The sequence below is a fragment of the Palaemon carinicauda genome, unplaced genomic scaffold, assembly GCF_036898095.1.
Source record: "Palaemon carinicauda isolate YSFRI2023 unplaced genomic scaffold, ASM3689809v2 scaffold582, whole genome shotgun sequence".
NCBI classification, from domain to species: Eukaryota; Metazoa; Arthropoda; class Malacostraca; order Decapoda; family Palaemonidae; genus Palaemon; species Palaemon carinicauda.
Window position 1 is genome coordinate 29,665 of NW_027171852.1, and position 67,500 is coordinate 97,164.

Sequence of the window (67,500 nt, forward strand, 5' to 3'; positions counted from 1 at the left end):
AGCAAGCTTGAGGCTAATACTCCATGTCCTCGAGAGTATGTCAGCTATAGGAGACCATACGATCAATAAACAGGGAGCCATGGCGGAAGTCTTACATATGTTCACCCGGATATTACCCAAATATCTTTACCCATTTATACCCCACTGCAGGCAGTGGTTGTACAAATTGATGTATGGGGAATATACACAATTTTCTCTCTTTATTTGCCTCCTAATGACAACTTCGCGTATAATGATTTAGTAGATGTGATTCAACACACCCATCAACCTATTTTCTTGTTGGGGGATTTTGATAGTACACATCCATTATGGGGCGATGTTTTAGCAAACACTTGAGGCAACATTTTATCATCAATTGTGGAAAATGAAGATGTAGGACTACTTAATACAGGAGAGCCCACACACTTTCATGTTCAGACAGGTACCTTGTCATGCAATCCCAAGTTCTAATTGCCTTCTTGATTTTGATTGGAGGACATTAGACGATGCCAGTGATCATGCACCAATCATTATAAACAACAACAATGGTTCACCTTTACAGATATCACCACGATGGAATCATGACAAGGAGTACAGGAATAGATTCCAAAAGCTAGGAAAAAATTGAAGGGAATGCAGAACACTTTGAGAATATTGATGATGGCATAGACTTGCTGAATGGTACCCTTCAAATACCAAGAGTCAACTCAATTCCCCCAAAAACAGGGTTATTCAAATGACGACCAATCCCCTAGTGGTCTGCAGAACTAGCTCCCCTTCACAGAGCAGCAAGAAGGTCTTTAACCCGATTGCGCAGACGCCGTACTGAGGAGAGTTTAATTGTATAAAAGAAATGTAGAGCATAGTTTCATCGTGCCATGAAAGAAGCTAGGCGCCAGTCTTGGGTGTGTTTTGTTTCCTCCATTAACAGTAGAACACCACCATCTTCTGTGAGGAGGAAAGTAAAACGATTACTGGACAATTTACCCCCAACCCACCATAAGTGTTAGGTGTGAATGGTCAGTTTGTGACTGCAGCAACTGAGATTGGCATTGCACTGCCTGGTCATTTCTCCAAAGTATCAAGCAAGTGTAAAGTAGCTTCTGGTTACCAGCACAGAAGTAGTGAAGAACGTAAACTGCTAGATTTTGCAACAGAAAAGAAGGAATCCTACATTTTATCAAAAGGGTATTTGATTCCACACTTGCTAATTGAAACAATACAGCCCCTGGTCCTGATGGAATTCCATATGCAATATGTAAACTTGTACCGGTTCATACCAAGTTATTTAAGTTAAGCATTTTTAACAGAATAGTGTATGATCATAGTTATCCATTATTTTAGCCTTTTTAAACCCGGCAAGGATAAGTTTTTAGCAGCAAACTACAACCCAAATGCATTGACATGTTCTTTATGGAAGATCATGGAGAAGATGGTCAATGCACGACTGGTGTGGTACCTGGAGAAGAAGTGTATTTTATCACCTATCCAGTGTGGATTTAGAAAAAAATATATTCAACGAGAGATGTATTAAAAAGACTTGAATCCTCTATTTGTGAAGCCCTTGCTTCCAAACAGCATCATATAGTTATTTTTTTGTTTTTTTTTACCTTGAAAAGGCATAAGGTACTGCATGGATATATACCATACTTAAAACCATTCATGAATAAGGTTTAAGAGGTGAGCTACCGCTGTCTATTCAATAAATTCTTTCACATAGAGATTTTCAATTGAGAGTTGGTAAATTTTTTCTGAGATGAAATTTCAGGAAAAAGGAGTTCCCCAGGGTATTGTGTTGAGTGTAGCCCAATTTACACTAGCAATTAATGGGATATCCTCAGTCATTACCCAAGATATTCTCTCAACACTATTTGTGGATGATCTCTCCATATCATTTGTTGGAGCTAGAATGTGAATGATATAGAAAAAAATACAACTCCCAATTGATAAAATTATTCAGTGGGCTGATATGAATGTGTTTAAGTTTCCGACCAGAAGACTACTGTTGTCCATTTGTGTTCTATTCGGGAAGTACATCCAGACCCTGATATATACATCAAAGGTCTACAGATTCCCTGTGCAAATGAAGCAAGGTCTTTGGGCTTGATATTTGATTTTAGGTTGAAATGGGTTCCACACTTAAAATCATTATAAGCAAAATGTCTTGATTCCTTAATGCTTTTAAAAGTTTTCCCATACAAAATGGGGAGCAGAACACAAAAGTATTTTAAAGTTAAAAGGGGCATCAATTTTTACAAAAAATAGCCATGGGTGTGAGATATACTCCTCAGCCACCCCAAGTCGACTAAAGATTGTAGATTCTATACACTATAATGGTATCAGATTGGCAACATGGGCATTTAGAACTTTGCATAATCGTAGCCTCCTTGTTGACGCTGGAGAATTACTGTTACACCTGTACCGAAAGTCTTCTATAACTCGGTATGGGTTAGCTTAGCATCCTAATTCTTTAGCCTGTCAGACTGCAAGTTTTTTAAAACACTCAACTTACTTCAAAATGCACCCAAAAGCCCCTTAACCTTATAATTTCCTGATAAAACAACTGATAGACAGTCTTGATACAATTAGAACTTAAGGTGCTTCCATTTAAGGTATCATTAACGTCTCTATGGAAATTACCAGAGGTATATTTTTGTAAATATCTTAGTGGAGCTAAAAAAGATTATGACTGACATAGAATTCTCTTTTTATGGAACATGTTGCAGAACATTAGGAATAGACTTTTATAGATACTGAGGGCTCCAAATTCGATGCTGCCGTTGGATTTTGAGTAAATAGTTATACTTTTAACTATAGAGGTGCAGGTGCTATTATAGTATGCTATCTACCGCCTATTTTGCTATCTACCACCCCTCTCTGACTATAATATGATACCTATCATCAGTCCCTAAGAATACGGTCTACTTGCTAATCCTCCTCTAATAAGGAGGATCACTACCGACTTGATAACCTAACCTAACTCAACCCAACCTAACCTAACCTAACCTAACCCAACCAAACCTAACCTACAAACTGCTTATAATTATGCATCCATGTTGTCCTTCCAATAACTATTATTAAACTATCATTAAAGTCCAATGAGGATAATATACTTGTGGTACGTAATTTGTTTGATAATCCTCATCAAACAGGAGGATTAACATTGACGGTAGATAACATACTTTGTGGTAGATACCATACTACAGTAGAAATTCGACGGTAGATAGCATACTATAATAGCACCGAGGTGCACTACTCAAACAGCTTCCTTATTTATGGCTGAACTAACTGCTATCGAGAAAATAGTGTTATAAAACGAGGACAATCTTACCACTTTTAGTGATGTCCTACAAGCTTTAGAAGTTTATAATTCCAATAAACATTTAGTTTTGAAGTTTTAGAGTGGCTTTTAAATTTTGATATGAAAGGCATAACTGTTCGATTTTGCTGGGTTCTGGCACACGTATGTATGTCTGGATATGAGAAGGAAGGTTCACTGGCTGAGAATGCTTCAGTAATGATTTTTTACCTAGAATTAAGAATTTCATCATTAATAATTTAACATAGCGAAGTGTTTAGTTTACTTGAAAATGAAAAGAGAGAAATAAGTTATGTTATATCCCCTTGTAGCTATAACGGGATGGCCTGAAAGTAGGACACTACTGTTTGTCATCTCCGCATTGGTCACACTTGGCTGACACAGGTGTTTTTGCTGGCTGGCCCACGTTAACCATATTGCTATGACTGTTTAGTACTATTGACAGTGAGGCACTTGTTGACTGAATGCACCACATATAGTAATGAACGAAATGGATATCTGTTTAAGGCTCAAGGTAAGGATGGCAAGTTCATTCTTGCCAATATGTGTGTGTATATATATATATATATATATATATATATATATATATATATATATATATATATATATATATATATATATATATATATATATATGATAAATTTTGCACATTTTTACGTGTTTTTCATATTCAAATAAGCCATATATATTTTTGATACATTAATGTCTGGATTCTCTTAACGACCTCGGGATCAGAGCCCCAAGCGAAATCACACAAAGACAAGAGCTTGGCTCCGGCCGGGAATCGAACCCTGGTCGGCAAGCTTGTACAGACAGTGACTAACCCACTTGGCCACGAAGAAAGATAAAAGTCAATGACAATTCTTCTGTAGTTATACCTGTCGAATTCAGGTATTTTGTACTTAGAATTGAAATCAACCCATCTTCACCATCGTAGCTAATTGGTAGTTTGTTACTTAGCATTCAATTAATGATAAATTTTGCACATTTTTACGTGTTTTTCATATTCAAATAAGCCATATATATTTTTGATACATTAATGTCTGGATTCTCTTAACGACCTCGGGATCAGAGCCCCAGGCGAAATCACACAAAGACAAGAGCTTGGCTCCGGCCGGGAATCGAACCCTGGTCGGCCAGCTTGTACAGACAGTGACTAACCCACTTGGCCACGAAGAAAGATAAAAGTCAATGACAATTCTTCTGTACTTATACCTGTCGAATTCAGGTATTTTGTACTTAGAATTGAAATCAACCCATCTTCACCATCGTAGCTAATTGGTAGTTTGTTACTTGGCATTCAATTAATGATAAATTTTGCACATTTTTACGTGTTTTTCATATTCAAATAAGCCATATATATTTTTGATACATTAATGTCTGGATTCTCTTAACGACCTCGGGATCAGAGCCCCAAGCGAAATCACACAAAGACAAGAGCTTGGCTCCGGCCGGGAATCGAACCCTGGTCGGCCAGCTTGTACAGACAGTGACTAACCCACTTGGCCACGAAGAAAGATAAAAGTCAATGACAATTCTTCTGTACTTATACCTGTCGAATTCAGGTATTTTGTACTTAGAATTGAAATCAACCCATCTTCACCATCGTAGCTAATTGGTAGTTTGTTACTTGGCATTCAATTAATGATAAATTTTGCACATTTTTACGTGTTTTTCATATTCAAATAAGCTATATATATTTTTGATACATTAATGTCTGGATTCTCTTAACGACCTCGGGATCAGAGCCCCAGGCGAAATCACACAAAGTCAAGAGCTTGGCTCCGGCCGGGAATCGAACCCTGGCCGGCAAGCTTGTACAGACAGTGACTAACCCACTTGGCCACGAAGAAAGATAAAAGTCAATGACAATTCTTCTGTACTTATACCTGTCGAATTCAGGTATTTTGTACTTAGAATTGAAATCAACCCATCTTCACCATCGTAGCTAATTGGTAGTTTGTTACTTGGCATTCAATTAATGATAAATTTTGCACATTTTTACGTGTTTTTCATATTCAAATAAGCTATATATATTTTTGATACATTAATGTCTGGATTCTCTTAACGACCTCGGGATCAGACCCCCAGGCGAAATCACACAAAGACAAGAGCTTGGCTCCGGCCGGGAATCGAACCCTGGTCGGCCAGCTTGTACAGACAGTGACTAACCCACTTGGCCACGAAGAAAGATAAAAGTCAATGACAATTCTTCTGTACTTATACCTGTCGAATTCAGGTATTTTGTACTTAGAATTGAAATCAACCCATCTTCACCATCGTAGCTAATTGGTAGTTTGTTACTTGGCATTCAATTAATGATAAATTTTGCACATTTTTACGTGTTTTTCATATTCAAATAAGCTATATATATTTTTGATACATTAATGTCTGGATTCTCTTAACGACCTCGTGATCAGAGCCCCAGGCGAAATCACACAAAGACAAGAGCTTGGCTCCGGCCGGGAATCGAACCCTGGTCGGCCAGCTTGTACAGACAGTGACTAACCCACTTGGCCACGAAGAAAGATAAAAGTCAATGACAATTCTTCTGTACTTATACCTGTCGAATTCAGGTATTTTGTACTTAGAATTGAAATCAACCCATCTTCACCATCGTAGCTAATTGGTAGTTTGTTACTTGGCATTCAATTAATGATAAATTTTGCACATTTTTACGTGTTTTTCATATTCAAATAAGCCATATATATTTTTGATACATTAATGTCTGGATTCTCTTAACGACCTCGGGGTCAGAGCCCCAGGCGAAATCACACAAAGACAAGAGCTTGGCTCCGGCCGGGAATCAAACCCTGGTCGGCAAGCTTGTACAGACAGTGACTAACCCACTTGGCCACGAAGAAAGATAAAAGCCTTCTATCATCTTCTTGTATCTTAGCCATAATGGTAAGAAGACAATCGAAGATAGAATCATCTATGTCTGGATTCCGGTAGATCGAACACAAATAAAAGTTGTTATGCCTGCCACAAACTTTTATTACCTGAATCTCATGACATCCACATTGATAGCAGGACTTATGAGAAGCAGGGTACTCGGTCCTAATATACACCGCCATTCCCCTGGCCCTAGGGATGGCATCACGTTTCAACATTATTGGCTTCTTAAAACCAGTTATAAGGAGCTCAGATGAGTGCCTCATATTAGAAACCAAAGTTTCTGAGCACAAAAGAATATCATACTGTCTGGACGCAACTGTAAGGTCTTGGATATTTGCATGAAGACCACGAATATTGCAATACAGAAGACGATATTGACGAAATCTAGGACGTACTGGTCCCGGATTTCGCTCAATGTCTCCAGACAGCATAAGAATTAAAAGAAATAAAAAAGAGACAGCATACTTAAAAACTAGATTAACAAGGATTATAACAAAAACAATACGTACAGAATTATAAACAAAGTGATTGATGATACCCATAGACTATAGTAAAAAGTCGGAAAAACTGGTCAACATGGAGGAGCCGATACACCATGCAAGGCTAAATACCCTCCAGGATAGCCAATTCAACTGAAGGGAGGACAGTAAGGATGGTTTTGAGAAAAAAAATAATCAGAAAAAGGAAAAGACAACCTCTTGATAAACCACCAGGCATCCATGGCCCTTCTATTAAGCCTGCCCAACACACCATTTCCAAAAAATAAGAGGAAGAAAAAAAAATAAGATAGAATAGTGTGCCTGAGTGTACCCTCAAGCAAGAGAACTCCAACCCAAGACAGTGGAAGACCATGGTACAGAGGCTATGGCACTACCAAAGACAAGAGAACAGTGGTTTAATTTTGGAGTGTCCTTCTCCTAGAAGAGCTGCTTATCACAACTAAAGAGTCTCTTCTACCCTTACCAAGAGGAAAATACACTAGAACTTTGCATTTGATCAGCACACAAGTGAAACGACCTTACTTATGGATTAAGGGTAAATGTAATAGATTTAAGGGATTACCCAGCAAGCACAATGATAATCATATAATTACAAGGAAGTATAATGAGTACAAAATACTATTTATTTCATTAATAGCACATTCACACTCTCCATAATAAAATGAGTTAATGTGTAAATATATAAAGGCTACCTTCCTAAATGTAAATTTGCTACTGTACAGAAATGATTACTCTCAACATTAATTTATAGCAATATCTTTAGCAAGAATCTTTTTTACTATGGCTGACATGAAAATTGTGAATTAATCTTTTAGTTTCTCTTCCCAAAGTGGAAGATGAAATTAATGAAGCCCTGAAGTATATCCCTTATGATAATGGTGGCCCAACGTACAAGGTGAGCAGTGAACTTGAATACTTGACTTTTTTCAGAATTTGATCTCTTATTTCCAGGAATAAAGAACATGCATTTTGGTACAGAACCAGCACATCAGTGTACATTTCACCCACTTCTCCACTGTGCTTTTCTGTCCACCTGTACGTGCACAATCTCAACAACAGGTCTTCAGGTCTTCTCCTATCATGTATCATTCCACGTACTCTTCTCAGGAATTTCACTTCCACTATTCATATTATTTCCTGTTCGCCTACATCCAGTCCATTCTGTAGAGCTGGGCACTCCTGTTGTCATAGTCAACTTATTTACTGAACAATTTTTAGAACCCCTATAAATACTTTCCTAAATTCCATGTGCTTTGTAATAACTTTTTATTCCTTCTCAAAGAAAAAATCCACCTTCTCAACCTAAAATCCTATGTTTTTTTTTTTTTCATAGGAACCTGATCCTAAGTGAGACAAGTCCACAATAGTCCAATGCCAGATTCTGATAACAAGCGGCAGCTGAGAAAAGGTTTACAGTGCCCCAGGAAGGTCCTGTAGTATGAGGCTCTCCACCTGCTGACTCCTGTCCTCAGACTTCCAACTCTGTCTATGCCCCATGACCCGTATTTCCCACCTGCACAATGGGGTATTTGGATGAGCAAGGAAGCTAGTGCCAATTGTTACCAGAAGACAAGAAATTTTTAATTCGTAATTTATCTTTTTTTTTTTCAGAATATCTTAGTGCTGTATAATCTTTTTGTTATAATATTCTATCAATGGCTTACCAAGAATGATTTTTGTTGTTGATACATACAGTATTCATAGTCCTTATAAAATGTATATTTTCCTCACATACTACAGTTATTCCCTTCCACAAAATCGCACTTTTTCTAAATATATATCAGTTCCCATATACTGTATGCTCATTTACAACACAATTTGAATATTCTATTTATTACACCGTATACCCATACACAACATGATTTGAATGTACTATATTTATACTCTATACCAATTTACGACATAATTGGAATATACTACTTTCATACTGTATACTCATTTACGACAAAATTTGATTTTACTATTTTTATACTGAACATCCTTTAAGAAAATAAGTTTTATATACTATTTTTATACTGTATACCCATTATGACATAATTTAATTGTACTAATTTTATACTGTATATCCATTTGCAACATAATATGAAAATACTATTTTTATACTCGACACCTATTCACGACATAATTTGAACGTACTGTTTTTGTTATTAAACTATATATTTTGTAGCCTTCTGGAATATTTTTTATTAACATATAATCTAATGTACTATATATACCATTCCTTGAATTTTGATTTTCACTTAATGCTTTCTCATGGAATGTAAATAGATTTAATATATATTTTGTGTTATTTGGGGAATATCATTTTGTTGATATATATTCCTATATGATATGGATAAATAACCTGGACTACAATTTTTATTTGTGTTAATATGGACAATTTATGCACTGCACCTGATTATATAATTTACTATTCATTTTTACTGATATTTAGACATTTTACTGATGATATGCTGTTGTTGATACAATAAATTTATCTATATTAATAACTGTTTTTTATATAAACCTTTTATTACCATCATAAGGACATTAGTTAAAGTGGTATGTATATATAGTAAGGAGGGGGGGGGGAGATTCTTCACGTGCAGGTGTCTTCCTTGTTTTCTTTTTGCTCCTAATCAACAGATCTGAGTTGATGTCACAGAGAAATGTGACGTTACTGCAACGGACGATGTCGCAATGTGATGGTAAAATGATGATGACCTTTTAGATGTGTTGGCTGAGAGAGGAGAAGTTCCGCTTCTTTGTTAGTCTCGGTGGGGGATGGTACTCTCTCTCTCTCTCTCTCTCTCTCTCTCTCTCTCTCTCTCTCTCTCTCTCTCTCTCTCTCTCTCTCCCTCTCTCTGAAGCGAATTCCATTTTGATTTAAATAAATTACATTAGCAATTAGAAACAATGTAAGAAGATCAGATTTTCTTCTCTTAGAAATACATTCCTGATATAGACTAATAAATTTCCAGATTAAATCTCTAAATTTATGAGTTCGTTATTTTCTCTAATGTCTCTATACTTAGACCTTTAATCTTTGATCTTACTGTATGTGCTTCTGATCTATGTTTCTTTTTTGGTGTATATCAATACATGTAAATAACGACAACTTGTTTTGTTCCATTAAGAAGTATCTCTTCGGACAAACAATGTCCCCTCAATGCTGAGTGACTCAGTATGGATCTTTAGCTATAAATCAAAAGAATTTGTGGCTTTTGGAGAAAGGGAGTCCTTTTGTACAATAAACTACTTCACAAAGTGTCCGGTAATCTACAACAATCATCTCAAATTTCTAAGAAGCAAATCCACTTCATATTATTCTGAGCGAAAGGTGGAGCATTTTTTTTTCACGTTACTTTGAAAGATATATGAATGTTTTTGGGATTTAATCAGAATTAAGTGATGCTTACTGAAATCGGTTGGATGTGACCTCCAAATGATTTCCAGTAAACAATCAGTAAAATATTAAGAAAAACTATTGGAAGACTTTGTTTTGCGGAGGACTATATTTCCCCGACAAGTCCTGTGGCAGAGCAAGGCTCAGTGACACAAGTTTCTGTAGCAAGCATTACCAAAAGAAGAGATATTCAGTTTTTTCTCACCAATAACTGTGAATATCTGATATTTAGATTCCAATATTGTGGTAATATATTTAATAAGTATTCTCAAATGCTATACATGGTTAGTAAAAACCATTGTAAGAATAGCATAACTAGAGGCATATCATTATAGCAGTGTGTCCTACGCAAATTGAGAACACCAAATATGGACTAATGTAGTCACAGCTAAAGTGTGCTGTGTGCATTTGCCATGCATTACTTGCTTAAAAATAAATATTTACAGAAATTTGGAAAATGCCATTTTTAATAATCAGTAAATCAGTTTTGAAGAAAAGCAAAAGTTGGGTGGGTTATAAATAGTGAACAAGATATTTCATCTTAAAAGTATTAAAAAAGTCTGAGCAAATTCTAAATTTAATTGTGTTTTTTCTTTTCTTTTAATTACAGGCACACTTTATATAAATTGTTAACAGATCAACACAAACCTGCTTGATTCCCAACTGTATTTTTTACTGATGTAATATTTAGATATATATTATACAGCTGTAAAAATTAATTGTTTCCTTTAATCATTTTTTACAATTATGCAATTCTTCATATACATAATAAAATTCAACGGATTGAACAAAACCTGTGTTATGATAGTGAAATATTAAATATTTTGTGGTTTTAATTTTTTTTTATTATTTCATACCAGACTGACTGAAGAATTTCAAAGCATAATCGATGCACAATTTAATAAAAATTCTTCTAAATATTGCTTTATAAAAGCACTATGCAACAACATCAGAGCATCAGTCTGCTTCCGCTTCTGTTCATAGATCTTACTGTACAGGAAGGTGGAACCAAGATGTACTTATTGTACTGTACAACAGAGAGAGGTTTTAAAGGATCAGCTATTATTGAATTTTAAAATAGTTACCTTTAAGCACACTGGCTTTCTCTTCTACTATGTAAAGCAGTGTATCTGTGGATGCTGCACCAACACTTTCCTTCCGTAATCAGACAGTGACAATATACAGGTCTGCCACTTGAAAGACTCCTGATGTTGAATAATAGTTTCTTTAGCATAAAGGAAAAAATACAAAAAATCAAGGAATTACAAAATTTATGTTTGTTAAACAGATCTGTTTTAAACCCGTTGGTGTCCAACTCAAGACTAATCCTCGTTCACAAATAAGGGGAACTCATTTGATCTGTTTATTTTGTATCAGGCAGTACATTGAAGTAAAAACTCCTACCAATTTATGTATCAAATAAGGAAATACTATTTCAAGGTGCCGCAAATTTCTCTAATTATTACATACCTGATAACATGTTTAAAGTTACAGGGAGTAGGAAGGGAGGTAAAATGGTTCAAAGTAGAGCTACAAACCTACTTGACGGGTGATTCATTCATGATAACTCGCCCCTGCTAGCCATTCATGGACACCAGACAACCAATACATCTCGTATGCATACTGATGGCATTTGTGCAATTCCAACAGATATGAAAACACAGGTATCCTATGTAACTCATATAAAAGAATGCATAATAATAATTACATGTGTCTGTATTTATTGTTTTAACTGATTACTATGAAGGAGGTACGAATTGCCTTGAGAAACAAGGACTATATCTACTAAAATACTTACTTATTAGGGCAAGGAAGTGGAACACCAACCTATGACTAGAAATCCTCTCATAAAAATTCCATTTATAGTAGAGAGAGTGCAAAATGTGCCCACAAAAAACTACACAGCATAGCCCACATATGGTATACTCATAAATCCTCAACTCAGAAAATAAGTGGCACATTTGTCACTTGAAACATTTTGTGTTCTCTGTTATATATATTTTTGGTCCTAACAACTGTCTAACAAAATTCTTTTTTGCAGCTCGCCCTACTCCCTGTAGGGTTTGGAGAGGCAACTAGAATTGGAGTCGAGCCGAGGCACAAGTAAAATAATTGGAAGGGTGCTGCATTATCCTGCACCTGTTTATGTGGCTAATCAGCTTGATAAAAATAAAAACTGGTATTGTAAATATTTCTGCCCTGCTACATGAGTCTCCTCCCAAACTTGTAATTGACGTCAGTGTTTTCTGAAAGTGACCAGTGACATACCTGGATTTTAGAAAAACATTTTAAAGGGTGTCATAAACATTAATGGTTCGCGGGAGCTATTTCAGTGGCCTATCTAGTCGTAGGCCCAAGAAGTGAATTCAGATGTTAGGAGGAGAGTGACTGGGTTCGAGTTTGGTCTGAGCGGTTCAAGAGTTGTCAGGGCCCCTTCCGAGAATGAGAGATTTGGGCCCTTCTGTTGTTGACAGAGGGTTTTTGTCGCGGTGCAGGTTTGCAATTGGAGATTCCCTGGACATTGCTGTTGTGGGCCCACAGAGACCTGCACTGCATCGTATGCGCCATACTGTTCAGAATTTAGGAATGTTTAAATGACTTTGCAGCCTGATGGTGGATGGGAGATTGATGAGGACAGTATTGATTTAGGGAAAATTATTGTGGTACAGTAATTTTCACAGTTATATGTTCTTTATAGATGGATCATTAGATAATAAGTGTTCAAGTTTATTACTGGTCATTACAGATGTCATAAAACCATAGTGTTGCGGGGTTCTCCTTTAAGCTTAGTTCTGTAGTAATGTTTCCTTTGTTTTGAAGGCTGACTATGTTGAGAATCCTAATATTTCTAAGTCTTTCAAATCCTCAGGTTCTGCAGGCATGGTTTTGTTAGGATTTTAAAGTTCCTTTTGTAACTGTGTAGTGATATATCCTGCATGCAACTTAGTATTTTTCTCTTGCTTGTACAATATGCAGTAAGACTATTCTGAAGTGGTAATCTCTTATGTTTATGTTTTTTTTTTTTGAGGCTGGGGTATAAAGGGCTGCTAATTTTGCCTTTAATTGATTATTTTAACTGACAAAACAATTTTAATGTATTCCTAACAGCTTTGATTTTTTTTTTGTTTCATTTACAAATAGATATTTTTTTTTTTATGTAGACTGAAATTTATTCCAGTTCCTTACACCATGATGTCGCTTTCTCAGCCACTGTTTTTTAATCCTTCTAATAAGTCATTTATCATAATTTTTTCATCCGCACTGTGTCTTGTTAGTATAAGAAGATTCTTTTCCTTTCACCTAATGTTCTGAGGTTTTTTCCAAAGTTCAAAACCATCTTACCTAAAGAATATGGAGCTATATCTATTGATGCTGTTAACTTCTCAGAAATGAATCAACGATCATCTTACGCGTTTATTCAGCAAGCCCAAGGCAAAGGAAAAGAAGAAGGAAGTAAGATTCTAGCTGGGTCCCCTTACCCAGTATAAACCAAGGGGTGGGGCCCAGTGTTCCATTCTCTTGTCCTGTTACTTAGGTTTTGGGGTATTCCACCGTTGCATATTTGTTGTGTAGTGAACATTGGGTTGTGGTCGGCATTCGGACACTAGGCAGTTCGGGTGCTACCTCTGGCCACAGTCCACAAACCACTACATAATTTTTGGTGCCTAGACCCGGAAACACCAATCTTTAGTAGGTATGGCATCATCATCATCAAATAAGCACCAAAATGCTAAGAAGAGTCTGAGCTGGAATGTGGCGAGCCTGGTCTAGATTGCCAATGACCTGGCAACTCAGGTAAAGTCCCTGACACTTGAAGTGGCAGCACTGAAGACCGTTGAGCCGTCACCAACGTGCCACATTGCCATTGGGGTCACAACCACAGTGACTACCAGTGCTCCTTCTACATCCCACGCTTGGCTAAACATCAATTGTCTGGTAATTCCAGTGACTGGAGCAGAGCCAGTGATTGGAGGTCTCCAGCCCCTCCAGGGTTCGCACCGTTACTCCCCCTTGTACCAGGCTTCTGGGAGTCTTCTGCTCTAAGTAGACCGCTTGTATCCTCGCCTGTTCCGGCAACTAATCCCGTTAGTCCAAGACAGACTGCAGCCATTACACTAGGGGAGCAGTTCCTGGTCAATACGGCCAAAGCCAGTAGGCCAGAAAAGGCTCTAGCAGATACCACTGAGGCAGTTCTTGCCAAGACAGGGGCCATCCCAAAGCACAGGCGCCAGGCCAGGGACACCACCAGACCAGCCATACCCGAAATGACTATGCCCCAGGAGTCCACCAGTGAAGATTCTGATAGTGAGACTACTGGTGACTCTTCCAGCTCCTGTCTCAGTGTCAGCTCAGAAGTCACTGTCTCCACCAACCACGTCCAGTCCCTCCAGACAGAGGGTCTGTCTGATCTGCTTAAGGTCCTCTACTCCAGGAGGTACCCCAAGCCTGGAATCTTCCAGCAGGAAACTGGCCAGAGTTTTGTCCAATTCCTGACGGATTTCAAGGCCTACTGTGCGAGTAAGTTTACCACAGGAAGCTCAGGCCGGTGGACTGTTGATCTCGGGAAATTTCCAAAGGGAGAAATCGAGGAGGCGCTCTTGGCCATGGAGGGTCCGGAGATCTCATACCACGACATGAAGGAACGCCTCCTCAACTGGTGCCAAGAAGCCCGAAGGAGGCGTGATGCGGGTAAGAAGGCCCAGTTCAGCAGTGCTACCTGTGGCGAAGGCGAACTGCTGAAGATATACGCTGTCCTGTTGGCCTCCATGTACAGGTCGCTGTCCGGTTGTCCTCCATGTACAGGTCGGCCTATCCTCGCTGTAGTTTGGACCGGACGGAGCTTAGGCGGAAGCTCCTAAGAACTGTTCAAAGCAGAGCTGCGAGTTGGCTGGAACAGTCTCTGGCCACCATAAATGTCTCCGCTGGCCGTCAGGCCACTTGGCAGGATGTTTAAAACATGTTGAGTGTTCTCGACGAGGCATCCCATCAGCCAAGCTAGAAGGCAAAGAATTTGGCCATCAGTCGTGTGGGACAGTCATGGCATGGCTTGTATGCTGACAAGGGTTGCATTGGCTGCCCCGAGCCGTTCACCTGGACCAGACAGAGCGTATTTACGCAATCCTCCTCGACCTGTCCCCAAACCGGCACCTTTGGAATTGCGCTTGCCACCATCGCGCACCCTGGATAGATCTCCTCAATTCCAGAGGAGGTACTCTGCATAGTGCCGAAAATCAGGGTACCATATGGAGGAGTGTTGCAGACGCCTGAACCTGTGCTTATGTTGTGGCTCGGCAAACCATCAACCTGCTGCACACACAGACACCAATATTGCCCTGAGATTGGTAGGGGATCTCAATTTGGCTGGTGTAGCTGGCTTAGCAAGAGGCACTCAAAGAATGTAGTCTGGTATCAGTCGCTCAGCTTAAAGAGTGCAACTGCATTGATGTTAATGTTCTTTTTCTTACTATACAGGGGTTCCACGGTGGGCTTGTGGCATCCCGAAAACCAGGCTTGCTAAACACAAAATAACCCATTAACTTAACCCATAAGAGGTTTGTGGGATCTTAAAAATTATAAGAACTTCGTAGACAAGGCGGAAAACTATGGGCACAGGTTTCTAGGCCTCATGATTCTATTTGATGAGTGAGAAGAGGGATGCAGAGGAAAGAAGAAAGAATTTTGGAAGGTCTGGGTGCTGGTAGGGTAGGGGTGACTAGATCAAGACTGGTGGTAGGATGGAAGTGAGGCCTTTGACGTGTATGAATATATTTGTTCATTATCAAAATTTCAAAAAACTGTTTAATATTGTATTTGAGAAATGTGACATACATGTCGTCACATTTATAGTGTAAATTTTCTGGTCAAATACTGGAATCCACGTCTGTCAGTTAAGAAGCAATGAACCCTTTGAATGGTCAAAGCTTAGAATCAGCAGTTCCTTTTTGTGAAGGTGCTAATTAAGGAATGTATACAGAGTTTGTTCATAATTGGATTTTGCAGGAAGTAAGGGTTTTATCTCCTCCTTGGCCGATGAGCATTGGGTAATAGTTTTCTGTAATCTACAATCACGGATGCATGTCCATTAGGGGGATACACATGAATGGGAGAAAGTTCAGTTAACAAGCCAACAGAGGAATGAATACAAGTGGTGGAACATTCAGGTGGACTGTCTGCACTAAGACATACGATGCATCCATCTCCACAGTTTTGTGAGAAAGTGTATGTGAGGGTTTTTTTTTCTTTTTGTGTGTGAACACACTCCTTGGCTGACACTACCACCAAGGGGATAGCATATAAACTTCTGATATCTGATTAAATATTTTGTTAGAGGAGAGATATGCTATTTCCCTACTTTGGGAATCTGACCCATTGATACCTGGGAAGCTTACTGATTTCCTGTGCAAAGTTAATTTCTCCACATCCCTCCACAAGAAGCTTTATTTGTAGGGGCCTACCAGTATTAACATATGTATCAGAAACTAGGAGCTTTACTAAAAAGAGCTATTTACAGATACAGATACAGAAAAAGAGCAGCATGGATATGAGAGCAAACAAAAAGAAATGGAGAGGACATATAATGAAAATGACAGACAATACATGGATATTAAGAATAACAGAATAAGTCCCTAGATATTGCAAAAGAAGAAGCAGGGGAAGGAAGAGAAGACAATGGATTGACGAGCTAAGAAAATTTATGTCTGCATAAGCTAGACTAACTGCCATTTATTCCAGTTTATCATATTGTGAAAGATGATAAAATTTTAAGTGAGCAAGGAAGCATATTTGTCCTTTTTTTTTATTATCAATGAACTGTTGCTGTGCGTATCGATACTTCAAATATCACCCCAGTATCAGAAGCATTGATATAGATTTTAAAGTATATGAGAAAATTGAGAATATGTGTAAAAGTACCATAGACATTTCAATTGAGAAAATTGTTTTCAACCTTCGATGCGGGCTACAGGTCTCAGGTGTTGTTTATTGACAGTTTACCCCTTTATATTAATCCCATTCCCTATATCAGAATGTGACTTGGGAGTTCCTTTCTGGAGATTATCCCATGCTAATGGACATCCTCATTTTCAAATCATGGGTACCGGAATCTCCGGTAATTTTAGAACTCCCAGAGGCTCTACCATTTGTATATATATATATATATATATATATATATATATATATATATATATATATATATATATATATATATATATATATATATATATATATATATATACAGCCCATAAATAAATAGGATGATTAGGAGCAGAACTCAATTTGTATTCCCCAAAATTCTCATGTTTAAACATTAGTTATAAGTGTATCCATGTATCTTCTTCTAGGGGTATTAAACCAACACTTGTTGTTGGCACGGGCCTTTCCCTTGGTTGGCCCGTAGGTGATGTATCCATGTAAAAGGATAGTGAAATACAGATTGAAGTAGTATATTTAAATCTCAGAAAAGCAATTAGGAATACAATATAACATGCATTTTCACTTAAGTATGATTATGAAACCATTGAGTAGGTGATATTTTATAAATGTTTTCATTCAAAATTATGGAGAATTTATTAATATTCCAAGGTACTGGAAGCGTATGTCCAAAAAATGTAGACAATTGCTATATAGCGCGAGCCAACAAATCATGTTGACACGAGTATATTTACAGATGGTTTCAAACTATTGGAACGTAGATAAACTACATTTTTTTAAGGGAAACACAAACCAGAACGTCACCTAATCTAAGGTTACCCCACCTAACCTAACCTAAGACCTCTATCATTACCTATAGGATGATATAGGCCCCAAGGAGACTCCCCTTTAAAATACTGTATTCGTAGCTTACCCTGTCCAAACTAACTACATTCAACCCAGCTTGGCTTTTTGTCTCAAACATGAGTCAATCTCTGAATCCATAGCTTTTCTTTATTCATTAGATTCTTCATCATATGTTTGAATTTTATAACTCATATGATAACAATAATCATTATTTATATTTTCATGGTCTGACAAACAATCAACATAATCATTAAGTAAGCCTACTACGTTCTCTTCTTGGGTATCTTAGTTCATTTACTTTTCCCTATTGTTCAGAAACTTTTGATTCAATAACATCAATTTTTACATTATCTTTTCTTACCTAATAATCATCATAAACATTTTATTTGCAAAATATCCCTTAATAAATCATACAGATCAGGATCATTTAATTTTGCTTTGAGAAGGAAAATATACCAGATGAAGAGGACCTCCTTTATCATATCCAATAAATACTCCTTCCTCAGTTTCAACATCTAATTTCTTCTCATCATTCACAGGAGCAAAATATTGAGAACCAAACACATACATATTGCTTAGATTTAGCCAACTTCCCGTGAAAGCTCCAACAGGGGTCTTTCTCTGATCTAGGATTGTAACTCATATTTTTTATATACTCTGATGACATAACGACATTGGTACACAAATATTTCGGTAGACTCGAGTGTAAAGTAGACATCTAGCCATTTGAAATAATGCTCTGAGCAGCCTTTTTTTCTGATCCGTTCTGACGAGGAGACATGGGTGGAAAAGTTTCATGGTTTGTTTTGTTTTCTACCTTGAACTATTTGAACTCCCTATTCTTGAACTTGCCACCATTATTACTTCTCAACCTTTTACCACAATCATAGGGTCCTTCGTCTGCTAAAAATTTTTCTTCTGGCCTTAATAGAATCGTTTTTATTTTAAAAAAATACTCAATAACTAATCGTAAATATCTGTCATCGAAATTCAAAGCTCACCTATGACCTTCTCAAGCTTAAGGCTGCATTTACACCAAGCGAGTCGAGTCACGTCAAGTCAAGGCAAGTCATCACGCGTCATGATTCGCCACCCCAGTTTAACATTAATTTGTATGGATATTTGAAGAAACCGTTTACACCGGAAGAGTCGAGTCAAGTCAAGTCACGGCACGTTGCGTCGCGTCAAGTCGAGTCGCATATAGGGCTGGACCCAATTTCTACATCAGTCACAGCGAGTCTTCGTCGTGTGATCATCATGGAAGTGGAGTTCTTAATAAACTTGGTTCGAGAGTGCCCTCCTATATATGATCCCAGTGACCGCAGCCACCGGGATCGTGATGTCATAGCTGCCCTGTGGAAGGAGGTTGCTGCTGCACTGAAGTGTACAGGTAAGACAACAGTTTTATTCACTATGAACTATAAACTAGGCTATGAACTATATATTCGCTTTATTTACTATGAATTAAACATTAGGCATATTCACCATGAAATATACATTACTAGATCATTGGGTCTTGCCACTCAAGAACTCCAGTACTAGGCTATGAACTGTACATTCGCTATATTTACTATGAATTAAACATTAGCCTTATTCACCATGAAATATGCATTACTAGATCATTCGGTCTTGCCACTCAAGAGCTCCAGTAATAGGCTATGAACTGTACATTCGCTATATTTACTATGAATTAAACATTAGCCTTATTCACCATGAAATATGCATTACTAGATCATTCGGTCTTGCCACTCAAGAGCTCCAGTAATAGGCTATGAACTGTACATTCGCTATATTTACTATGAATTAAACATTAGCCTTATTCACCATGAAATATGCATTACTAGATCATTCGGTCTTGCCACTCAAGAGCTCCAGTAATAGGCTATGAACTGTACATTCGCTATATTTACTATGAATTAAACATTACCCTTATTCACCATGAAATATACATTACTAGATCATTCGGTCTTGCCACTCTAGAGCTCCAGTACTAGGCTATGAACTGTACATTCGCTATATTTACTATGAATTAAACATTACCCTTATTCACCATGAAATATACATTACTAGAACATTTGATCTTGCCACTCAAGAGCTCCAGCCGGGGAAACAAAATATTCTTTCAAGATATCACGAACTGCCATAGGTTCTGTTGTAGGCCTCGTGCTTCTTGTTACTCTCAGGCTTGAGTTTGCATGGTTGGATTGTGTTACATCATGAACATCATCACTTGGAGAGTAGTTATATATATATATATATATATATATATATATATATATATATATATATATATATATTTATATATATATATATATATATATAAATATATATATATATATATATATATATATATATATATATATATATATACAATGCTGATATAATACTATATGAGCCAAGCAAACACTATGAAATTAATAAGTGTAATTCACTGTGCACAGCTTTAATTTCACATCTCTCACATTTCATGACAACTACTTAATTAAGACACTAAATTCTCATTTAACTCTCTTACGGAAGGCGAATGTAAGGACAAATGGCGCCACCTAAGAAGCAACTTCATGAGGGAAAGGAGAAAGATTAGTGTCAAACCATCTGGATCAGCTAATACCGAAAAAAGGAGGTGGGTGTACTACGATGCCATGCAATTTCTGATCCCTCATATGACGCCACGACCAACATTCTCAAACGTCCCTACACCACCTGATGAAGACACCTGTCATGAAACGGATGATACACCTCAAAACTCTTCAACTTCTGTTGCCATCGAAACACAAGACAATGTATCTCCTCAGGAAGCAGCAAGTAATACCAAAACCTGTGAGGACCGCATTACTGTCAAGCCTATTCTTCCCATGTCAAAGAAGACTGTTGTCACCAAGAAACGCAACAGAGATACTGCAGATGAGATGGATATGTGTTTTCTAGAAGAATAGCGTAAGAGTTGTAGCATTCACTTACCAGCAGGAATACATGAACTATTTTCATGTTATATTTATTTATTATCACCCTACACTGAAGCCTACTTGGATGATTATTAGAATGTTCAATAAAATACTTCTCACCTTATTCATTCATTCATTCATGTAGATTGCCATTGACATGCCTATAGCATGACACTCCAGAGGAGTAAAAATTGTATTATTAAAAGGAATGTTAGGTAAGGAACAGGAAATAGGATGAAGGATGAGGGGTGAGGATGATGAATGAGGGATGGGAATGGGAATGGGAATGAATTGACAAGACATGAAAAGGGGAGAAAGTAACCCGAAAAAGGGGACTCCTTTTTAGGTCCACGAAAGAAAGTTTTTAGTCAGAGATAAAAGTATTGATAGTAGCAAGTCCCAGTAAGTAAAAGAGACTGGGAGAGGAGAGAAGGATTTTTAGTAGGAGAGAATAGGAGTAGGTTTAAGCAAAGAGGCTTATTCCTGCTCTGTGATGGGAAAAGGGAGGGGGGCCATTTCTGTACAACGCTCAGTCAGTAAGTACGAGAAAGGCCCCCCAAGGATAGGGTTGAAAGAGGAATAATGGGGAGAAAGGGATTGTAGGAGATAGGAAAAACAAGAGCTGTTTCCTTATGAGGAAGACAGCCTTGCAATAACTATTCTCCTTTTAGGAATTAGGATTGAAGGAGGAATGGATTAAGGATTAGGTGGATGTATATGAGAGGTTTAAGCTAAAAGCTTATCCCTGCTCTGGAACTGGATTGATGAATGGTTGCAGGGATTGCAGGAAATTGGGATTCGAGGTCAAGGTTAAGGACAGGACTTTGGCAAGGATTCGGATGGCAATGGGAATAAGGTCAGGTAAGGTGAGTGACTCAATTTGTTGAGCCAAGGATGTAGGTTGAGGAGGTGGGGTAGCAGGATGAGGAGTTGAAACTGCTTGCAATGGAGTTGCAGGCGGAGATACAGGGACGATGGGTGCCTGGTTTTGCTTTGTAGTTGCATGAGCAGGAACAATGGTAGGCTGTCGTTGTCTTCTTTGGCGAGGAGTTCGTTGGTTCTTAGGTTTCTGCAGTGAAGCTGGCTTGTTGTTTTTAGGAGAACTAGTGCCCTTCATTGCAGCAATTCTCCCTAGGCGTTCAGGGCAGCGCTTGTTCCAGGCATGAAGTGGTTTGGAGCAATTGCGGCACTTTGGGCGAGTTTCTTGTCCATTCTTGTGGGCCTGTATACATATTTCAGTGTTGTGGCGTTGGCTACAGACACCACAGAAAGCAGGGCCTTTGCAGTCCTCCTTGTGATGGCCATAGCGTTGGCAGTGGTAGCAGCGAAGAGGCTCTGGAGTGTAGTCTTGAATTGGAAACGTCCCCCAGACTCCAAGATCCAGTGATGAAGGCACAGGACCTATGAAGGTGGCTAAAAGCCTCCTGACAGGGACGTTATCACGGTTTGTGCAGCGGTCAGCTGTTTCTAACATGCTGCAGGAAGTAACAATGGGAATTGGCATAGTGGTAGGATATCTTGAAATGATTGCCTTTCTTCTATTTAAGGCAGGGTCTAGCAGGGTAAGGTCCGGTTCTTCTTGAAGGTGTTTGACAGTATCCAAATCCTTAGGAGTGATAATTAAATCACCCTTTCGGTTTGGTCTAGCTGAGAGTTTAATGCCAGGTTTTGCAGCCATAGCAGTAACTGCTGCATAGGATGTGGAGTTGTTGGAGAGCCTAAACTTCGGAAGAGGTCTCTTGGGTTCTTGCTGGGTAGGTGGAGAGCTGATAGCATCGACAATGGCCTTCTGTAGAAGGTCTCCAAGGCAGGTGACCCAGTTGCAGTTCAAAGGTTGTGCCCCCTGAGGCTCTTCCTCCATGGCAGTGGAGGAGGAAGGTGCTGGAGAAGGAGTGCAGGCTGCAACAGGTGCTGTCTGTGAAGGTGGTAGAGGAACAGACAAGGGTGAGACCAAGTTCTCAAACCTTGGTGTCCTAGGTGGCGATGATGAAGGTTCAATGGGAGCTGTAGAAAGTTGGTCAGGGCTCTCTTCATCCGAATCAGATTCAGAATCAGAAAAAGAATCAACTTCATTCTGTTGATAGTATGCGAGGATCATTGAGGATGTAATATTGCAAGAATTGCAGCTACATCTGATGTTGTGGCAGTGAACTGTGTGGTCGTCAATATGTCCAGTGGTGATTCCAACCATGTTGATTAATTCAATCCTGCGTTGTTTGTAGCTGGTGAATTGGGTACAGTTGCCCCATGATAAAGGAGCTTGCAATGCCGTACAAGTCCATAGAGGGACCATGCCCAATTGCCAAGAATGGTACCGGAAATGGCAAAACTCCACGGGAATTTCAGTGAAATTTTCGCCCCCCCCGGGAGGCTATCCAAGTGATGAACTTGTGCGATGTGTGATTTGGTCCAGCGAGAGTTATCGTCGGCACCGAGTCTAAAACGAAACTGACTTACCTTAAAAAATGGCCACTCTTTCTTCAGCTCCAACTGCACGCCTGTAATTAGTGTTCATTTTCTTTATGGAAAGTCAAGTCAGCTCCACCAGTTTCTTAAAATTTTCATGTGTCATCTTAAAGTAGTTGTAGAATTTTTCTGGATGGTTCACCAGGTCTGGGAATAAATGAGAGAAGCTTCCAAAATCTGGCCTCTAGGTGTTCAGTTCATGCATCCATATTCGTTTTCTCTTCTTACGTCTGGGACGACGAAGCCACAACAAAGTAGCCACTTCAACCAAGGAACTTGCATCCATTCCGTATGAAATCAGACAGGTCACTGATACTGACTTGACGCGGGCTGACGCAGTCGATGTAAACGGAGATGAGTCAAAATGAATATCATCAAATGACGTTCATGACTTGACGTGACTTGACTCGCTTGGTGTGAACGCAGCCTTAGGATCTACTGGACCTGCAAAGTCATAATTTACTAGTTCAAAAGGAGGCTTTGTCCTAGCATGAAGTATTCTTGACCTTTTTTTTTTACCATTTTCAACTTCAATACAAACTGTGCAATCTTAGACTTTTGTATTAGTGATTTCCATACCTTCTCTGTCCTTTAATCACCATTGCAACCAATAAACGGATTTTGAGCAGAGCGAAAAATCTATTTTTGGGTGAGATGGCCTTGTCGTCCTGATGGAAGTTCCTATAGGGTAGCTTCCTTGGGTATATTACAACTACGGCGATATTCCCAGAGAATTAACCTTAAGGTACCCAGAATTCTAACTCCTGGAGCGAATATCCCTAATAAAAGAACCAGGGATATCGCGAAATATCAGAGGACGTATTCTTGACACGCCACATGGCAATCTGCAACCCGAACAGAGATAACACTTCGAAGGGGTCAATTGGCAAGAAAACGAAAACGAGAAAGAAAAGGAGAGCCGCTCGCAAGGTATCTCTCCTCTCCCATTTCGTAAGCGTGCATTGCGCCGCTCACGGCGCCATCTGTATTCCTTTTTGCGTAGCTTAACAACTCGGTGTTTTTTCCCTGTGTTTCTCGCAAATTCTTGGATTTAATCGATTTATTATGCTTTCTCCAACTTCTTCTGCCTCTGATAAGATGAGTATTATTTCTTTTATGTATAAATGTAGGCTCTTGGTAATTTTTAAAGTGATTAATAGTAATATCTTTGTTACAAGAGCTGTTGCCTACCGGAGGCGTCCTGGACGCTGTCGCTCGCTAGGTATGAGTTATTTAGTTAGCCAGAGCGACATTCCCGGCTGTTTCGCTGTAATAATTTTAGCTGTTTAGCGTTACATAGGATTTCTTTATATGATGCTTTTAGTATTGAAGACGTAAGTTTTGTGCATAAACTTATAGTCCTTGGCACTTCAGATAATTAGCAGTCGTCCAAATACTGAATGATTTTTCTAAAAGTTTCAGCAATAGTTTCTTCTTCCAGGTCAGCGTCTGCTACTCCACCTCTAATGGAGTAGTGCCATGTAAATTCTGCAGCAGTTAATTAACAAAGAATTTGACATCTTACAATTCATACTTGCATTCATCATCTTCGAACATCAGTCTGCTCCCGGGCCCAAAATCTATCGAGTTCCTATCCATGACTGTTGTATATATATATATATATATATATATATATATATATATATATATATATATATATATATATATATATATATATATATATATATGATGGCAAACCAACCTCTGACTGGTACTTTGCGGGACGTGCTTTGGTACTTTTCACAAAAACAAATATTACATCACATTGAACCTTCTATAAGGAAACCCAATATAGCACTTATTTTGGAAGGTACTACAGTGCCCTCCACTTTATTTGGTTTCCAATTAGCATGTACACATACATAGGTACTATATTAATAACAATTGTAAACAAAAGATCATACTCTTATCATCTTACTTCTGGACATTGTTCATATTTATGGAGTAACAGATTTTAGAAATATGATTCCCTAGACACTGCGCAAGAGGTGACAGCAACATTTCAGAATTGCGTGATGCTTCAAGATTGTGTAGGATTCCGTATGAAAACGGTTAGTGGTCATTGTAAAATATATATACACTTAGCTAATCTTAATTTATATCCATATTATACAGTATAGTTTCAGAGTAATGTATTGTTTATGGAAATGTCGGCTACGTGTGCGGTGAGTTGTCAAATAGTCAAGTCATCCTAATAAAAACAGGAAACACTTGCTTTACTGTTAAACTTGACTCTAGTGATAGAGTCATGAGTCTAATGACAAGCTGTATATTACTGCAATATGCACTAGAGTATCAGATATCAGAGCTGTGACATTATCTGCAAATCCAAAATCTGCTATTTTATTATGCAATACAGTGAATAAAGCCAGTTAGTTCAAAGTACCTCTAGGAAATTGTGTAGCGGATGTGTGCCTCTTGAGTACTTACTTAATTTACATAATTACTTAATGCACTTAATTACTTATTTACTTTGAAAAAGGTTTCTATTTCCTTTTGAGAGCCTTGATAATGTTATCAGTTGTTTAGCTACGGGCTGCCAACGTAAGAGCCCGTGTCCAGCAAAAGGATTGTAATCTATCAAGCACCGGATGTCTAGAGGGAGCTAGTTGCCATTTCTATTATTTAAAGCACACTACATGAACTTTTACGATATGCTAATTAATTTTTAGCGATATATAACAATTATAAAGCTGAAATAGTTTCGATGAGTCATGTTGGTAAAAAAGACTCTGAAGGGCAGCCAGTTTATCAAATTATATACTTTCAGTGGGAAAATTTCTATATTTTGTAATGGCGTGAAATATAAAACAAATGTTCTAAATTCACCAGAAATGCACCAGATCTAGCCCAAGCACCCCGAAATTACAACTCTGGTGACCAGTTAGACTGAGATGATATGTTGTACTTAGGTTATATGATTCTGTTGCAAAAGAGAGAACTTGCGAGTATATAATACTTATACGTAAATAACTCTTTAATGTATAAAATTTTCAATATCCAAACAAATACTTCTTATAATCAATTTTTACTCATTTCAAAAATAAGGATTTGTCAAAATAATGCTCTTTCTTCCAGTATTCTTAACATTCAATATGTTGAATCAGTGATTAAGTCTTGAGCATTCTAAGAACCGACAATCTTTCTACAATCTGTCATCTAATATGCCATACAAGCGAACAATCTGTTACTTGATATTATTATGCGATTGTAGGAGCATTTGTATATCAGCGGCCACTTCCTCCAGCGTGGATTAAAAATGGATGTCAACTAACCTAAACATTCCCCCCTAAACTCACCTACAATCCATGTCCTTACCTACTTATCTAACAGGTGCTAACGACCCCCTTCGACCCACCTTACATGGCTGCATTCTGCGTAGGCCATAATAATACATACAGGTGGCCACTATCATACATACTCCACCAATTGTATTCAGCCGATGACTGGTGGGCTAGATTGTCAGAGTCATCTGGTAGTGATGAGCTGGACAAGAAAAGATTCACACAGCATAAAATCGAATCCTCATTTCAGTAGAGAAATAAGGGCTATTATACATACGGAACCTTTGAAGGTTGTTGGAACAGACTGGGTGTAGAATTTCTAACCTTACGACGGAAAACCCACATTTTAAAACGAAAACAAACATAAGAAAGCCAATTGACATATGGTTTTCCCCTAACCTAACCTAGGAGCCGTATCTTAACTACCAGGGCAGCAGTAATCCTAGCTATCTTACCCTAAGACTAAGCCTCAACCTAATGTTTCCTACCCAACCAGCTCCACTCTTAAAAACACACTAAATCATAATATTTAGTAAATTGTAAAACTAGCTTCCTATTTTCACATTTCAGTTCAAATGAACAAGTTCCCATAAAGACAGTGGACAATTAATAAGTAAGTTTACACCTGTCCCAATCAACTACATCCACCCCCATATATTACAAACTGGATCAAAAGTCTTAAACAACGGATTTTGAGCGAAGCGAAAAATCTATTTTTGGGTGAGATGGCCTTGTCGTCCTGATGGAAGTTCCTATAGGGTAGCTTCCTAGGTTATATTACAACTACGGCGATATTCCCAGAGAATTTACCTTAAGGTACCCAGAATTCTAACCCCTGGAGCGAATATCCCTAATGAAAGTACCAGGGATATCGCGAAATATCAGAGGACGTATTCTTGACACGCCACATGGCAATCTGCACCCCGAACAGAGATAAAACTTCGAAGGGGTCAATTGGCAAGAAAACGAAAACGAGAAAGAAAAAGGAGAGCCGTTCGCAAGGCTCTCTCTTCTCCCGTTTCGTAAGCGTGCATTGCGCCGATCCTGGCGCCATCTGTATTCCTTGTAGCGATACACGAGGTGCTACAGATAGTGTATGTAGGGAGGGGACCTACAGCCCTTTCATAGAAAGGGAAGGGCGGGTCCATCAGGACGACATGGCCATCTCACCCAAAAATAGATTTTTCGCTTCGCTCCAAATCCGTTTTTTGGGCTCAAGCCATGTCGTCCTGATGGAAGTATACCAGAGCATTACTGTATCTGTGGATTCTCAGAACATGCCGTACTCCCCGGAGGTATTTCCCCGGTCGACTAGACCTAGAGACCTAAGATGTTACCGTTATACATCTTTTCAACTAACCATAAACCATGTTAGAGCTTCCTGCCCCCTACAGGGAAGAGTCCTACTAGACTCTGGAAAAGTCTCGAAGAGTACATATACCTATGTATGAATACCAGGCAAGCCAATATAGTGGTCTCACCCTATATTAAGTAAAGCATAGTTTGTAAAGAACCACTGTGTCAATATGAAATATTGACCAGTTCTCCGCTCAATACTTGTATTGGACAAAGCTTTATATCCGCGTAGGAGGAAACTTGTAAATCCGCCACCGTCCCCTTATGGGATGGATTCCTCTCGCTAAGGGAAAGCATAAACCAATGCAACATCAGCTTGCATAAAGGAACAATCTATTAGAATTATCCTAGATAAATATACATAGAATGAATGCTCAATTATTACCAATAAATTGACACAGGTGAAGGAGACGCAAGGTTCTCAAGAACAAGTTTATTTACAGACAATAAATAGACAGGTTAACAACAATTATATATATATATATATATATATATATATATATATATATATATATATATATATATATATATATATACAGTATATATATATATATATATATATATATATATATATATATATATATATATATATATATATATATAAGGAGGAAAACCAAAAATTTAAGCATAAGTAAGATTGTAAACAAACTTGTTTATCTGAAAGAAAAAACATTAGTGCCACTTTTAACATACCGAGGTATCAAAGTCATAAAAGTCTGTATTACTAATCGGTCACATTAGCTTTAGAAACGCTCGGCACACATGTCTGCACTTATGCTAGGTTCACCTTTAGAAGTGGAACAGTCAACGTGGGCAATCGGTGCCCTCACACTTAGTTTGTAGAACAGTATGTAACTACACACTCACCCTGGAAATAATCGTCCCAATTAAAACCACTGTTCCTCGCAGAGTTAAACAGCAGGGTTAACGACGCAACCCACTGCTACCACAGATCTCTTTAGTTGCTCCACTTGCTTCGCATAGTGACGAGAGAACACTCTGGAAGACTTCCAGCCAGTGTATGAACGAAGATGTTCAAAATCCATACAATTAAAGAAATTTAAGGATGAGGCAACTTTCCTCGGATCGTGACCTGCGGGTGTACTGTCAGGATCCGCTCTGCGAATAAAATATGTGATTTTCGCCCTGAGTTGTTTCAGTGATAAATTCGAGCCTGATGTTTCTCCCCTGAATAGTTGACCACCCTTGAAGTCTGAAGTTCTACGAAGATAGACCTTTAGGCATTCTACTGGACATAGGGATGCATCTTCTTTCAGAGGGCAGATTCTACAGGGACCCCACCTGTTGGTGGGTAACTCGTTCTTGGCGAGAAACGTAGGATCCGGAAACAAGTTCAGCTCTCCCCCATCCAGGAACTGAACACGACCTTCCTCTCTCGAGAGGGCTACAATCTCACTAACCCTGGCCCCGGACGCGAGTGCAAATAGGAAAATAACTTTTTGGGTCAAATCCTTTAACGCACACTCCTCATTGTTCAACAGTGAAGCGAAATGAAGAACTTTATCTAAAGACCATGAAATGGGCTTTGGAGGTGCTGAAGGTCTGAGCCTAGCGCAGGCTTTTGGAACTTTATTAAAGATCTCGTTAGCGAGGTCGACCTGGAAGGCATATAGAATGGGTCTTGTCAAAGCAGACTTACACGTTGAAATCGTGTTAGCTGCCAACCCTTGACCATGGAGGTGGATGAAGAAAGATAAGCAGGAGTCCGTCGAGATCTCCTGCGGATTCTTCGCCTTGACAAAGGCCACCCATTTTCTCCAAGATGACTCATATTGCCTTCTAGTAGATTTGCACTTATATTCCTCTAGGAAGTCTATGCTGGCTTTCGAAATCCCGAAACGCTTTCTCACCGCTAGGGAGAGAAAATCATGAGCTGCAGGGTCCGGGTTTTCTGTAATGAAGCGCAGACAGTCGACTTCTGGACTCGCTGGGTCAGAACTGGATCTGGTAGTGGTAGAAACTTCAGCTGTAGTTCCAATACCAGGGGGAACCACACGCTGTTCGGCCACTTGTGGGCCACTATTGCCGCTACTCCCTTGAAGGATCTCAGTTTGTTGAGGACCCTCAACAGAAGGTTGTGAGGAGGGAGCAGATAAATTCTGGACCATCTGTTCCAGTCGAGGGACATCGCGTCCACTGCTTCCGCCAAGGGATCCTCGTACGGGGACACGTACAGGGGCAACTTCTTGTTGTCTTTCGTCGCAAAGAGGTCTATCTGCAGTTTTGGGACTTGACTCAAGATGAAGGAGAACGATCCTGGGTCTAGGGACCATTCCGACTCTATCGGTGTGAACCTGGATAGAGCGTCCGCTGTCACATTGCGGACTCCTTGAAGGTGAACTGCCGACAGGTACCACTTCTTCTTTTCCGCCAATCGGAAGATGGCCAACATCACCTGGTTGAGAGGTGGCGACCTTGATCCTTGTCGATTCAAGCATCTCACAACTACCTCGCTGTCCAGCACCAACCTTATGTGGATCGAGTGACGCGGGGAGACTTTCTTTAAAGTAAGGAGCACTGCCATAGCTTCTAGAAAGTTTATGTGAAAGGTCTTGAATAGATTGGACCAAGTCCCTTGGGCCTTTTTCCGATGAGAGTGACCTCCCCACCCCTCCTTCGAGGCGTCTGTGTGAATCGTCACCGACGGGGGAGGTGGCTGAAGAAGTACCGACTTCTTTAGATGTCTGGCTTGGGACCAAGGCCTGAGAAGAGTACGTAGACAAAGCGGAACTGGTCTTCTCAGATCTCTTCGCGCGTTTGATGCATAATTTCTCCAAACTCCGGTTGCATCCTTTAGCTGTGCTCTTAGCACCGGGTCTGTTACCGAAGCAAACTGGAGAGAACCCAGTACTCTCTCCTGTTCGCGTCTTGATATCCTTTCGGAATCTAGAAGTCTCTTGCCAGAACCAGCAATCTCCTTCCTTTTCTTCGCCGGGATGGAGAATTGGTGTGACATTAGGTACCAGTGGATTCTCAACCACTGGAACTTTTTAGATGGAGAAAGTCGAGACTTTTTTCTGTTGATCTTGAAGCCTAGATACTCTAGGAACTGGATCACCTGCAGGGAAACTTGCAAGCATTCTGTCTTGGATGCTGTCCACACCAGCCAGTCGTCCAGGTAGGCTACCACCTGAATTCCCTTTAGGCGTAATTGTTTGAGAGTACGCTCGCAAGCTTCGTGAAGATCCTTGGGGCTATATTTAGCCCTAATGGCATGGCTCTGAAGGCGTATAGTCTTCGTTGTAGCTTGAATCCTAGGTAGGGGAGAGTCGACGGTTGATTGGAACGTGCCAATAGGCGTCTGACAAGTCTATGGAGACGATATATGCCCTCTTGGGCAGTAAGGTCCTTATGTGTTGCAGTGTTAGCATCTTGAACTGGCAGTTCACTATGAACTTGTTGAGTGGCGACAAGTCCAGAATGACTCTGAGTTTTTCCGAGTCTTTCTTGGGAACACAAAACAGCCTCCCTTGGAATTTGATGGACTTTACCCTTCGGATCACTTTTTTCTCCAACAGTTCTTGGATGTACTCCTCCAGAACGGGGGTGGAGTGTTGGAAAAACCGAGGGCACGGGGGTGGAGTGCTGTACCAGCTCCAGCCCAGTCCATTCTTGAGTAGGCTGTGGGCCCAGGGATCGAAGGTCCACCGATCCCGAAAACTTTGAAGTCTCCCTCCTACCGGTATCATCTCACTTGGACTGCTGTCCTGAGGTCTTGCCTCCCTGACCGCGACCACCCCTGAATCCCCTTCCCCTTGAGGGGCGCCTAGATGAGCCTCTGGCTGCTCCTCTAGGCTTTGCTCGAAAGGAAGTTGACTGCCCTTCGAACGTTGGGTTGAATGCCGGGGACTGTGTCGACACGGCCTGGGGTACCCACTGGAATGTGGTCGGGGTTTGTGCCACCATCTGGGGCACTGAAGGCATCGGCAATTTCTGTTGCTGTTGCTGTCTAAATGGCTTGGCTGGCCGAGATGGTAGCCTAGTCCTCTTAGTCTTCCTCTTTGGTTGGGGACCCTCATCCGGGAAAGACTTTCTCTTGATAGACAGGCCCCACTTCTGGAGAAGGTTTCTATTCTCCGTGGCGGCCTTATCAACAACTTCTTTGACCGATTCGCTAGGGAAAAGGTCTTTGCCCCAAATGTTGGAGGAGATTAGTTTCCTTGGCTCGTGCCTCACCGTAGCCGAGGTGAACACGAACTCCCTACAAGCTCTCCTCGCCCTGACGAAGCTGTAAAGATCCCTCGTCACTGTGGCCAGATGAGTGTTGGCCACTACCATGAACATCTCATGGACCTTGGGGTCACTTGCCATCGTCTCAAGAGTGGTCTGAAGAGACATTGAGGCAGCCAGTCTTTCTTTTGTCTCGAGCTCTCTCCGCAAAAGAAAGTCAGACAGCTTAGGGAGGTTCTCACCGAACTGACGTCTGGCAATATCAGCCTCCAACTTCCCGACTGAGAAGGTAAGATGGACGTCCTTCCAGTCCTTGTAGTCCATAGGTAGGGCCAGCGACAAGGGTTTACACTCCTCCAAGGAGGGGCAAGGCTTGCCAGCCTCGACTGCTTTTAACACAGCCGCAAACCCTTTCTGCAAAAAGGGGAAGGCTCTAGCAGGAGAGGACACAAAGGAAGGGAGCTTCTTACTCAATGCAGCCACCTTTGAGTTCGTGAAGCCCCTCTCTTTCATCGAAGATGAAAGCAAAGCTTGAGCCTTAGCATGGTCTATCACTATGACCTCCGTCGGCTCTGTCTCTTCCTTTGAAGCTGGTTCCTTCCTCAACTGGACATAACAGTCCGGATATGACCCTTTGCTGGGCCAGAATTCCACCTCCTCTAGGGGAACTGAACCCAACTTATCCGACATGACGATCTTTCCAATCGTCATCGGCATGTGCTCAGCATATCTCCACGGGTTAGCATCTGAGCACAAAGGAAGGTCTTTCACGTTGAGCCTTTTCTGGGGCCCACGTGATGCTGCAAGCTTCTGCATCTGCAGTTCCATTGCAGCCGCCTTCTCATTATTCTCCTTCTGCATTTGTTGGATCATCCCAACAATGGAGGAGAGGGCCTGTCCCAGCTCTACTGGGAGAGCGGACGATGTTGAGGGGATAGGTTCAGGGATCTGAACCGGAGCAGCCGACACCTCGTCGGCCTCTTCCTCTACAATGTCTGGGGCTGGATCTTCATCCTGGCCTTCTGCCGGGAGGTCTTCCTCCAGACGCTCTTACACGTCTGACATCCTGTCGTCCAACTGGATGTCTTGCAAGGCGACCGCGACTTCAGCATCCACCGGGATCTGAACTAGGGGGATCTCCTCTTGAGGCTGGGGAATCACTGCATCAGCTGATGCCCTGGGGAAAAGGTAAGCCCTCATCTTCTCACTTGGAAGATAAGGTCCAGAGGTGTTCTTCTGGAAGCCCCTTACCCAGGTTCGAAGCTTCTCCCTTGCTATATCCCTTGATTCCGCCGTCCTAGGGGAATCAAAAGCCTCAGTAATCAGGTTAGAGCACATGGTACATACCTGAGGGTCCCAATACCGAAGATCATCCTTGGAGATAGCGCATGCTGCGTGCCTCCTACATAACTCATGTCCGCAGAAGTTCTTACTGAGGACGTTGCGGAAAACACTTCCGCACTTCGGATGGTCCTCCTGTAAAGAGAAGAAATTTTCATGAGTATCAAGTGAACTACGTATCACTGGATATGCACAGTTTAGCATAACAAAACAGACAGGAAAGACACACACTTGTGTTTCCCGCACAGCCAATTGTTGCAGCCTTCCAGATAATAAAATCGTATGGTTAATCTGTCCTAGAGTAACCAATGAAAAATTTCCAAAGGAAACAGGTGTAGCTCACACCTAAGGTATGGTTTTAAAATACCGTATAATAGACAAGAAAGAACTCACTTTCTAATCTGTAAGGCAACACCAAAGGGCTGCGCAAGACAACACAAAAGTGTTAGAAAACACAGTGTTGTACCAATACTATACTATAGTTTTCTCCCTACAGTATATGCTATACTGAGGAATACTGGTACAGTATAGAACCGGCCGGCACACACCATAACTAGCTTTAAAGTATACTTCTTAACAGCTATAAGGCGGCAGAACGCTGGTTCAAATGCGTGTGCCGGCCGGCAGTAACTGCCAGCCGGCAACAGCCAATGTCAGCCGGCAATGACTGCCGGCCGGCAACTACACAAGGTAGCACCCGGCTGCCGGCCACCGCTCGTAGCGACCGGCAGACAAAGGCGTGACTATAGCCGGCCGGCAAAGGTAAACAACCGATGCCAGCCAGCAGCAAAAGAACCAGAGAACTCCGACTGCCTGGCTGCCGGCCACATAGGCCGGCAGCCGGCTCGGGTACAGCACTAGAAGAAAACAGAATGGATGCCAGGATAAGAGAGTGTACTACCTCAAAGCCCGGCAATCCGAAAGAGTGCATATAAGGAAGGGGAGAATCTAATTCAGGCATCCTGACCAATGCCATCTGGCTCTACAGACAGACATGGATGAGGGACCAAGGGAGGTCCGGGCAGCACTCAAAGCAGAAGACCTTTGCCGGCCGGCAAGGGACTGAGTCAATTCCACATCCTAACCTATACTAGGTCCAGAAGTAGAATGACGTACAGTACTGTAACGGCTAGGGCATTACAGAGAAAGAGGGGGAAGGGACAAAGAGGGTCCTACCAACCTTGCTTTAGTAAAGAATCACCCGCAGCCAAGAAAACTCATCTTAGCCTAAGGGAGATCCAAGGAGGGAGGCCAGCAATACTTGCCAACCCCCACTGAACCAAAACAAGGAAGGTGTTGCTACTCCCAGGGAAAGGATCTTATCCTCCCACCGAGAACAGCAACAAGGACTAGTCTGCTAGATCACAAGAAGAAGGAATCATCTCGTACAGAAACCTTCGAGAGTGACCTAAGGAGGCTAAGCCTCCTATGTCTGCGTCAGACTAGCGAGGGAGTCTCAACCCCAAGCCAGACAAACACAGACTCAGACTAAAAACTCTGATGTTCTGCCCCTCTCTGAAGCCAGACCCACTGGGACAGGAAGGTACAGTAACACCCCAATATAGTTGTATCGAAAGTTAATTCAGATAAACCACTAGGGTTAAGCCCAAGGCTTAAACAGAGGGAAAGGGATTGCATACCATCTCCGAAGAAAAAAAAGCAACCGGGGAGTATGAGAAAGTATACTAAGGCTCCATAGGCAACTTAGCCTAGGAGCCAAGAGAATTGATTACCTAAATCACCGAAACTCACTCGTATACTATCTTGGAAATAATCAATATAATCTTAAATGTATAAAACTGCCTAAAGCTTAAATAAAATTTTAAAACACTCGGAAATCCAAAAATCATGCAGGAAAGTACTAGGGCCAAACGACTAGGCTACATGGTCTAGCGTAGGCCAGAATTGGCGAATACTTCGCCAAAACAAACAATACTAAAAGCACGAATAAGGAAATCCTAAGTAACGCTAAACAGCTAAAATTATTAAAGCAAAACAGCCGGGAACGTCGCTCTGGCTAACTAAAACTCATACCTAGCGAGCGACAGAGTCCAGGACGCCTCCGGTAGGCAACGGCCCTTGTAACAAAGATTATTACTATTAATCACTTTAAAAATTACCAAGAGCCTACATTTATACATAAAAGAAATAATACTCAACTTATCAGAGGCAGACGAAGTTAGAGAAAGCATAATAAAGCGATTAAATCCAAGATTTTGCGAGAAACACAGGAAAAAAAACCGAGTTGTTAAGCTACGCAAAAAGGAATACAGATGGCGCCAGGATCGGCGCAATGCACGCTTACGAAACGGGTGAAGAGAGAGCCTTGCGAACGGCTCTCCTTTTTCTTTCTCGTTTTTGTTTTCTTGCCAATTGACCCCTTCGAAGTGTTATCTCTGTTCGGGGTGCAGATTGCCATGTGGCGTGTCAAGAATATGTCCTCTGATATTTCGCGATATCCCTGGTAATTTCATTAGGGATATTCGCTCCAGGAGTTAGAATTCTGGGTACCTTAAGGTAAATTCTCTGGGAATATCGCCGTAGTTGTAATATACCCTAGGAAGCTACCCTATAGGAACTTCCATCAGGACGACATGGCTTGAGCCCAAAAAAATATATTTTTGGCAAAAAAGCTTAAAATTTACATAACTATAGCATAGATTAAGCTTACCCTTTACTTATCAGAATTCAGTCAGCCTAGTTTAAAATTTCACATCTGAGCAATTCACCATTCCGGAAGAATCAACTTCTGTTTACGAAAGGATAGGATAGGATTGCTATCTAAAGATATATCCGACAGTGGTTGGTAATCCTAGGGGACGATTCTTGATCAAGGGTGTATGGCTATTTTTGTCCCGGCTATATACCATTCTGGGCTCGGGATGGGAAAGATTAAGTTTTAAAAATATATGATTGAAATTTTGTATGTATTTTCCAATTTTTAAATTTCATTCTTTTTTTTTTTTTAGTTTTGCATCCATGTTTTATATGGTTTCTTTTTTAACCATACTAAAAAAAATCCTCTGTAGCAAAAAAACACTTAAAAAAATAATTTGGGAGGTGTACATCATTATATATATATATATATATATATATATATATATATATATATATATATATATAAATATATATATATATATATATATATATATATATATATATATATATATACGGTAGTAATCCCAGGTCTTAATATTAAGTATCAAGGGAGGAGATAGGATTTGGAAAACACTCAATTTCAGAATAAATAACCCTGGCGTCACAAAAATGAAGGACAGTGGCAAAAATCCTATGTAGTCTGGAGATATCGTTGGTCCCCTTATTAGGAGGTATGAATGTCAAATTTCTGTCCTTATAAAGCAGCAGTAGTAAGATTGCGATAGTTCTACAGGTAAAATTCTCTGGTATATCATTCACAGAAAATATCCCAAGTAGAAAACTGCTAAGAGGAACTTTCATAATGACGACATGGCTCCAGCCCTAAAAATATATCTTTTAATGATTATGAGAGATATTATAACATCACTGCTTATATATGTAGAGAAGTCATTGATAACCTAGAGAACCATGAGAAACTCAAAATGAAAATGAAAGATAATTTACCTATAAGTAATATCAAAGTTTAAATATTTACATGAAAATTATGAGGCTTCAGGAATGAAGGATTTGTATTTAAAGTTAATGAAATTTGAGAGAGAGAGAGAGAGAGAGAGAGAGAGAGAGAGAGAGAGAGAGAGAGAGAGAGAGAGAGAGAGAGAGAGAGAGAGAGAGAGAATATCTTCAATATAAGCTATCCAATTATCTTTTGTCACAAATATCGAGTGTTATATGGAAATAAATAAATGATAAAATGAGGGAATAATTTAGTAACATCGTAGATATCTAAGAAAATAAGCTAAATTATTGCCCTATTTAGACACTGTGTAGCTTACTCCCTTCACTTGTTTTGTAAGTTGAATTATTTTCTTGGTCTTCAGGGTAGTATTTTCTTTTCTTATTCATGTTAAAATAGCCACATTAAACCATCATTATTTCTACGCCCTTTTAATAACTTTTATGAAATGCAGTTTATGAGAAATTAATTAAATCATATGAGTGTTATTTGCCGTAACCACGAACAATAAAGTGAAGTAAAACTCTCTCTCTCTCTCTCTCTCTCTCTCTCTCTCTCTCTCTCTCTCTCTCTCTCTCTCTCTCTCTCTCTTATGATATATTAAAATTCTAAATATGAATATATCTTTTCAATTTCGACTTGTATAATTATTATCAGTACAAAAAAAACAAACATGAAACATTTAAAATAGATTTTGGAATCCCAACACCAAAGACAAATCAAAATACTTGCGTTTCTAAGAAAAAAATATATTACTTCTTTGAAAGTATAAATAAAAAATATTTTAATCATATTCTTTATTTAATTCAAATTTTTATTTTTAATTACCATAGTAAAATTGAAATAACAAAGATAATGTATTTCAACCTGTGGGTACGACCAAGACCAATCCCAAAATATAAATATCCCACCACTGCCACCAAATTTGACACAACTTCAATTGGAAGTTTTCTTTTTGAATGGGCCGAGTGAAAACACAGGCCTTGGAATCATTGACAATGCGACTTTGTTTCTGAAATCTATTAGAGAAATAAAGAAAGCATGAAAAGAGGCAAAGTGGGCAAGAAACAGAAGATGGCATAACAATTGATTTAATAACAGATAGAGGATATTTCATAGCAGTACAACACGCTGAACTTTACACAAAATGTCTGCAAGAATACTCTTGGAAAATCTTTCACAAAAGAACATAAATATTACCACCAAATAAGTTTACTTTCTGCTATACAAAATCATGTCAGGCTGAATAGAAATACGGCTACAAGTGAATATTCAACAGCTACACTTCACTCAACCAAGAGAGCATGCAGGCTTTGAAAGTGTATGTAAACTTCCAATATCGATGTAATTAACCAGCAATGAAGCTTTGTATATTTGAAAATATTATACTTGAAACATTTTGAAATTTATCTATTAACTAGAATTGTCCCAAATACTCACATGAAGGCCATGATTCCTGGTCTAATAGCCTCAGCCCAGATATAAGCTCCGGGAAATTCTGAACAAATATGTTCAATACTCTCTGGAATAGCAAGGACAGAACAACCTACTTGTATAAAAAAAAAAAAAACTTGATCTGATCAGTACCATCTATTACCCTACTAAAAAATCCAGGCTTTAAAAGTGAATATTCATCAGCTTCCAATATTGAAGCTTTGTATAATTGAAAGTATTATTTTTGAAACATTCTGAAGTTGATATATTAATTAGAATTGTTCCAAATACTTACTTGAAAGCTATGATATAAGCTCCGGGAAATTCTGGGTAAATATATCCAATATTCTCAGGAATAGCACAGAAAGGAAAGCTCATATATATATATATATATATATATATATATATATATATATATATATATATATATATATAATGTATATATATATATATATATATATATATATATATATACATACATTATATATATATATATATATATATATATATATATATATATATATATATATATATATGAAATATTACGTCTGATTAGCACTATCTATTGCCGGCGTGCTCTACTAATTAGCTAAAAAAATAGCAAGGTTTCAGTGTTTCGGAAAGTTCATATGTTACTATAAAAGTTTTTCAATAATTAATTTATTGTTTTTCATTGAGTGATTTTCCATATAATCATATAAAATTACATTGATCATTAGACTTCCTACATTTATTTTTTTTTTCATACTTATTTTGCTTGTTCATTTACAAAACGCAAGTTAAGTGTGCTAACTGTCTTGTGACCTCTTATAATAGAGAGAGGAGAAGTGAATATGATACCATGTGCCCATCAATGGAAAAGACTATAACCGTAAAAGACCAGTCTCCTTGGTTTGATGGAGAGACTTTGGAGAAAAAGAAGGATAAAGGACGTAAAGAAAGAAAGTGGGATAGGTTAAAAACGGAAAGTAATTGGGTAGAATACAAAACTGCTACGTGTCAATATAAATACCTACTAGGAAGAAAAAAAGTGTAAACTATAATAGAAAGATCCTCGAAGCAGCAACAGACATAAATAAGTGATATCGTCTCCTGAATGTTATAATGGGAAATGTAAAAGAAAAGAAGCTACCTGATGGATACAGGGACCAGGAACTAGCAAATAATTTTCTAGTATTCTTTAAAAAAAATTGCAAATATAACCAGGTCATTCGTAAATACTCAACATCAGATTAATGATACACCTGACACACAGACAAAATTATTAGTATTTAAAAACATAACACAAGATATCACCAAAATTATCAAGAGAGCAAAGAAAAAAAAACTGCGCGATCAATCCTGTGCCAATATCTGAAATAATTAGAGGGAGAGACTTTTCTAGTCTAGCCGAAATAATAATGAGAATAGCAAATAAAAGCATTGATGAATGTAAGTTTCCTAAATCTGAGAAAACGGCTATAGTCACACCAGTTCTGAGAAAATGCACTGGACTACCAGGAAGTAAGCTCATATAGACCTATTTCAAATCTATCTTTTACCTCAAAAGTGCTGGAACATCTAATTCTTGAACAACTAGTCAGCCACTTGGATGTAATAGAAGCTTTTCCTGACAATCAATCTGCCTACAGAAAACCATATTCTACAGAGACAGACATCTGCTCTGTTGTAAATGATATGCTAGAAATGATGGATGGAAAAAAATGTGGTATCTTTATTCTGCTCGATCTCAGTGCTGCTTTTGATACAGTGGTATATGAACTGCTACTAAATTATCTACGATCCATCGGCGTTGAAGATCAAGCCTTCGAATACCTAAAAGACTACTTAGTTGGTAGAAATTACTGTGTACAAATTGGAAACTCTTACTCATCATATGAACCCTTAAACAGAGCGGTACCCCAGGGGAGTGTACTTGGCCCAATCTTATTCTGTATCTATACTATTGGTCCATTATAAATGCTTCAAAGGCATGGCGTCAAGTTTGAACTATTTGCAGATGACACACAATTTTGCTTCTCCATAAATGATATACATGACAACAGTGAAACTCTAAACCGAATCTTGATAGTATTAGAGAATGGATGACATTTAAAAAAATAAAATTAAATGAGAACAAAATTAGATTCATGGTGGTGGGCAAGAGAAACAGCGTGAGAAACTTAGAAGATATTCAAATGAACATGAATAATGACTAAAGATCGAGATCTAGGTGTATTTCTTGACTGTGACCTGTTTCCAAATGCCCAAATAGATAATGTAATAAAAACTGCTGGTTATCATCTAAGAAATATTGAGTTTATGAAAAAGTACCTAGACGGAAATTCTGTGAAGAAACTTGTGATAAACTGTGTTATTACCAGGATTGACTATTGCAACTCTATCTATTACAATTTACCAAAAGTGCAACTTAAGAAATTACGAAATATAATATACAGGGGAGCAAAACTGATAAAAAGTGTCCCACCCAGAGAAATGATCACCCCTATAATAAATTATTTACACTGGCTGCCGATTAAAGCGAGGACTTAATTTAAAATATGTACCATAACCCACCAAGTTTTCAGAACCAGGCTGCCAATATACTTAAGAGAATTGCTACATATTGCGCAGCCAACAAATTTTGTCAACACAAGAATAGTTACAGATGGTTTCAAACTGTTGGAACCTAGATTTATGTCTACTTTAGGCTCCAGAGCCTTTAAATATGCAGCCCTGAGACTATATAATAAGTTCCCACGAAAAATTTGAATGATTGAAGACATTACCCTGGACAGGTATGATGGGTTGTACGGGACCCCTACAGCATGTTCAAAACCTGCTTTTTCCCCATAAATCATCAGCTGTCTCGAATATGGAAGTGATCGACCTGCAAGGGGTGACTAGTCTACATGCCATTGTCTGCTTTGGGACTGATTTTCGTCTAACTTCCCTCCTTCCCCGTTTTTTTACCCTCCCCCCCCCCCCAGGGGTCGACCTCGACCCTGAAATACCTTTATAGGGGTAAGTGATCAAACAGCAAAGTTATTACATAATTATAAATTGTCGAACAGTGTTGATACTTGTTTGGTTCTTTATAGTTGGAAAGTGTGGGTGGATGGTGTGTCTACCACTTGCATGACATTGGTTTTGGCTTAGATGCCATATATTGTCATGAGGTCCATTTTCCCTCAAATGCTAATTTCTGATTTTTTTTTTATTTTTTGCAAATTTCTGATTTTTTTCTATCTATTTTGAATTTATCTTCAATAATGGCCAGCAGGCAGTATTCCCTCGGCATGGATGTCATCAACACATTCTAATGGAGTTAAAAAGAGATGTTGATGATAATATGGAGCTTGCAACCTCATGTGTTTGATATTTATTTCTCTGATAATTTCTCCTTCGTAATTGTCAATATTTTTCTTATGTGTATTAGGTACTTGAAATTGATTTATATAGTGTTTTATTATTATTATCATTATTATTATTATTATTATTGTTATTATTATTATTATAGATCATAGTTTATCTATATATAATAATTTGATATTATTTTACTTTTTATTGGTCAGCAGTTTCTTATTTTGATTTCATTTTACTTTGATTGGCTACCGATTTGCTATTTGATATCCTTTTACTTTTATTAGTTACTAATTCTATTTTCTCTTGCTGTAAGTATGGTATCAATTTTGTGTTGGTCACATCAAGCTTCCTGGAAGGATTCACTGTCATAGCTGCCCACCTAAGACTGACCACATGACAAACACCACTTGTTTGAGGAGCAGGAAGCCTGTTTGTCTATAGCTTCAAACTGTCTTGTATCTGAACTGTACCTGAAGGTTATAGCTAGGTTAAATCATGAAACTTTCTTTTTTTACTACTTGTTTGTATAAATACGGAAATTTTACTCGTTACAAAATAGATATCTCCCATTTTTTATCTAAAATTTATTTCAAAGAATTTAAATTTTATATGATAAAAATAATTGTAAAACATCCAGAAAGCCATCATATCAGTTTTATTCCAATCCACTAATAATTAGATAAATAAATAACACCTTGAAATTTACATACCCATTCTTCATTTCAAGTGGTAGATTGGGCTGTAAGAGTTGTTGCGGTCTACGGCCATTCTATGGGTCCAACTCATTTCCAGCAATTACACGCTATTGCTTTGCCATCTAAGAAGGTGTCCCTAAAGGGATTTATGTGTATATGTATATTTCTTTTTTTTGTGAATATTTACGTCAAGTCTTTTTTGTATACTTAAATTTGTAATATATTTCCAATAAATAGTTATTTTGTAGATGGGTATCATTTATATTTTCAGTAGTTTTTAGCATTCTTTGAAGTATTTTTAGCAAGTCAAACAATTCAGATTGATGCATAACTAAATTTTTCCTGATTTTTTTTTTTTTTTGGAGTCGGGGTCGCGCGTGGCCGAGTATAGGCTACCCTTAAAGGTGTGTCCGAGTAGTGTACTATCATGAACTAAAGTTCGGTCCCTTAGACCTCCAGAGAGTGAACACGAATCGCCCGACTATGAATCACCGAAGCTCTTGAACAAATAATTCATGGAAAACCTAATAGATGGCGCACCGCTAGGACGTTGGACGCAGAGAGGAATAGGAAGTATTTATTTTTTAAAAACATTGAGTAAAGTCTCCATAATCTGATATCGTTAAAAAGTGATAGATGATGATTTTTTTTTCTTTTTTTTTTTTTTTTTTACGTTACTTGGGTTTGCGTGTAGAATGTGCAGTTGACGAAATATGCTAGATAAATGAGAATAAAATTATGCTTACGATATCAACATTCTTGAATTGGTATTCTCATATATTATCGTATCTTATCAACAGACATGACCAACCGAGGGTCATTACAAAACATTTTAGCTTAAATGTGTACGGAAGTGTTTTATAATCTGCAAGTTGCCTATCGTAAAAACAAAAACATTTGTAGAAGCAAGTCAACAATTTGTTTTTGTTATTTCACTTGAGTTATTAATGTAGTAACCACAAACTGCAGTTTTATATGCAAATATTTATAGATCTGTCATATTACGTAATTGGGCCAACATTCTGAGCGAAGGTGAGCGATATGAGGTATGACACCCAATGCCCGTTTTCGGACTCTTGAAAATATTGATTTTTTGATAATTTGATATATATAACAAGTCAATATGAAATATGAAGATACTTTCACCATAGTTAGTATTTAGTAGCAAGAGAGAAAAAAAAATTGTAATGAGGTGACAAATATTCAAAATAATGAGAGAGAGAGAGAGAGAGAGAGAGAGAGAGAGAGAGAGAGAGAGAGAGAGAGAGAGAGAGAGAGAGAGAGAGTAGTTTTTAGTGTCTGTTCTACATTAACATCATAAAACAAGCCTCATGTTACTACTTTCATGTTATTACCGTTGATAGCAAAGCAGATATACTTATTAGTTTCAAAAATAGCTTGCCATTTTTTTACGATGCTTTGTTGTCAGAAATTTGTGGCAAAGTAGTTTTCCAGTGCTCTTGTATGAAGAGCTAATGGGAATGCATTAACGACATTTTTTATTGATATTTCATATGTTATTGTAGGAATTCAATTTCTCGGTCATGGAAAGTCAGTGGCAGGGTTTTTTGCCATTCCCAGACTCATTCTTGTCATATGGGAAGGGTTACTAACCACCAGTGGAAACCTTAGCGAGTTAGGTTGGCTAGTGTATAACCCATCTTAGAGTGCACATTTCAACTCAAACTAATTCTATCAGTGTTTATTTTTACTTCATGGGTCCTATTTTAGCGAAAAGGTATTGTGTCTAAAGTGCTGTACTCCTGGTCTATTAACTTTTTTTATATCTCACTTAATTACTTAATATGTTTCCTTTTCTTAGAATTAGCCTATTTTTTAAATTCCCTCTTTCTATTTCACAAAAACAACTTCTAGTAATATTGAAAATGTCTTTTCTTTACAAAATATAAAGATAACTTTGACTAAAAGTTATTCTTAAAATCTCTTTATTGTTTTCATAGTGTTAAACAATTCCTTAGTAATTCACCAAGTTGATAGTTTTTTTTTTTTTTTTTGTCATGAATTTTATTTTGACATTATAAAATTTCATTGAAGAACGTAAAATTATATTTGCTCTGAGCTTTGTATCATGCACGATCTTCCAGAACATTTTGTATTAATTAGTAGTGAAGTAAAAGGGAGTTTACTAAATATCATATTTTTTGTTAATATTTTATTAATATTTACACACAATACTTCAGTATGGTGTCCAACCTCCATCTGCATAGATGACCTTACGCAGACGATTGGGTATGGAATCTACAAGATTCATGCAAAGTAGCGAAAACTCTCCCACAGATCATTGGCTTTAGTTTCTAATGCCTGGTGGGTACGCTGCTCCCCAACGTCCCATTCCCGAACCATCATAACTCAAAGGTGTTCAATTGAGTTCAAGTCGCATCCTTTCGATGGCCACTCCAAAACTTCCATTTCAGGATGATCCTGCAGCCAGTTACTTACCACACGGCTCTTATGGATGGAACTTTGATCGTGGGCCAACTTTATTAAACCAGGAGCAGGAACTGCCATTGTCCGAACTGTTGGAAGTAACACTTGCTCCAGGATTTCGACGTATTTTCTCCTGTGAAGCGGCCATCGATCTTGACAACTTTGCCAGGACTATATCTCCACATCCATCCCCAGAATGATACTGCAACTCATCTCACAGTGATGGATGGGATTCTCCTGATAGCATGTGTTAGGTTGCTGCCAACACTGCCTAGCTCGGGCTGCCACTGACTGAAACACCTTCTCATCGGTAAAGATTATATTTCTCCAATAATTTTCGTCATGCGGAAGGTATTCCAAAGCAAACTCAAGGAAACATTCCTTGTGTGCAGGAGTGAGCATTCCCTTGTATGATGGGATATGACAGCGAATCGCTGCTTCATTGAGTCTTCGTCTCAAGGTCATGGGATGGCAATTTAACCTCAGATTTCTAGTATGCTGAACTGACGTCCTCATAGGATGCATTTCACAGGCTGCTACAATCTGGCCCTCTATCCTGGGCAAGGTGCACGTGGCCTTCCACTTCGAGGCCTTGTTTTCACGAAGCCCTCCCCCTCCCATCGGGTGATCCACTTCCTGACCATTTTGGTGCTTCTCCCAATTTGATGAGCAATGTTCGCCACTGTCAATCCACTTTCCCATAATCCGATAATTCTTCCTCGTTCAGCAATCACCTCTGTGGAATTTGAGCGTCCCTCGGGCATTGCTGTTATGGTAGAGTGATAAATCTATATACACAAATGTATTAGAGATGTAACCTTCATTATCTCAAATACTGGAATAAAAGCATTGTCTATGGAAGGATTTTCAGCCTACAACTTTTCGGAATCCTGCGTGGCTCTGGTCAATAGCAACAGAAGGTAGAGTGTGTAACAAGGCTGGCTACAGTGTGTCTGAAGTCACATTCTACGAAAGGTTTAACTTTCACAACCCTGGGTAGCTTCATAATCTTTGGTGCAGATAGTCATGTTGATTTAAAAAAAGTGTCAACTCTATAATATTGTTTGTAGATTAAAAGTGTTCATGACCACTGCATTTCAAATTACATTAACAATACTCGCAATTGGACTAGTAAAAAAAAATTGATTTCCTAGCTCGTTTACATTGTCATAACCTTACACCACCTATTAAACTGCCAAACAACAATCACTGAAAAGATCGTTTGATTTTTACATAATTTAGATTGCTAATTTCCCAGTAACATAAACTCTTTCGTATTTTCTTTATTTTTATTTTTATGCTCTTGAAATAATCCTCTGAATTTTTTCCATCTTGTTACATTATATGGAAATAATACATTCTTGGAAATATCTAAACTTTATATTATATTTAAAAAAAAAAAATATTGTAATAATTTTAGTTTCTAAAATCCCATTCGGTTGCCATACCCCATATCGCTCACCTTCGCTCAGAATGTTGGCCCAATTACGTAATATGACAGATCTATGAATATTTTCATATGAAACTGCAGTATGTGGTTACTACATTAATAACGCAAGTGAAATAAAAAAAAATTGCTGACTTGCTTCAACAAATGTTTTCGCTTTTACGATAGGCTACTTGCAGATTAAGAAACATTTCCGTAGGCATTTAAGCTAAAATGTTTTGTAATGACCCTTGGTTGGTCATGTCTGTTGATAAGATACGATAATATATGAGAATACCAATTCAAGATTGTTGATATCGTAAGCATAATTTTATTCTCATATTTATCTAGAATATTTTGTTAACTCCACATTTTACACGAAAACCCAATAACGTCAAAAACAACAAAATCCTCTATCACTTTCTAACGATATCAGATTGTGGAGACTTTACTCAATGTTTTTAAAAAATAAATATTTCCTATTCCTCACTGCGTCCAACGTCCTAGCGGTGCGCCATCTATTGGGTTTTCCATGACTTATTTGTTCAAAAGCTTCGGTGATTCATAGTCAGGCGATTCGTGTTCACTCTCTGGAGGTCTAAGGGAACGAACTTCTGTTCATGATAGTACCTTCCCAGGGTTAAGACTCACTAGAGGAAACTGTAGACTTTCTTATTTCAAGAGTCTTTTGACAATGACGATTTAACAGTAAATGAACAATACCCATTATGAAACGTTAGATAATCTGAATTGACAGTGGAGGTCCTGTAGAGAGTGGGGTTCCCCTGCTGTATGGGACCGGAAAGCTGCCATAAAAATAAAGTAAGTTAGTATTTGTCTTAACATCACCTGCCATATGCGGTAATAACAATTATGAGAGATCCTAGTGGGCACTGGACTGTGGATGGCGAAAAAAAACAATAACGAGTGATTTCCAGCATTAGTGATGGTAAGAAGTGCATAATAAACACAAGATAACTAGAAAGAAAAAAATATTGTGTATGTTAGTGGCGGGAAGTTGAAGTATTATAACTATCTAGGATTTATAAAAGGTCCTTCTAATTGCTTTTGCTCTGCCGTGGTTTACTTCGGTTACAAATAAACATCTCGCTGCAAGCAGTACATGGATGTGCTGCATACGCCAACCATTGGGTCATTATTTTGATAATCATTTTTTTTTTTACTTTTAAAAGAGGAAAAATAATTACATACTGAACTGCAATCCTTTTAATGCTAGTCGTGCTGAAACTGAAGTGGATTTGTATTTAATCATATGGTCTTACCAGTTTTAACTTATGCATCAGCAACTTGCATCGATAGAACATAGGCTATTTATATCTCAAATAGCTATTGAAAGAATATTGATGTGAATAATACTGAGAGAGAAAAAGAGCAACATTGATACTAAGAGATCAAAATATAGTAGTGGATATCCTAAGAACATGTAAGAAAAGGACAAGGACATGGGCAGAACATATAATGAAAATGACGGACAATAAATGGACAAGAAAAAAACACATTATGAGTCCCTAGAATTTACTGAAGAAGAAGCAGGGGAAGGAAGAGAAGACAATGGATCGAGAAGACAAGATAATTTGTCGGCAAAAGATAGACCTGCTGCCCTTTTTCTCCAGGTTATTAATTTCTGAGATATGATATAATATTAGGTAAGGAACCACATTTGTCCTTTCTGTTAACTACAAATGATGGAGGAAACTCTAAGTTTTGAAGCTGGAGGATGATATCAATTGTCATAATGAGGCGATTTGTTAAGAAACGTCCTTTTGATTATTAGGAGCAGAACTCTGTCTGTACTCCTCAAAAGTTACATGTTTCAAGATAAATTCCTAATGTTTCTGGTAAAGGATAGTGAAGTACCAACTAAAACTTAATATTCAAAACTCAAAAAAGCAATTAGGAATACAATATAATATGGATTTGTTCTCAAAAATGGATAATGAACCATTGCATAGGTGTTTTTTATATCTATCCTCATTGAAATTTTAGAAAAAATTTAATAACCCACCAAGGTTGTCCAAAAAAAAAAAAAAAAAAAAAAAAAAGAGAACTACTGTATTCCTAGCTTACCCTTCCTCAACGAACTGCATTCATTTCAGCTTTGCTTCTTATCTCAAACGTGGCTCAATCTTTGAATCCATAGCCTTTCTTCATTTATTAGATTTTTTGCTTCTCATAGTATCATCCTATGTTTGAAGTACATTACTTATACGATAACAATCATCATTAGTTATATTTGCATGATCTGACAAACATTCTACATAATCATTATTGTACTAAGGTCTACTACGTTCTATCTAGGGTATCTTCGTTCAATAATTTCTTCCTGGTGTTCAGGAACATTTGATTCTACGGTATTCTCTCTCATGCTAGCTTCAACTTTGACATTATTTTTTTCTGATATAATAATCATCATCATCATAAAAATTTTGTCAATAAATTTTTCTATCAATCCCACAGATCAGACATTTAATTTTGTTTTGAGAAAGATAGTATACCAGATAAACAGGACTTCCTTAATCATATCCAACAAATACTCCTTCCTCAGTTTCAACATCTAATTCCTTCCTATCATTCACACGAGCAAAATACTGAGAACCAAACAGATACATATTTCTTAGATTTGGCCTACATCCAGTGAAAGCTTCAACAGGGTTTCCCCTAATTTAGGATTGTAACACATATTTCTGATATACGCTGATGAAATAACGACATTGATTGACAAATATTTCCGTAAATAATGTTCTAAACTGCCTTTCTACTAATCCGTTCTTTTGAGAAGACATGGCTAGAGAAGTATCCTGCTTTATTTTGTTTTCTACCATGAGCTCTTTGAACTCTCTATTCTTGAACTCGCCACCATAATTACATCTGAACCTTTTATTACAAACATAGGGGCTTACATCTGCTAAAAAGTTACCTTGTGGCCTTAATAGTATCACTCTTAATCTTTAAAAAAAAATACACAATAGCTAATCCTAAACATTTGTCATTGAAATTCAAAGCATACCCAAAACCTTCTCAACCTTTAGAATCTACTGGACTTGCAAAGTCGCAACATGTTAGTTCAAAAGGAGGCTTTGCCCCATCATCAAGTGTTCTTGACCTTTCATTTACCATTTTAACTTTACTATAAACTGTGCAATCCTAGGTTTTTGTATCAGTGATTTCTTGACCTCTTGTAGATTACAATGACCTAAAATTTATGCCATTCATGCAAAAAATTCTAAAGGCAGTCCTTTAATCACCATTGCAACCAGTGAACTATCAGTGATCACCTCATCAGCAGTTTTCAAAGTAACAGCTACTTTGTCGGCATGAATCATATAATCAGTCTTAATTTCTGTTGAGAATTCTTATAAAGACGTAAGTTCTGTGCATAAACTAATCGTCCTTAGCACTTCCTATAACTAACGATAAATTACTGTTGTCCAGATTCTGATTGATTTTGGCAAAAGTTTTAGCAATAGGTTCTCCTTCCAGGTCAGAGTCTGCTACTCCACCTCTGTTAGAATAGTGTCATATGTCTTCTGCAACCGTTAATTACCCAAGGAATTTAACCTCTTACAAGTCACACTTGTCTTCATCACCATCGACCATCAATCGGCTCCCGGGCCCAAAAACCTGTCTAGTTTCTCTCCATGACTGTTGTAAATTTATAATAATTATAGGATGGCTAACCAACCTGTGACAGGTACTTTACACAAAGACAAATATTACATAACCTTGAACCTTCTACAAAAATACCCAATATAACATTCTTTTTGGGATGTACTACCGCGCCCTCTACTTATTTTGGATTGTGATACAGCGCTGTTTACTTTATTGGTTTCCAATTAACATGTATTATACACATACTTAGGTACCATATTAATAATTATTGTAAACCTAAGATCATACTCTTATCATTTTACTTATGGACATTGTTTATATTTCGTTCGTTCGCTCGTTCGTAGAGTATTGTAGCCAACTCTTTTTGTTGGCACGGGCCTTTCCCTTGGTCGGCCCTTAGTATATCTATGGGGTAACACACTGTATATATATGATTCCCTACAGCACTGCGGAAGACATGAAGGCAACATATCAGATTTGTGTCATGCTTCAAGACTGTGTAAGACTCCGCATGAAAATGGTTAGTGGTAACAGCATAAAATATGTAGGCTACACTTAGTTAATCTTAATTTGTATACATATTGTACAGTAGAGGTTTAGAATAATGTATTGTGTATTGTAAATGTAGGCTACGTGTGCTCAAGGCTGTCAAATAGTCAAGTCGTCCGACCGAAAAAAAGCGAACACTTGCTTTACTGTTAAACTTGACTCTAGTGATAGAGTAAGTACATGCTGTATATTACTGCAATATACACTAGAGTATCAGATATCCGAGCATGACATTATCTACAAATCCGAACTCTGCTTATTTTCTTATTATGCAATACAGTGAATAAAGCCAGTTAGTTCAAAGTACCTAAGACAATTGTTTAGCTCTTACGTGCCTCTTGGGTAGGCTACTTACTTAATTACTTAATATACTTAATTACTTATTTTCTTTTTAGAAGGGCTTCAATGTCCTTTTGAGAGCCTTGATAATATTTTCAGTTGTTTTGTAATGAGTAAGATATATATAAAGAGAAAAAGTTCTATATTCTCCAGAAATACACCAAGTCTAGTGCAAATACCCTGAAATTACAACTCTGGTGACCAGTTAGACTGCTGTATTCTAAGCCATAATAATACATGCGCCACTATCATACTTCTGGTAGTGATGAGCAGAGCAAGAAAGGATTCACACAGCACTAAATGGAATCCTCATTTTTTGTACAAAAATAAGGACTAATATACATTACAGAACCTTTGAAGTCTGGGTGTAAAATTTCTAAACTTACGACTAAAAACCCCATTTTAAAAGGAAAACAAACACGAGAATGCCACTCGGCATAAGGTTTTCCACCTAACATAACCTAAGAGCCGCATCCTTAACTACCGAGGCAGCAGCATTCCTAGCTAGCTTACCATAAGACCAAGCCTCAACCTCGTGTTTGCAACCCAACCAGCTCCACTCATGATAAGATAACACTAAATCATAATATTTAGTAAATTCTAGAAATAGATTCCTATTCTCGTATTTCAGTTCAAAATAAGCAACTTCCCATAAAGACAGTTGACAATTAATAAGAAATCTTACACCTGTCCCAATGAACTACATCCACCTCCATATATTACAAACTGAATCAAAAGTCTTAAACGAATGTACTTTTGGCAAAAAAAACTTAAAATTTGCATAACTATAGCAAAGATAAAGCTTACTCTATACTTGTCAGAATTCAGTTGGTCAAGTCTAAAATTTCCTGTCTGAGCAATTCACCATTGCGAATGAATTAACTTCTGTTTACCAAAGGATAAAATAGGGTTGCTAACTTAAGGTATATCCGACAGCAGTTGGTAACCCTAGGACACGATTCTTGATCAAGGATGTATGGCCACTTATGTACCAGCCATTTACTATCCTGGGAGAGGATTTCCCTGCCAGCTCAAGAACTTGTTTACCCTTCACAAGAGACTCTGAGTTCTCTCACAGACCTACCCGGCACAGGGGACACCAGTTTGTAGTCCTGCATCCTGCTGGTGTGCTGTAATTTTCGGTTTTTCAGTCAGCAGTTGACCTACAGTAACTACAACGAAAATTTCGTCTGCCATTTCTGCTATATCTGGGACAAATTCCACTGTCGAGCCTATTGCAAACACTGCAAGAGATGCATAACGTACCTCAAACACTGGAAAGACACTGCTATCTATGCCTTCTCTGTGTTTTCGTATGTTCTTTTATCATAGTAACCAAAGTAGTCAAAAGTTAGAAATGGATGACTTTACCAACCAAGGAGTATGGCTGGTGTATCTCGAGTCGATAGGGTTAGGAACGAAGTGGTGAGGGTGAGAACGGGTGTAAGAAGTGAGCTAGCAGCTAGAGTGGATATGAATGTGTTGAGGTGGTTTGGCCATGTTGAGATAATGGAAAATGGCTGTCTGCTAAAGAAGGTGATGAATGCAAGAGTTGATGGGAGAAGTACAAGAGGAAGGCCAAGGTTTGGGTGGATGGATGGAGTGAAGGAAGCTCTGGGTGATAGGAGGATAGATGTGAGAGAGGCAAGAGAGCGTGCTAGAAATAAGAATGAATGGCGAGCGATTGTGATGCAGTTCTGGTAGGCCCTGCTGCTGCCTCCGGTGCCTTAGATGACCGCAGAAGTAGAAGCAGTAGGGGATTCAGCATTATGAAGCTTCATCTGTGGTGGATAGTGTGGGAGGGTGGGCTGTGGCACCCTAGCAGTACCAGCTGAACTTGGTTGAGTCCCTTGTTAGGCGGGGAGGAACGTAGAGAGTAAAGGTCCCCTTTTTGTTTTTGTTTCTTTTGTTGATGTCGGCTACCACCCAAAATTGGGGGAAGTGCCTTGGTATATGTATGTACGATGCATTTGCTTAGTAAACTTTCAACTATAGTTACGGTTTTATAACCTTTTGTCTAGCAACCAAACTATATATATATATATATATATATATATATATATATATATATATATATATATATATATAATAATAATAATAATAAAGTCTGAAGGGTTTCCTATTAAGTTTTAAATTTGATATTAACATTCAAACTAGGATTTTCAAACCCTTTATTGATCTAGGTTTTGTATTTTCCATAGATTGATATTAAACGTTCATTTTGTTTCTAAGATTTCACATATATGCACACATTGTTATGATTGTAACCCCTGGCGTTTCTAATTTATAATGTTTCATGCTATGGGTTACAGATCCTTCGGATGTTTCTAAAATTAAGGGGTAATAGTGCGGACCAAATGCAGGTTCTCTGGCGGAGAGAGAGAAAGCTCACGCTATGTTTATCTGAGATTTGAACTGATCAGGATCATCCTATTCGCCATTTATTCTTCGGATTGTAAATTGTCATAAATTTCGAGTTTAATTGTAAATTAAAATAATTTTTATGACTTATAATTTTGCTTCTCCTTAATTTATGTTACATTGCCCTCTTAGAAATTGCTTTTCGAAAATATTGGGAGGACCTAATCAACTATGTTGGTTTCGTCTCTACCAAGGACCCACAAATGTACCATCACAACTTTAGATGTGAGTGCATGGACTGTTTGGCCCTCACCATTGCTTGTATACCACACTTAAAGGAGCAAGACACCTGGCCCAACAACTTGGATATAACTCCACTATTCTACAAGGACCCATACACCAACATCTTTTCTAAACCTTACTAGCTCTCCAAGAAATCTTTCTTCTACATGCCACCTAGAGATAAAGCCCACCACAATGAGTGTAGTTTTGCACAATGTCTGCAAGAGTGTTGGCTCTCTGTTTAACCCAAAGAACCAGTAACCAATTCACAATCTCCACCTTCTCCAACCCACCCAGTGACCAAGGAGAAGAAGGCAGAGCACCCTACTGCAATGGACACCCTGCCTGCCTGCTTGGAGTCGCAAGCCTGGGGCCCAAAAGAGTATACAGCTGGAGCCACCTCTACACGAGAGGCAAACATATCTGCCATGGACCTAGACCTGGACAACCTGCCCACCCTGCAGCCTACAGAGGCACACATGCAGGATTGTAACTGCACTGTGTGCCCCACTCGGCTGCTAGTTGAAGCCACTGCCATCACCAGTACTCAACAAAAAGTTACTCATGAAAGGCAGAGGAAAGGACAGTAAGAATGCCTAAACTAGCAGAACAATGCCTTTAAGACTGACCATATATATATATATATATATATATATATATATATATATATATATATATATATATATATATATATATATATATATATATATATATGCCTCTTTCCACTCAAAATAGGATCTGGGAGGGCCAGGCAATGGTGGCTGATGACTTAACAGATAGACCCCCTCTACCTCCACCATCCTTAGTTCACAAGGAGGGTGAGATTTTAGACCAGTCTTCAAACTATCGAGCTTGAGCGGGACTCGAACCCCAGTCCGGCCAATCACCATGCCCAGTTTCCAATGTTTAAATAATGATATTTTCTGGTAAACATCATGAAATTCAGATAGATTTTCAACAAAATTGTTAATATCCACATCGTTTGTGAGACAAATTAAACACAACATGACAATACTTACAGATAGTTTCAAGTTATTGGAACCAAGATATATATGTCTACTGTAGGTTCTGGAGCTATACCATAAGCTTCCTCTAGACATCCTTTGAAAGAATGAAGATATTATTACGGCTTTCAATAGGAAATCAAAGACTTTCTTATAAGTGCTTCTGTAATATGGTTTTGACAAATAATATGGATTACACGGTGTGATACTCCAAATACCTAAGACTATACGACAAACGGATCCACTAGGTCCTGTAGGGAACAGGAGAACAGCATTTGAAGTAACTTGTAGGTTTTGAGGGCGAGGATGAGCATTCTCAAGAGGATTTATACCCATTGAATACTTTGTGGCCATATTTGAAATAGACAATAAAGCCTTAAATTGCAGGAATTAAGAGATGCGAATAATCTGTTTTCTGATGATGCAAAATTGAAAAGTTGTGTACCACCACCACCACCTAGTGAAGAAAACACTACATCATGCCGCATGGTTTTACTGGTTAGAATCATTAATAATTCATATTCATCATTATGTGAAAGAGAATTTAAAATTGAGGCAGTTTGCAAACTCTCATTGACACTAAGTAACGGACTAAAATAAAAAGGACAGGAAAGAACTTTTTACCAATTTCTAAGAAGAAAGAGACTGTGTTTGTCTAAATCATATTATATTTATGTAAATCAATACCAAATGGGAATCTCGCACAATTCATTCCCAAAATTTTTATTAAGAGAATTATTCTCATGAAGATAATTCCTGCTTATGGAATTTACCTGTCTAAATAGTTTAATTTCTGATGATTTCGATTAGCAACCCTCATTTTCACATATTATTCCACTTATGGTCTGCCATTAGAGCAAGAGCCCGTGCCTTGCACATCTGTGTAAGTGCTGCTCTAAAATCAAGCAAGCAAGATTAGTTATAGTTGAAATAGTTTTTTTTCATGGTATGACAAGTAGACAATTTTGTCTGACTATACTCGTAAAATTGTAAGTATCACCTAAATTAAAAGAGAAATTGTTTATCAGTATGAGATAATTTCTCCATACACGACCCAAAATTATTTTAGTCTGTTTCTCCCAGGAGACATTTGGACTCTGGGATGAGGAGGGATAAGTGGAAAAGGTAGAAGTCCTATAATGACTTCAAGAGAAGTAAGTACATTACACCGCAAATTATCCCTACTTAGATTTTTGTTTAGAATTATGTACATAAAAACATTATTAATTTCAATAATATTTTTGATGACGTATGACTGGACAAATCAATTCAAGTCAGCCTTTATAATGTCAGCATTTTACCACAGAGTCATTAATGAATAACTATTACAATATCAACTGCAAAATATTAGAATTACTGTCCAATGGCTATCATAAGTGAGAGACTTTGGGGAGTTCCCTCCTGACTAAATGTATTCCGAACAATTAATTGTCTCTTATTTGTTATCAAAAGCTAACTCTGCTAGCTTAATGTCTTTTTTTCTTTTTTTTTGCAGTTTGACTCCAGTTTATCAATTTGTGAAGAACAAAGGAAGAAGCATATTTGTTTTGCTTCTTACCAAAGGTTTATAAATCAAGGATCATCAAGCAGTGTTGCCACCTGCAGTACTATTGTACCAAAATGATACAATTTGAAGCTGCCGACACTAAGGTCCTCCTTTTTCTAAAATAGCAAACATCGGTTCATTTTGCTTTTAGTGATATAATATTTTTTTTGTACCGCAGTCATTGCTTACACATTTAATGTATTTCTAGATGTTTTAAGGCATGTCATAGGGAGGTTAATATCTAAAGCACAGCATACTGTACACCCCCTAGTTATTCATTATTAGTTTTATTTGTCATTCCTTGTACCTTTTTTGTTCAGCTTTTTGCTCAAAATTACTTAAATGGAATGGAAGAGTTTTCTCTGTCATAGCCCAAAACAATTGAATAAATATAAATATAAATAATTTTAGTGAATCCTAACATAAAGCCACAGACAATTATTTCAGCAACGACAAATTCAATATATACGATATACTTACATTTCTTAGGATATATTTATATAACCTTTAAAAGAGACGGAGCTCAAATACACCATCATGCGGGCGAAAAAAAGCTTATACTTTATTTAGGTTACTTGAATTCAGAGATGATCAACATCAAAGACTTTTTTTTTCAGTGAATATCCACGAATGACCCGAGACTAACTTTAAACGTAGTCTTATAGAAAAACTTCCACTGGAAAAAAAGAGCAAATGCAGCAAGATATGGATGTGGAAACATCTCTCATTTATTAATTTGCAGGTCACATGTCTTTATTTCAATATTGAATTATCATTTCAGGTTATGAAAAGTTTCGTTATATTTAACAAGATATTTCCTCTTCTGTCAATAGACAGGTAGGTATGCCAGCCACCACGAAAACCTTACGGTTTTGTGGCAAGAAGGGAAGTGAGGTACAGAATAATTAGCTACTCTAGTCCATAGACTAGGGGAAATCAATTAGCTTAGGCCATAGACCAGGTAACACAAACATGCAATTAAGCAAATGTATAACAGAATAAAACAAAAGCAAAAGTATATAGACAACACACTTCAACAAGACTAGCTAAGAAATTCATATAATACACAGAGGAATTTGGAAATATGAGCAACAAGCTCTGACCATGAGGCGGCGGAGAGACAAAAATCAAATGCATTGCGAAAAATACGAAATGGAGATGCGAGATCCTCCACCAGCAAAGGGCATTGTACTCAACCGACGAGAAAGAAGCAGAAGCATCCATAAAATCAAAAACACACAAAAACTTTTAAAAAACAAAGCTAAAAACTTCCAAGGCATGCAATGAAGATAACGGCTGCAATAAAGAATGGTTAATTAACAAGCGAACGTGTTTGCGGTAACACATTGGTATCGGAGTTATAACAACTCTACCGCACGTTCAATCCTATCATATATCCTTCGATATGATAACCGTGGTTGTTTTAAGGAGCCCGGCTCATATGCCAATATATGGCGGCGGTATAGGACGAAAATCACGATATCCTGGAAAATTTCACTGAGCTTCATATGGCAATGGAGAATGCTTTTACAGAATATTTTGTCAAATTCCACTTACTTTCATAGTTACACAGTGTAATTAGTAAAAGTAACTCAACAAATCAAAAACATTGTTACCCAAAAGAAAATGCAGTATTTCTTATGTTATTGTAAATTTTGATATTTTTTACATTTTAATATAAAACAAAATGTGAGCAATGGCATCTGTATTGATTCCCTGCATCACAAGACGATGTATCACACGGTAATTACATCTTTGGCCTTCAGTGCCAGCACAAACCTCAGAGAGAGCAGACATTTGAGTTTTACCTTTGACGTTCACTTGATTTTACGTCTGTTTTTAATGATGTCAAGATAAAAAGACAATTTCAACATATTGCTAACCTAAGGAAGAAGAAAATTCACTCTAATAAGAGTTCAGAAATGGGTAAATTAGGCAATATTAGCGGAGTTAGTGAAGGAGAGAGATGATGAAAGAGCAACCGTCTTACCTAAAGAAGGAAGATATTGAGCAAAGGGATCTTCATTTGTGATTATATTATGATATCCTTGTTTTAATTTATTAATATTCAAAAAGGTAAATAAAATTCATAATGATGGTTATTTATCAATATTGTCTTCTTAAAAATGTGAATGAAAACTTTAAACACCCGTATCTCAAAACTTTACATATTGACCTTCAAATTCTATTTATACGGTAGTAATCCCAGGTCTTAATATTAAGTATCAAGGAAGGAGATAGAATTTGGAAAACATTCAATTTCAGAATGAATAATTTGGCGTCACAAAAATGAAGGTCAGAGGCAAAAATCCTATGTGATCTGGAGATATCGTTAGTCACCTTATTAGGAGGTATGAATGTCAAATTCCTGTCCTTATAAAGCAGCAGAAGTAACATTGTGATAGCTCTACAGGTAAAATTCTCTGGTATATCATTCGCAGGAAATATCCCAAGTAAAAAACTGCAAAGAGGAACTTTCTTAATGACGACATGGCTCCAGCCCCAGAAATATATCTTTTACTGATTTGTATTTTTAGCCTAATTATGAGAGATATTATAACATCACTGCTTATATATGTAAAGAAGTCATTGATAATCTAGAAAACATTAAGAAACCCAAAATGAAAATAAAAGATAATTTACCTATAACTAATATCAAAGTTTAAATATTTACATGAAAACAATAAGGCTACGGGAGGGGACAATTTGAATTTAATGTTTATGAAATTTGAGAGAGAGTGAGAGAGAGAGAGAGAGAGAGAGAGAGAGAGAGAGAGAGAGAGAGAGAGAGAGAATATCTTTTATATAAGTAATCTAATAGTAGAAAAGCAAAAATATACGACGTGACCAGTAAATAGCTTAAACACACAGTCCAGGTTTGGGATCTATTTGCTACCACGTGAATGCCAGGCAAACACGTTACCACTTCAATATTTTCTCCTTATTCTCTTGAGGAAGAAGAATTGTATTATGGCATATTTTCATTAATGGTAATTTTACAAAAACTCTAGATCCCAATAACTAAAATTCGCAAAAGTAGATGATTGCAATAACTGCTCTAATCAGATCAGATATAACCAAACCCTATATGAAATCGAAGAAATAGATATATTCAGAATTATTACTAAAGGAAATTGCACAGTACAATTAGTGGTAGAAATTAACCGTCTTTGTGGAATAAACGGGGCAATTCTGTTCAAACCTTCGGTACATAAAATTTTGGCGATAACATCGTTGGGATGTGATAGTTTTGAATAGATTTAGGAGCAGAACTTATTCTGATCTCCAGAAAAGGACTAAAGTGTAATAACGAACGAGATTGTATACTGAGATGTATCGCAAAGACCCAATTACTTTTATATATATATATAAATATCAGAGAAAGAAACACCAATACCATATTTTTTACATTTTTTTATTAAATTTAATTTAGTTGCATACAATGGGCAGTATTTCCTATAAAAATTTTATTCAGAATCAAACGTAGATATATATATATATATATATATATATATATATATATATATATATATATATGTATATATATATACAATACTGTTATTTGGAGTTTAATGAGAGTATGTAGTTTAATGAAAATTCTAAAAATAAACAAATCAGACAATGGGTAGGTTACATTAAGTAAAATTTGGAAATCAAATAGCCAGAAATTACATATAAAGATCGGACAATATATATATATATATATATATATATATATATATATATATATATATATATATATATATATATATATATATATCTGTTTAGTGAGATCGGTGTTGCAGTAGGGACATGAGTCGTCGTATGACAATGAAACATTATCAAATAAATTTTGTAGATTTGAGAACAAAGCTCTCTGAAGAATATTGGGAGTTGAATGGAGGGACAGAATTTGAAATGAAACCATAAGAAAGATTACTCGAGTGCCATATGTGGATGAGATCATGGTGAGGGGCAGATAGAGATGGTATGGGCAATCTGTTTCCACTCCCCGAGAGAGATTAGTTCATCAAACTTCCAATTGAGCTCCACAAGGCAATAGAAGAGCTGGAAGACCCTAGCCTAAATAACTTAGGGCTGTGAAGCTTGAAGAAGGAGAGGATGATGGGAGAAGTATTGATTTAAAAGCTAGAAATAGAGATGAGTGGCTAAATCTAACTGAGGCCCTTTTTCTCAATAAGAGTAGGAGGAAACTGCTTTATTTACTGAATATTTTGATGTGCAATCAAGGAAAATCTTCCCACCAAGAAATTGTTGTGGATATTAAAATCCTTTATTAAAATGAGAAGCAGCATAGAAAAAAAAAATAGAAGCATTTCACAAAGTCAGTCTAATTAAAAACACACTCTCTCTCTCTCTCTCTCTCTCTCTCTCTCTCTCTCTCTCTCTCTCTCTCTCTCTCTCTCTCTCTCTTTGACATATGGCAGAAGCCTAGGGACCAAGCAAGAGCATGGGCCTATGCAACTTTTTTTCCTTTCTTTAAGGTTTAAAGGTTACTCATGAACGGCCGAGGCCAGGAACAGTAACAATGCCTTAACTGAAGAACAATGCCCCTTCTCCACCCAAAGTAGGATCAGTGAGGGCCAGGCAATGGCTGCAGATGACTTAACAGGTAGACCCGATCCCTCATCGGTAGCTCGCAATGACAGTGAGGCTGGAGATTTTGACATACATACCACCTCATGTGATGACATAGGACATCTCCAAACTGCAAAGGATTTTCCCCCTCTGACCTTCGGTTTTGCGATATAGGGGTTATTTATCCTGAAAATGGGTGTTTTTATTTTTTTTTAAAATTCTATCACCTCCCTTGATAATCAATATCGGGACCTGGGATTTTAACCGTATATAGATTTGAGGTAGACCTAAAATCAGATGAAGAGTTTTTTCTTATTTTTCTAAATGCCTTTTCATTGCTAGAAAGGAATTTTTTTCCCTAAGATGAAAAAAATAAACCGTAACAATCAGGGAAAAATATGAAATAAAAATATTTTTATTGTTTTATAATTTCCAGGGAGAAGATAGAATTTGAAGATCAATAAATATAGTTTTGAGATACGGGCTTTTAAAATTTTTCTTTGTATTTTTACAAAATCAATATCAGTAACTCATAGTTATTATGAATTTTATGTTCCTTTTTGGATAATAATAAACGAAACCAAAGTTATTTATCATAATTCAATCATAAATCGAGATAACTTCGTTCAATATCTTGCTTCTTTATACGAGACAGTGACTCCTTCATCATCTTTCATCTTCATTAACTCCGCTAATATAAACTGATATTACCCAATTCTGAACTCTTTATGAGCGAATTCTCTTTCTCCTTCTTCTTCTTCTTCTTCTTCTTCTTCTTCTTCTTCTTCTTCTGCTTATTATTATTATTATTATTACTTTCTAAGCTACAACCCTAGTTGAAGAAGCAGAAGTCTATAAGCACAGGGGCTCCAACAGGGAAAATAGCCCAGTGAGGAAAAGGAAACAAGTAAAAAAAATATCATAAGAAGAGTAATATTAAAATAAATAAATCATACATAAACCATGAAAAACGTAACAAAAGATTCCATCAACAATAAAAAATTTTATATTCAAAATATACTTAATAAAAAATTGAGTGATTACTCAAAAGTGTCACTTTTTGTAAATTGCAGATTTTATGGACACTTTTGAGTAATTAATCCATTTTTGATTGAGTAGCCTATATTTTGAATATACAGTATATCAAATGTACGTTGGCATCACGAACTTCTGTTTATGTACACATATACACATGTGTGTGTGTCTGTTGAATAAGAGTATCTAAAACGATAAAAATAGAAAACCTAATGGTCATAACTAACTGTTAATCGTGAGAGCCAACCATCAACGGTTTATACGTTTAGTAGTTTCTTGTAGTTAGTGCCTGCAACCTCACCATCCTTATGACGGGTTTGAGGAGGCCTAGGGCAATGTCACTTTCCCTTACCTCTGACATTCATGAATGGCCCTTAATCGTCGTTTAAAAGTTTAAATTACTATAATCCGTCTTGAAGTGAAATATAATTGTAGTGATGATGGGAATATGACAGCCAAAAAGTATTTAGATTATATTCATTTGGATACCTCCTAGTTTTCGGGATTTTCATCGAATTCACGAATTCTTTGTATCCTGGCCGTTTCAGATGGCTCTCATTAATTTCAATGGGCAGAACCCCATTCCATGTTAAATCTAATGTTAACAACTAGCTAGGTGACATTCAGCCCTACCAGCTGACCCTTTTTACTGGACTATACAGTTCTTCTTACCCTCTGATTAGTTCCCTCTACGATTGTCTACCAGCTGCAGTATTATCAATGCCTATTTGTTGCGTTACGTCGATGTACCTGCAAGGTATGGAAAGGTTAAACCATGGGCCTATGTCGTATATACACAGCTGCCACCTTAGGCACAGCTGCTTTCACCTTAGGAGGGATGGTATCGATTTCGCCACCTGAGGTTGTCTGATCGACTGATTTCGGGAAAAATGTTCTATTGGTAAGGATTTTTTCCTTCCCTCCATTCTACAACACTATAAGAACTCATAAAATTTTGAGCTGTTTGGCATGAGTTTACATTGTTTTGTAGATTTAGCGGTACCTAGTAGTAGGTAGAATTTTCGAAAAGATATTATTAACTTTGTAATACTTACAAATTTCGAAGAAATATGTTTTATTTTTTTCTGTGGGAAGATTTAGAAAATTTTTGTGGCGATAATACACTATTTGAAAATTTTCTATCTTTTCAGGCTGCTGATGATATGGAATGTTCGACAGTACCCTGCACCATGCGGGACAAGTTACTTTGCGGCCATGCCGACTGTGATGTTTCCAAGAGATCCTTTGCTATCTGGGAACATTCCAAATGCAGTATATGAAAGGATGTCCCCCATTCCGGATTTCACGCTACCAACGTTTCTAAGGATGAGAAAATTTTGGATGAATAAATCATCGGACAATGGGTGAGGGGATTCCAGAAGAGCTTTCAACAGGGTGCCCCCTATCTTCCTTCATCGGAAATGAATTGACCACTGTGTATGGTTATCAGATACCAACAGCCTAACTTTCGTTGGTACAACTGGATTCTGCAGACCATGAAGTCCGGGACATGGTTCAAGATATGCATTTGGATGTTGACAACATGTCGACAGCTTTTTCCTCTCTGTCAGATAAAGGTTCTTGCTGACAATGGAAGCCTCGGATAACTCGTTTGACAGTCAGCAGGTAAGTATTGAACCCAGTACTTCTTCATTGCATGCCCCTGTCCCTACATATGCTACACCTGCTTCATCTACTAATCCTCTTCCGACTCCTACTGCCCCTTTGTTCCCAGGACAGTTGGAGTTCATGGCTTTCTTAAAAGCATTCATGGAAAACATTCATGCTGAGCATAACAAAGCTCAAGAGTCCCTAGATGTGAAGATTTATGTGCTTCAATAGGCACACAAGTCAAAGGGTTAACTAGTCTCGTGTCTTTCAGACTATTCGACAGATAACCCTTGTCATTATGCAAAATATATGGTTCTGAGTGAAGGGTACCTTCATATTGGTGAAAGCATAGGCTCTAACCCAGTTTTGGATTTAGAGTTCCTCTACCGAGAATTATTCTTTCTGTTAAATTAGGTTGAATTACAAAGCATCTATCCGGGATGATACGAATCCCAAGTGAACAATCATTTTAGGCCATGGTGAGGCTCTAACCTTGTTGATTAAGGAGCCCAAGGCAGCTGAGTTTACTGATAATCAACCTTCTACTTTCGGCAGGGAGCAGGCTATATTTGTAGCTCCTAAAGTCACTGTCTTCCCCTTCACCTTAAAGAGTTTGGAGGTTAACAGGAAGGCGGTAGTGGATGGTAGACCTCTGCCAGTGATTGCGGATTGCAAGTCCATTTTTCTTACTCTCCCATATGACTCCGATAATTGGGAAGATGTACAATATAACTTTACAGTTGGCAAACTGGATGGCGGTATAGGAGGAAAGCAGTTTAATAACAGGGTGCCCAAGATTCCAAAATTCCTTATAAAAGCGAAATTGGAGACCAAAGAAAGACTGGCGGCTTCTTTGCCCCAACATTCTTTCCTTGAAATGCTAATCTAACCTCTTTTCCAGTTAAGGCCAAGACCCATTTAGCTACCTTCCCTCGTAATCTGCATGCTTTCTTTTTAGCCTGGAGTGCCTGCAGGGATTCCTAGCAGCAACATCTATTAGGCATGAGCCTAAAAAGTAGATTGACTCCAACATCTGGGAAAAAGATATATTTCCCCAAATGATGGTAAAAGTAGTCATGAACACGAGAACAAGAGCTTTATGCAGAAGTCGGGTATGTCCTCTAAGAGGAAATTTACTCATGGAGAAGTACCTAATCCTAAAGGCAAGACGCCAAAGAGAACCTTTAAAGAAAAAAATTTCCTGCCGGACTGCAACTGTTGCTACTATTCCCCAGATAATGTGCACAGCTCCCAAGTAGTGGGTTACACAGTACCAAGCCCTCAGTCCCATTTATGAGTGGGCCACTACCACACCCCGTTTCAGCTGAAGTGGAAAGGAAAAATCTAGAAGGGTGGCCAATCTTTGGACCGAAAAATCAAAGGCAGATAACATACAAGAAAAATGCCTTCAAAACAACAATGAGGAGTTTCCGCTATCGGGAAGACTCTATCACTTCCAGGATCAATGAAAATTCAATCCTTTGGCACACAACATAATCGCAAAAGGACTTGGAGAGGAAATGGAGACAAGCCCTAAAAGTTCAAGAGGTTCTCCCAAATCCCGAAAACTACTCCTGGAAGAATATGTGCAGGATCTCCTCCAGGAGGGAGTTATCTGTTGCACAAAATCAATGAACTTTCAAGGACTTCTATTTTTCATGCAATAGAAAGATTCGAACACTCTTCAAACTATTCTGGACTTGTCCCCTCTAAAAATGTTCATTCAGAACGATAAGTTTCAGATGGTGAATATCTCACATATAGAGACTCTACTACCCCAGCGGACCTACGCCGTCTCCATAGTTCTTACAGAGGCTTATTGGCATCCTCTGAGAGGTGGGCACTTCTGCCCCTAACTTGGTTTTTAGACTGGCCAGAAAGGCCTATGTATTCAAAGTTATGCCTTTTGGGCTCAGCATAGCTCCAAGGATTTTCACAGAACTAGTCTAAACCTTTGTCCAGCCACTCCAGAACAAACGTTTTCAGGTGATGGTATACCTCGACAACTGGTTGGTATGGGCTGCAACGAAGACGAACTGTCTTTTAGCAGCTCTGGAAGTTAAAAATTTTTTCAATCCCTGGTCTCCCATATCAACCTTGAGAAGCCCAGGTTACCTTCAGCCCAACAATTCCAGAGGCTAGGTCTGCACTTGACTTTGAAGTCACAATTCCTGTCCCTACCACACGTCAAGGGGAAGGAAATAAAAAGTTTGGTGAGGTGTGTGCTTCATTCGAAGATGATCAACAGGTGTCATCGGAATAGAGTCTTGGATTCGCTTCAATTTGCAGACGTTACTAATCCCACCCTGAAAGCAAGGTACAAGGATGCCAAAAGTCTAGAGAAGAAAGGCATCAAATGCTCGAGAATATGATAGCCACAAAACCCGGCTTTACTGTGCAAACAGATCAGGCAAGAGCTTGTCAACACAGGTCTTGGTGAAGTTTCAAACACTGTTAGTGACGTTCCACACAAATGCCTCAAAACAAGATGAGGGGAGGACGTAGTTGTCATATCCCAAGCAATAATATACAGTGTCAAATGTCAGTAACATTTCAACAATTTCATGTAAACATTCTGGAAGCAATGGCAATGTTTCTTTCCAGGAAAAGATTAATCCTAAGTAGGAACTCACATATCGGTTAAGTTCCTGAGAGCAAGACTATAGTACATTGCATCAACAGACAGGGTTCAAGATATCCAGAGATCAATCATGTAATGTTGGCTATTCACTCTTTGTTGAAGAGAAGAAACTGGGATCTCTTTACAGTTCAAATAAAAGCGGTGCGCAATGTGACGGCGGATGCCCTGTCAAGACTCAAACCTCTAGAAACAAAAGGGTCACTCGAAAAAAGTAATTCTGTTTCATTCTAGAGCAATTCCAGGTACTATAGAAAGATTTCTTGGGGATAAGCTTCAACTACAAGCTTTCCTGTTATGTAGAAACAAATTCAAATCAGGAAGCAGTGGGGATAGATGACATGTCACTGTATTGGGACCATTTACCTTTTTCTATTGTTCAATATCCTCATGGAGGTCCTGGACAAACTACAGACTTTCAAGGGAACTGCAGTCTTAGTAACACCAAATATGCCCAAGAGCAATTGGTACCTTCTTGTTCTGGAAGTCATACCTCGCCGGGTAACAAATAACCTGCAACTCATTATAACCTCGGCCTACATGCTGAAAGAAAATACGGAGTTTCATTGAAAAAAATTTATTTTATAGAAGAAAACAAGTCCTTTACTACAAAAACACATTTGTCCTCTTGTAAGAATTAGGAAAAGTCTGTGAAGAAACATAGGCCAACTTGGATTATATTAGAATTCTCTTTAGCATAAGTTATAACAATACATGAACATGACCTAGCCTCCACAATTATTTCCTCATGTAAATCTGCCCTAACCGGACCTATCACTTATGCCTTCGATATAGAACTCAACAGCAAACTGTTTAATCAGATCTCTACGGCTTTTGCTAAATTGAAACCAAATGTTCCCCCCAAAACCATTCCGTGGTCTTTTGACAAAATATTGCACTCAACGACCTCAATAGATAACTATTCTGCTTCCTTGAGGGATCTTACTCAAAAATTAATCTTTTTACTAGCTATGGCTCCTCGTGATAGAGTCGGCGAGATTCTGTCACTATCAAGGGATGATGGCCACATCAAATTCTTTTAGTCGGGAGAAGTTAATTCATATCCAGATCCCGAATTCCTGGCTAAAAATTGAACTCCTCAAAAAACACTGGGTGCCTTGGAAAATCGTTCCTTTAAAGTAAGATCGTTCTCTGTGCCCTGTGGAATCCCTCAAAGGTTACCTGTCAAAGAATGAAGCTTTTAAAGGCAGACATTTTAAAGGGGGAAACAACATGATCTAATCTCTCTGAAAAATCTGAGGTCCAAACTCACCTATGTTATTCAAAGGGCTGATCCTGCTAGTATACCATCAGGTCATGATCTTAGGAAAGCTGCCTCTTCCTTAAACTTCTTCCAGTATATGCCCTTCAAATTGTTACAAGCCTACACTAGATGGAAATTTTCAGGAGTGCTTTACAAACATTAATTGCGACAATTGGAGGAGATTAATCGCTTTGTTGTGGCAGCAGATAGTGTGATTTAACTATCTTTTTAATGTTGTTCATGGACTCACGAGGACTGTATA

At 38.0% G+C, this 67,500-nt stretch overlaps 1 pseudogene; it reads left to right on the plus strand.

Annotated features, from left to right (window-relative positions):
* Positions 1-19,114: 19,114 nt before the first annotated feature.
* On the plus strand, positions 19,115-20,785 carry LOC137637210 (uncharacterized; annotated as a pseudogene).
* Positions 20,786-67,500: the final 46,715 nt, after the last annotated feature.